This window comes from Lepus europaeus, chromosome 6, assembly GCF_033115175.1.
Source record: "Lepus europaeus isolate LE1 chromosome 6, mLepTim1.pri, whole genome shotgun sequence".
NCBI lineage: Eukaryota > Metazoa > Chordata > Mammalia > Lagomorpha > Leporidae > Lepus > Lepus europaeus.
Window position 1 is genome coordinate 82800025 of NC_084832.1, and position 72089 is coordinate 82872113.

Here is a 72089-nt window from a genome sequence, read left to right on the forward strand (position 1 = left end):
ACTGGGCACAGCTGTCCTGTGTGACTGCCCCATATTTCATGTCTACAACTTATGAAATAGCTGTTCTCAAGTTTTTCAAGTGCCTGGTTGGACTCTGGCTACATTCGCCCAGAGTGACAACTAAATAGTTCTTTGGTGCTTGGAGACTTGGAATGCTGAGCCCTATAATCTTCTACTCAAATTTAACCAGAAAATAATTGTGTTTTGAAAAATTTGGGTGTCCGGCACTGTGGCATAGCAGGTAAGGCTGCTACCTGCAGTGCCGGAATCCACCACCGTGTAGACCTTGTAGAAGTTGAACACCAGGTCCAGTTCACAGACGTTATGGAAATACTCGTTTAAGACCTCCACGAAGTTGTGGATGGCCTCCAGGTAGGCCAGGTTGTTGTCGTTGATGTCCACGCAGATGCAGAAGTAGAGGCCGGCGTAGTGCCGGTAGATGATCTTGAAGTTGCGAAACTCCACGAAGTTGGTGTGCTTGGCATCGCAATTTTTTTTTTTTTTTAGTGGGAGGTAAAAGTAGCAAAGTTTATTAGGGTAGGGACATCCGTAAAAATGGATGGGCACCTCTCCAGACAGGACCTGAGAGAGAATGCCCAGTCTACATTTAGGCTGGGGTTTTTAAAGAAGTAGGTCTTTGTCTTCACATGCTTCCACCTGGAAAGAAAGACTTAATGGATGTAAATGTTAAGAAGCTTCTTCCTGTGGAAGGTCTGAAACAAAGGACTTTATGGATGCAGATGTTGAGAACTGGCTGCTCCACTTCCAATCCCACTCTGCTCTGGCCTGGGAAAAGATTGGACGATGGCCCAAGCCCTTGGACCCCTACACCCACGTGGAAGACCCGGAAAGAGCTCCTGCCTTCAGATTGGTGTTGCTCCAGTCATTTCGGCCAATTGGGGAGTGAACCAGTGAATGGAAGACCTCTCTCAGTCTCTCCTTCTCTCTGTGTTTAACTCTTTCAAATAAATAAATAAGTCTTAAAAAAAAAAAAAACATTTGGGCTGTGCATAGAAAGGGCAGTTTGCTTCAAGCCTGGGGAGAATTTATGAACTGGTGTTGTTTTACACCCCCTATTAAAGATTTGCTTCATTTACTTTTACTTCTTAAAAAAAAGATTTATGTATTTCAAAATCAGAGTTCAAGAGGAAGAAGGAGAGACAGAGAAAGAGAGACCTTCCATCTATTGGTTCACTTCCCAGATAGCTGTAATGGCTGGGGCTTTGCCAGGCCAAATCCAGGAGCTTCTTCCAGGTCTCCTGCATTGGTGGCTGGCGCCCAAGAACGTGGGCCATCTTTCACTTCTTTTCCAGGGCCATTGCATGGAGCCATGTCAGAAGTGAAGCAGCCCTGTGGGATGCCAGCATTGCAGGCTGTGGCTTTGTCCACTATGCCACAATGCCAGCCCCATCACTTTCTTTTCTCAAGCAAACTTCTCTAAAGTTTTCTTTCCCCTGTTTTGGAATGTATGTACTTCCATCCTCTCTATAACCACCCTTTTCTCTCTTCTTTTTATTGTGCTGAGAAGAGTAATAGAGACACTGCAACTCTCTCTCTCTTGACAGCATGGCTTCCTCAGGCTGTCTCCCTGAGGAACACTTCCTGTGTTCAGGCAGGAAACTAGTGGATCACAGCACCCTCAGGATTTCTGCTTTGCTCTCCTCTGTGATGTATTTGAAAAACCCTTTTCAGCTCTGAGTAGGGGGTGGCATTTGGTACTCTGAGATGTGTCTTTATAAAGTCAGGTGTCATGGAGGACCCTGTGTCTGAAATCAATTGAGCCCATCCAGGCCATGGGCAGCCTGGACTGAGCAGGGCCTGGCTGACATCAGACAGATGGTGTTGGGGGTCCAAGGGCTCTGGTCATGAAGCAGGGGTGGGGACACCAGTCTGGGCTTTTAGCAGATCTGCAGTTGCTGGGGAGATGGGGGCAGTGCCTAGGTCACCAGGCTCCACCTCTGGAGCAGAGCTGGAGCCCCTGGTGAAGGGTAAAGCAAATCCCCAGATGACATGGGCCATCCCTCTGTCTGGACTGCATGGAACTAGCCCTCTTCCTGCTCAGCTGATCCTGGGATCTCTGAGCCTCTTTCCTCCTCTGCCTCTCCAAGGGGGGCCCAGGCTCCTGTGAGGAGTGTAGTGCTTTCTGGTTGCTCACTCTCAACACACTCATGGGACTCCTTTTCCTGCTGCTGGGTCTGTCCTGTCGGGATGAGGCAAAGTTTGCACAGCTGAGGTGGGGCCTGGCTGGACGGGAGCAGTCCCTGAAGGCTGCAGAGCCATCTGGCCCAGTGTGGCCTGGCTCTGCTTGCTGCTGGCAGACAGCTGGCTGCTCCTCCTGGGGGAGCTGCTGGGTAATCCTGCTCTGTCCCTGCCCCTTTCAGCCACTGCCATGCAGATGTGATCCCTGCAGCTGCCCGCTTAAAGCTGCCTGCAGACAAAACTGAGCTGTGAACCGGGACATGGATCATCTGTGGGAAGTACCTCAGGGACAGCAGGACCAGTCTGGACAAGGCAAGGCCACAGAGGGGCTCCTTGTGCTCACTTGCCAAGGACATCCCCCCAGTCTCCACCTCTGATGAGGCTTGCAGGTGCTTTAACAGTTGTTGGTGAGCTCATCATCTCTCTGCAGCATGTGGCACTCATGAGTGAGTTCTCTACTTAGAAACCAGAGTGGAAGGGACCCTTCCACCTCTTTCAGGCTTCTCTGTGCCCCTGGGTCCATTTGCTGTCTTCTGGGTGGAGGCTGGGAGACGGGGTCAGTAGCACGAACATGACGAGACCTGCAGTGCAGAGCAAACTACAGGGCCATGTTGTGATAGGAGCCAGCCAAAGGTGCAGGTGGCTGTGGGGGTGGTGGCAGAGGGAAGGCATGTGGGGCCCTGAGAGCATAGGAAGGGTGAGGATTGCATGGTTATGGGTGTGGATGTGCAGATTCATGCACCAGGGCCTGGCTTTTAGGAGATCTGCTGTTGCTGGGGGAATGGGGGCAGTGCCCAGGTCACCAGGCTTCCCCTGGTGCAGTGGGACTTAGCTTCTCCCTGGGCACCTGGGCAGTTTCACGGCCGCCCATTCAGTCCAGAGGCAGTTCCCTTTTCCTTTTCAATGCCGGGAAGCATTTGGGTAGCGTTTCCCAAGCCCAGGCTCTGCAGCTCTCCATCCATGGGCCACTCAACACTCGCCCCTACAGGCAGGCCCACAGCAGGTGCTACAGTGCTCATTAGGGCCCTGGTGCTTTCTGGAACTCTTCCCACAGGCAGTTTTTCCAGGGATGCTTGCAGGTCAACCCTAGGTTGACGATTTGGAGGTCTTTCTCTGAATCAAAATGCACACATTGTATCTAAACAGCAGAAGCTGCACCATCTCCTCCCTTGCCCTTTATAGTAATGTGGGAAAGGAGGGAGGGAGGCTCAAAATCCCTTTTCTGTGCTGTTCCAGCTGCTCTCCCTTTATTATTGCCCACACACCAGGACTAGGCCTGGGTTTCCTCCAACTTCTTTTTTCCTTTTATTTGATTCAGATGCAAGCTCCTATTGGAGAAACTGAGTCCCTGTGTCAGATGGACTAGGGATAGAGAACCCCCAATCTCAAGATACTTTCTTGTCCTGGAAATTTGTTTTGTCAGATGTTGTTTGAAATGAACAGTCTGCTAGAACTCGTGTGTCATGGAGATTGGGGTGATATAGAATCAGGTTTTCTGTGATGATATTTGAGCAGCACTCAGGTACAAGGTCTTAGTGTCTCTGGTGTGTGCTTAGACCGTGAATTACAGACACCTTCACCCTCTGATCTAGGGGAGACACATCTGCAGCCCCTGCCCCCATGTGCATGTCCCAGGCCCACGGCAGGATGGGTTATCTGTTCTCAGTGGAGGCAGAGGATGTGACTTGCAGGGGCTTCCTAGGTCAGGTAAGAAATACACAGCAGGCCTGAGTTGGGGGAGTTCTGGACAGGGATTGACAGGGGAGTCAGAAGAAGCATAACCGGGAGAGGCCTTTGCATGTAGTCTGTGGGTATCCTCCAAGGCTGAAGGAGGACTGTCCAATTCCCCGAGTGCATAAATAAGCTCAATGTTTTCCTTGTCATAGGAAGGGAGCCCCCTGGGGCTTGGGAATGCCAGAGAAGGGTTCTGATTGCCAGGGAGTGTGGAGTAGGAGTGTGGGAGTGGGAAATGCTGATCCTCTGCCTGCTGACCTTGGACTTGAGTCTGTTACCTAAGTCCACTTGTTTAAGTAGAGCTTGTGTTTGGAGTCTCACATTCATATGTATGTAGCAGATGCAGGCAGATGCTACCTCAAGTCCTCTCAGCTCTTTCAAGCCTGCCTTTTGATTTAAGGGAAGGGGTTCAGCTCACTACTGGGGCAGGACCTCGCTGTCAGTCATGGAGCACCAGTTCTGCCTCTCCCTGTCCCCAGGCCTTCCCATCTAGGCTCACAAATCTGTTTGGGAGGCAGAAGAGCAACAGTGAACATGGGATTTAGGACTAAAGGCCACAATCACAGTGCAGAAGGAATTCTAGAAAAAGCCAGGGTGGGGTAAGAGGTGTCCAATAAGTATGGGCAGCAGCCCAGGCTCAGCAGGACTGAAGTTAGGGCCTAGACTTCAGCTTCCTTCTTGAGCCATAAATTAAATAACAACAACAACACCAACAAACCACCAAAAACAAAGGAAAAAACAGCCATTGAATAACAAAAGTCACAATGCATGGGCTTCCTGTGTGAGTGGCCACCCAAAGGGGTTTCATTCTGAGTGGGCAGAAGTCAAAGGTGGTTTTTGGTAAAAAGAACCCAGACAGGTGTGTTTAACTCTTTCCTACCAGTAGAGATGCCTCACAGCTGCCTCCTGACTTCTCAGCCTGCTCTGACAGCTTTTATTGTGCTTTTTTTTCTATCTGAAGACAGCACCTGCTGTGGAAGTGCTCAGTGCCCTCTCCATGACAAAGCTATGGGAAGGTGAATGAGTGGCTTGTAGGAGACCTTACCATCAAGTCTTGGACACAGCTGGTGATGTGGCTCATGGCCAGTGTGGACCTCACTCTCATGATGACACTGTACTGCCCCTAGAGCATTTTGTCCTTCTCTGATGATGGGGAGTGTCCCATGGAGTCTGTATCATGGTGATCCTCTGAGTTGCAGTTGTGCCCCTGTGAGCTGCTGCTACTACAGAGCTGTAGCCCTCCCTGAGCTTAGGTGTTGATTGCTGACAGTCGAGGAAATGGTGGCAGTTGTTGGTGTAGATAGAGAGTGTGATGCACTCACTCATTAATTTAAGTATCCAGCCAGATGTACTGCGTGTCCACCATGTCCCAGGTGCGAGACCAGGCATTGAGGACAGGATGCTGAGCAAGGCATCTTATGCTTCCTGCTTGTCGTACCTTAAATTCTAGTTAGCAATTACAGGGACTCCTGGAAAGTGTTGTAATCTGAAAAGTATAAAATGCCCTGGATTCCAAGGTCTGAGCATCCAGTCTTGTCTAAGAGTCAAGGATAACTTTCTGGAAGAAGTGACATTTGTGCTGATGCCTGAACTTCCACAAGAAGTAGTTTATTCTAAGGAGCTATGCCTGGCAGGTTGCTTTTGTTGGGACAGTGTACAGCATCTCAGTGGAAGAAAGAATACCAGTGCTGCCAGGGTTTGCTTATGAGAAAGTGAGAATCAAATTCTCTCCACCAGGACCACAAGCTGACCTCATCTCCCTGCAGTACTTCTTCATCCAACAGCCAGGCCTGGTTGAGAATGTCCACTTGGAGCTCATGTGGTTCTGAGGCCTGACATCACAGACGATCTTGCTTTTCAAGTAATTTTGCAAAGAGAAATCACTATCAAATACTTCCTGATGATGTGTGATTGCTTCACCACCAGAAGACTCCAAGAGTATTCAGAACCGTGCCCAGCACAGAGGAGACACTCAGGAAATATTCGATGAGCAAAGGAGGACATTGCCTTGCTGCTGTTGATTGGGAGGTAGATTAGGAGTCCTGATTAAACTGAAGTTAATGCTCGGCTGTATATTTTGCCCTCTGCATGGTTGGTCACTTGGCCATTAGCTGAAGCCCCATTGTCCTTTGGCTTCCTGGCAGAGTTCTGTGGTTTCCCATTCTAGGTGCATTGCTTGGCCTTGGCTTTCTTGAGGGAGGCTAGGTTAAAAGTGGGAGTCCTACTTCTTCTTCCTGGGAGCCTGGTGGTCATGGTGGATAGCTAAGATGTTCCTATGAAGCAGAAATGGTCATGAAAAACCACAGACAGGAAGGGCTTGAACATTTCCAGGGCAGGCATCGTCCTGTGATGTCAGGACTGCCAGCTTCAAGTCATGTGTGGTGGTGGTGGAGAGGGGGTGGTGACTGTGGGGATCATCCTGTGTAATGCAGATTCCCAGGACCCACACCCATCCTTCTGAGCAGAACCACAGGGAATGCTGCCCAGAGTTCTGTGTCTTTAGCAGGCAGCCTCCTTAAGTGATGCTTTTGTCCCTTGAGGTTTCTGGATCCCTCTTCTAGGGGGACAGCATCAGAGGGAATGAAGGTTTTGCAGAGGAGTTTGACCCTGAGGGACTGGGAGTTAGGGTTAGGAGGGAGGAGAGACAGAGGATGCCATTCTCCAGAGCAGCAGGTGAGAGTGAAGACACAGGTCTGCTCCCAGCAGTGCCTTTCTTGCCCAGTCCTGGGGAGGATCTCCCTTGTGTCCCCCTGGTGGCCTTGGCTCCTTCATGGGGAGTTCCCTTTCCTTCCCATGTTGCTGAGCAGCAGACAATGCATGCTCCAGCTGCCCCTTCTCTGCAATTTTGTAATTAGGAGATGGCCCAGGGGAAGGGCTTGGGGTGCTTAGCTTGATGTGGGGGAGGCTGGGCGTGCTTTGGTATGGCTTGGGTTCCCACCAGCACATCTTGCTGCTATATGCTGCCAGGAGGGGCTCGAGGGTTGTTTTGTTTGTTTGTTTGTTTGTTTTTAAATCAGCGCTCCCTTTCTCTTTGCCAGCGCTCAAGTTTTGAAATCCTAATTTGTAAAGAAATAAGTGCTGGAGGGTGGGAAGTGGCAGAATAGTCACGGGCACATGCAGATTGGCCTCTGCTTCAAGTTCTTCCCCTTCCTGGGGCAGTGCCGGTGGCTGAGAGGTTAAATGACCTACAGAAAGGGCTCAGGATGAGGTCTTGTGGCTTTAGATTCCTGTCCACTAGGGGCTGCCTTCCTCCAACTTGCTTCTAGACTTCTATGTGGGATTTACTCCTAACATAATTTCCTACCTCCCTTCAAAAGGCTCATCTCATTTCATTGTAATTACTTGCTTCATTCTTTCTCTCCTGTAGGTGTATGTCTGTCTCCTTGTGTCACAGTATCCAGTGTATCACTGCATGTTGTGCTTGGTTCAAGAGATAGTGGTTGTGAGAGCAAATGCACCTCTTTGCTGAGAGGCACTGGCTGGCTTCAGCCCATTTGATAGAGTGTGAAGGACCCCTCAGTGTTGAGCACAGGACTGGGCAGCTCCTGGCACACTGACAAGTGGGAAGTGGTGCCTAGAAAGTGAAGAGCAGCTTAAGGACAGGGTCACAATGCAGGATCAGAGATGCTGGGTGTGTCACTCCAGCTAAATCACTTTGTTCTTCTGAGCCCCAGCTACTCCACCTTAAAAGGAGAGGAAGCGGCCAGTGCTGAGGCTCATTAGGCTAATCCTCCCCCTGTGGTGCTGGCAGCCCGGGATCTAGTCACCGTTGGGGTGCCAGATTCTGTCTTGGTTGCTCCTCTTCCAGTCCAGCTCTCTGCTGTGGCCCAGGAAGGCAGTGGAGGATGGCCCAAGTGCTTGGGCCCTGCACCCGCATGGGAGACCAGGAGGAAGCACCTGGCTCCTGGCTTCAGATTGGCACAGCCCGCCGGCTGTAGTGGCCACTTGGGGAGTGAACCAATGGAAAAAGAAGACCTTTCTCTCTGTCCCTCTCACTGGCTAACTCTGCCTGGCCATAAATAAATAAATAAATACATAAATAAATTTTAAAAAATTAAAACTGAGAGGAAGCAGATAATCTTGCCCTGCCTTTCTGGGTGGCTGAGATGGAATAGATCACACAGGTGTGTTTTGTAGTCTAAAAGTAACTAAATAAATATGGCACATATGCACTGTATGCATGGATATGGATACACACAGAAATGCTTGTTTAAGGAACAGCACATTAGGGGACTGAATTGGCTTATAAAATACCCACGTGTACAACTTGGAGGGAGAACTCTTAGGTGCAGTTCTTCTTTTTCTTATTTTTCAGTTAGTTATTCAGAGAGACAGAATTATAGACAGAGAGATGGGAAGTCAGAGAGGTCTTCATTCCGCTCATTCACTTCCCAAATGGCTGCGATGGCCAAAGTTTGGCTGATCTGAAGCCAGGAGCCAGGAGCTTCCTCCTGGTCTTCCTCTCCTTGTCTCCCATGTGGGTGCAGGGGCCCAAGACTTTGGACCATCTTCCACTGCTTTCCCAGGCCATTATCAGAGAGTTGAACTGGGGGAGGAGCAACTAGGACTCGAACCAGCACCCTATGGGATGCAGGTGCCACAGGCAGCGGTTTAACCTACTATGCCACAGAACTGGCCCCAGGTGCAGTTCTGAACGTGATTTGGGGCTACAGCACAGAGTCCATTTCCTGACACTCATGGCAGCATTCTTTGCATAAGTGGTTTGGGACAAAAGTTTCCCAACTTCTGTAGACTTTTGGGAGTACAGGTTGGAAGACAGGTCTGTTTTATACAGACCCATGTCATCTCAGCTGATACTGTACTCTGCCCTATCCCCACTGGAAAGAATTCACCCTTTTCCTTTACAGAAGTCCAAGCACTTTTATTTTTCTGTGCTCAGGGTCAGTGACTCTTCCCTGTTCTGTGGAAGGAACTGTTCTGGCTCAGAGGCATAGCAACTTGGCCTGAGGAATGACAGGCAAAGTTCAGATGAAAGGGACTTTCTGCCCTAGAGAGCTTTTTGTGGTTGTAAGCAGAGCTGGGCTCTGTGCCGGGCCACTACTAGGGAGATGAAGAGGCCATGTCAGATTTGGAAGGATCTGGAAGGGCTTGACCGTTAGGTGAGATTTTAGAAGTTAGAGCTGAGCCAAAACTCCATCTGGGTCTCCCACAGGGGTGGCAGGGGCCCAAGTACTCGGACAATCTGCTGCTGCCTTCCCAGGCACATCAGCAGGGATCTGGGTCAGATTCTAAGAGGCTGGGGCTTGAACCTGTGCTCATATGCTGCCATTGTTGCAGTCAGTGCTTTAACCTGTTTTGCCACAACAGCAGCCCCATCTGTGTGTTCCTTAGAAGCAGCTTGGCCATGATCTCACATTCTCTAGCAACATCGTGATTTCAAAGAGTTGTAAAGGGCATGAGGACATGGGTCTGTGGTTTTCCCCAAGCCTTGGCCCTAAGTGGTTTCTTCTATGAAGCTGATTCTTGGCAGTGGGATCAGAAGTTGGGGTGGGGAGGTTGCTTTCAGGCAAATAGGGCTGTCAGTGCCCCTTCCACTGTGCCTTCCCCCGGCAAACCATGCCTGCCCTTGGACTCTGTCCTTAGAGCTCTGGAGTGAGGGCAGTAGTGTTGGAGTTAAGGAAGGAATTTTGCTTCGAGGATTTAAGTTGGCTTTTTTCCCCAAAGCTAATCTTTACCCCATCACCTCTATTCTTCCTGCCCATTTGTTCCTACTTTTCAATCTGGTACTTTTAGTTTTTTTCCTTTCTTTTCTTCCACCCTTACTGTCACCCCAGCTCCAGCAAAGGAGTAATGAATAAAAATTAGGAGCTGTTGATTCAAATGGAAGCATTCAATCAAGTGTGGAATGTAGCAAACAAAGAGATTCCATTTATACAAAGGATGTGATGCAGAATCCTTGTAGATGATTTTCCTTGGAGCTACAGCAGTAGGAATGTATTCCTCCTGATAATTTGACCCAGATTGTATATTTCCAGGTTTCCCCACTGACATTCTCTGTTGGATTAGAGAGCTGGAGAGAAGGAAGGAAAACTTGAAGATGGCAGCTTTGAGGCATCTCAAGGAATTGCAAACAGTCATTGTGATAGAGGAATTGCAAACAGGCTGTGTGATAACTAACACGTGTTGATGAAGGTAGGCGGAAGTGAGGACCTCTCACTAACACTTGGGAGGCTTATAATACGGTAGAGTCTCTTTAGAGGATAACTTGGCAGATCTCTCTACAAGAAATTTGAAATGAAAATTTCCTTTGGTGGGATTCAACTCAGAAACCTTCTGTACAAACTGAATCAGAGGGGCTGGTGCTTTGTTGTAGCAGGTAAAGGCACAGCCTGCAGTGCTGGCATCCCATGTGGGCACTGGTTCAAGTCCTGGCTGCTCCACTTCTGATCCAGCTTTCTGCTCTGGCCTGGAAAAACAATGGAGGATGGCCCAGGTCCTTGGGCCCCTGCACCCATATGAGAGATCTGGAGGAAGCTCCTGGCTCCAGATCGGCTTAGCTCTGGCTGTTGTGGACAATTGGGGAGTGAACCAGTGGATGGAGGACCTCTGTCTCTGTTTCTGCCTCTCCTTCGCTCTCTGTAACACTGACTTTCCTATAAATAAATAAGTCTTTAAAAAAAACTGAATCAGGCCAGCACCATGGCTGAATAGGCTAATCCTCCACATGCAGCACTGGCATATCGGGTTCTAGTCCCTGTCAGGGCACCAGATTCTGTCCCAGTTGCCCCTCTTCCAGGCCAGCTCTCTGTTGTGGCCTGGGAGTGCAGTGGAGGATGGCCCAAGTGCTTGGGCCCTGCAACCACATGGGAGACCAGGAGAAGCACCTGGTTCCTGCCTTCAGATCAGTGCGATGCACCAGCCGCAGCATGCAGGCCATGGTGGCCATTGGATGGTGAACCAATGGCAAAGGGAGACCTTTCTTTCTCTCTCTCTCTCACTGTCCACTCTGCCTGTCCAAAAAAAACTGAATCAAATCAATTTTGTAAGCAAAATCAGATACTTTCCCAGCAATTGTGACTATTCTCTCCTCCATTTTACTACTCAGAAGAAACAATCAATGAGTAATTGTTTCTAGATCAAAAGGAATCCTTTTCTTTATGAATTCAGCTCTCTAATTGTCTATGTTTAAATTCTAGGTTATGAGTCTTTCCCATCTTTTCAAACTAATTTTCATTGTAGAGTAGTTTTTAGATTTATGGAAAAACTGCACAGATAAAACAGACTTCATACATACTAACCGCCAGTTTTCACTATGTATAATAATATGGTACATGTACCACAATTAATAATACAGTATTTATACACATTATTTTATTGTTTTTAATTATGTGGGAGGTCTGGAAGAAAGTCCTGGATACTAGCTTTGGCCTGGCCCATTCCTAGCTGTTGTGACAGTCTGGGGAATGAACCAGCAAATGGAACATCCATCTACCTGTCTATCTGTCTTTCTCTCTCTCTCAAAAGAATGTCTTCTGAAAAGAATTATTTATTTGAAAGGCAGAATGACACACAGAGAGAGAAATAAATATCTTCCATCTGCTGGTTCACTTCCCAAATGGTTCCAACAGCCAGGACTGGGCCAGATCAAAGCCAGGAGCTTCATCTGTGTCTGCAACCACTTGGTGTATCTTTCACTGCTTTTCCAGGCTATTAGCAGGGAGCTGGATAGGAAGTAGGGCTGCTAGACGTGAACTGGAACCCATATGGGATGATGGCATCACAGGCAGTGATTTAAGCCACAATGCCCAATGAAAGCTCTGCCACAAATTAAAAAAAAAAAAAACATGTGGGGTTGCACTCTGCCACAGCACACCTACCCTGAGCCTTCTGTTTATCCTCAGTGCCTCCTGGGGCCTTTGGCTGACCTTATATACTACCAGATGCACGTACAAGTACCAAGGGCCGGCACTGTGGTGTAGTGGTTAAAGCTGCCCCCTACAGGGCCAGATCCCACAGGGGTGCCAGTTTGAGTCCTGGCTACTCCTCTTCTGATCCAACACTCTGCTGTGGCCTGGGAAAGCAGTGGAGCATGGCACAGGTCTTTGGGCTCCTGCACCCATGTGGGAGACGTGGGAGAAGCTTCTGGCTCCTGGCTTCAGATTGTCACAGTTCTGGCCATGGTGGCTAATTGGGGAGTGAACCAGTGGATGGAAGACCTCTCTCTCTCTATCTCTCTCTCTCTCTCTCTCTCTCTCTCATTCTCTCTATGTGTAACTCTTTCAAATAAATAAATCTTTTTTAAAAAACTGTAAACAATTCTGTCTATATTCTCCCCCTTGTCTAGGTTCTTGCTTATATCCCTGACTAAAAAATACAAATTAACTTAGAAAAGCTACGTCATTCCTTTGGAGAATTATCAGTTATTTGAATGGCTTAGAGCAGTTTAGTTTATTGAACCGACCTGAAGCTTTAGAAAAATAAGGACTTAGGTGGCAGCTGTTGTTTGGAAAATGGCATAGTACACTGTGGCATTGGACCAGCCAACTGTCCAGTGCAATGGAATTTCTGTTACCAAGCCGGCTGGTAAGAGCAAATAGTGCCTGCCTAGACTCAACATGGCTTGGCCCACTGCATAAGCCAGGGAGCTAAAATATTAATGATTAACTTTAAGGGGGAAGCACCTCTGATGGAGGCTGCTTTTATAAAGTATTAGCATTAGCAATTATCATGTTTTTTTTTAAGATTTATTTATTTGAAAGGCAGAGTTGCAGAGAGGCAGAGATACAGAGAGAGAGAGAGACAGAGACAGAGACAGAGAGAGAGAGGTCAGTCTTCCATCTGCTGGTTAACTCTCCAAATGGCCACAACAGCCAGCGCTGTGCTGATCTGAAGCCAAGAGCCAGGAGTTTCTTCCAGGTCTGCCACGCAGGTGCAGGGGCCCAAACACTTGGACCATCTTCTTTCTACTGCTTTCCCAGGCCATAGCAGGGAGCAGGATCAGAAGTGGAGCTGCTAGGACTCGAACTGGTGCCCATATGGGATGCCAGCACTGTAGGTGGTGACTTTACACATTACATCATAGCACCGGACTCTAAAATGTTTTAAAAACTGTTCCAACCAACAATTTGTAAATAAATTAAATAATGTGTAGAGGTTTTCTCTGCATATGGAACCAATTAGTGTTTGCCAGCACAAAACAAAATGTTCCCTGCTAAAATTCATTCCAAACCGTAAAGCCCATTGATAATATGCAAAGGACCCAGAAAAGCACAAACAGGTTTTGGAGAAAAGCACAGTCCTTTTTCTGGCCAAGTGGATTCAATGTCATGTTTACAAACATAAATATTATGTTTGTTTCCTGCAGTTGCTGTAGCTTTCTCCCTAGAAAACACGAATGTGTAGAGGTTTTGTCTGCATATGGAACCAATTAGCATTTGGCAGCACAAAACTAAATGTTCCCTGAAAATTCATTCCAAACCATAAAGTCCATTGATAATCTCCAGAAAGCACAAACACAGAGGCTGTAGCAAGATGTGGGATTGAGTTAGCCACAACACAACAGCATATTTCTGGTTTCATCCAGTCATATCTGACAAAGTATTGTGGAATTTGTAAGCAATGGCCCCAGAAAAACACAGTCAAACTGGTTTTGGAGAAAAGCACAGTCTTTTTCCTGGGCAAGTGGATTCAATGACATGTTTACAAACATAAATATGATTCTTTCTGACAATCGCTCTAGCTTTCTCCCTAGAAAACACAAATGCCTTGAGATGTTCTCTCCATGTGGAAATAATTAGTGTTTGCCAGCAAAAACCAAAAACCTCACTGCTAAAATTCATTCAAACCCATAAAGACCAAAGAGAATATCAGAAAACAGAAACAAACATAGAGGCTATAGCAAGATCGGGATTTGAGTTAGCCATAACACAACTGAATATTTCTGGTTTGATGCTTTCATTATGGGACAAAGTGTTGTGGAATTCATATGCAATGCACACAGAAAATCACAGACAAGTTGGTTTTGGAGAAAAGCACAGTCTTTTTCATGGGTAAGCGGATTCAACATCATGTTTACAAACATAAGTATCATTTTCCTGCTGTTGCTCTAGCATTCTCCCTAGAATTCTGGAATATGTAAGAGGCGTTTTCTCAATGTGAAAACAATTAGCATTTACCAGCACAAACAAAATGTTCCCTGCTAAAATTCATTCAAAACGATAAAGTCCATCGATAATATCCAGAAAAAACAAACACAGAGGCTATAGCAAGATCTGGGATTCAGTAAGCCACAACACAACAGGATATTTCTGATTTCATCCAGTCATATCTCGACAAAGAATTGTGTGATTTGTATTCAATGGACCCAAACAATCACAGTCAAACTGGTTTTGGAGAACAGCAAAGTCTTTTTCTTAAACAAGTGGGTAACGTCATGTTTACAAACAGAAATACCATGTGTGCAGCAGTTGCTCTAGCTTTATCAATAGAGAACACTAATTTATAGCGGTTTTTTCTCCATGTGGAAATCATTAGCATTTACTAGCACAAAATAAAATGTTCCCTGCTGCTGATAGTTCTGGTTTCATTCAGTCATATCCGGACAAAGTGTTGTGGAATTCGTATGCAATGGACTGAGAAAATCACACTCAAACTGGTTTTGGAGAAAAGCAAAGTCTTTTTCTTGGGCAAATGGATTAACTGCCATGTATAAAAACAAAAATATCATGTTTTCACTTTAAAGGCTTGCCATACCTTTCTCCTAGAAAACATGAATGTGCAGACTTTTTGTCTCCATGTGGAACCAATTCATGTTTAGCAGCACAAAACCAAATGTTCCCTGCTAAAATTCATTCTAAATGATAAAGTCCATTGAAAATATCAAGAAAAAAACAAATATAGAGGCTGTAGCAAGATCTGGGATTGAGATAGCCACAACACAACTGGATATGTCTGATTTCATCCAGTCATATCCGGACAAAGTATTGTGGAATTTATATTCAATGGATGAAGAAAATCACAGTCAATCTGGTTTTGGAAAAGTGAAATCTTTCTCTTGGGCAAGTGGATAAAATGTTATGTGTACAAACACATATATCATGTTTGTTTCCTGTACTTGCTCTAGCTTTATCCCTAGAAAACACGAATTTGGAGAGGTTTTGAATCCATGTGGAAACAATTAGTGTTAGGCAGCACAAAACAAAATGTTCCCTGCTAAAATTTATTCCAAACCATAAAGTCAATTGAAAATATCAAGAAAACATGAACACAGAGGATGTAGCAAGATCTGGGATTGAGTAAGCCACAACACAACAGGATATTTCTGGTTTCATCCAGTCATATCTCGACAGAGTATTGTGGAATTCGTATTCAATGGACCCAAACAATCACAGTCAAACTGGTTTTTAGAAAAGCAAAGTCTTTTTCTTAGACAAGTGGATAACATGTCATGTTTACAAACACAAATATCACGTTTGTTTGCCGCAGTTGCTCTAGCATTAATCATAGAAAATACGAATGTGTAGAGTTTTTGACTCCATGTGGAAACAATTAGCATTTGGCAGCACAAATTAACAAGTTCTCTGCTAAAGTTCATTCAAAACCGTAAAGTCCATTGACAATATCCAGAAAACACAAACACAGCATCTTTAGGATGATCTGGGCTTGAGTTAGCCACAATACTGGTGGATAGTTCTGGTTTCATTCAGTCATATCTAGAAAAGGGTTGAGAAATTTCTATGCAATGGACTCAGAAAATCACACTTAAATTGGTTTAGGAGAAAAGCAAAGTCTTTTCCTTGGGCAAGTGGATAAAATGCCATGTATAAAAACAAAAATATCATTTTTTTTTGCCGAGATTGCTATAGCTTCCTCCTAGAAAACATGAATGTGCAGATTTTTTGTCTCCATGTGGAACCAATTCATGTTTGGCAGCACAAAACAAAATGTTCCCTGCTCAAATTCATTCCAAACCCTAAAGTCCATTGATTATATACAGAAAACACAAACACAGAGGCTGTAGCAAGGTCTGGGATTGAGATAGCCACAGCACAACCGGATATGTCTGATTTCATCCAGTCATATCCGGACAAATTAACCTGGAATTCATATTCAATGGATGCAGAAAGTCACAAACTGGTTTGTAAGAAAAGCAAAGTCTTTTTCTTGGTTAAGTGGAGAACATATCATGTTTAAAAACAGAAATACCATGTGTGCAGCAGTTGCTCTAGCTTTCTCAATAGAAAACACAAATTTGTAGCGGTTTTTTCTCCATGTGGAAATAATTAGCATCTACTATCATAAAATAAAATGTTGACTGCTATAATACCTTCCAAACCGTAAGGTACATTGATAACATCCAGAAACCACAAACACAGAGACTGTAGCAAGATCTGGTATTGAGTTAGCCAAAACACAACTGCATATTTCCGGTTTGATCCAGTCATATCTGGACAAAGTGTTGTGCAATTCTTCTGCAAGGGACCTCGAATTGCACAGTCAAAGTGGTTTTGGAAAAAGCAAAATCCTATTCTTGGGCAAGTGGATACAATGTTATGTGTACAAACACATATACCATGTTTGTTTCCCACACTTGCTCTAGCATTATCCCTAGAAAACACGAATGTGCCAAGGTTTTGACTCCATGTGGAAACAATTAGCATTTACAGCACAAAATAAAAAGTTCCCTGCTAAAATTCATTCCAAACCATAAAGTCAATTGATTATATCCAGAACACACAAACACAGAGGATGTAGCCTGATCTGGGATTGAGTAAGCCACAACACAACAGGATATTTCTGGTTTCATCCAGTCATATCTCGACAAAGTATTGTGGAATTCTTATTCAATGGACCCAAACAATCACAGTCAAACTGGTTTTGGAGAAAAGCAAAGTCTTTTTCTTAGACAAGTAGATAACATGTCATGTTTACAAACACAAATATCACGTTTGTTTGCCGCAGTTGCCCTAGCTTTATCCCTAGAAAACACAAATGTGGAGAGGTTTTGACTCCATATGGAAACAATTAATATTTGCCAGCACAAAATAAAAGGTTCTCTGCTAAAGTTCATTCAAAACCGTAAAGTCCATTGACAATATCCAGAAAACACACACACAGCATCTGTAGGATGATCTGCGCTTGAGTTAGCCACAACACTGGTGGATATTTCTGGTTTCATTCAGTCATATCCGGACAAAGTGTTGTGGAATTTGTATGCAATGGACTCAGAAAATCGCAATCAAACTGGTTTTGGAGAAAAGCAAAGTCTTTTTCTTGGGCAAGTGGATAAACTACCAATTATAAAAACAAAAATATCATATTTTTTTTGCCGAGCTGGCTATAGCTTTCTCCTAGAAAACGCAGATTTTTTGTCTCCATGTGGAACCAATTCATGTTTAGCAGCACAAAACAAAATGTTCCCTGCTCAAATTCATTTGAAATGATAAAGTCCATTGATAATATCCAGAAAACACAAATATAGAGGCTGTGGCAAGATCTGGGATTGAGATAGCCAAAACACAACCGGATATGTCTGATTTCATCGAGTCATATCCGGACAAAGTGCTGTGGAATTCATATGCAATGGACTCAGAAAATCACACTCAAACTGGTTTGGAAGAAAAGCAAAGTGTTTTTCTTGGGGAAAGTGGAGAACATATCATGATTACAAACAGAAATATCACGTTTGTTTGCCACAGTTGCTCTAGCTTTATCCCTAGAAAACATTAATGTGTAGAAGTTTTGACTCCATGTGGAAACAATTAGCATTTGCCAGCACAAATTAACAGGTACTCTGCTAAAGTTCATTCACAACCGTAAAGTCCAGTGACAATATCTAGAAATCACAAACACAGCATATGTAGGATGATCTGGGGTTCAGTTTGCCACAACACTGGTGGATAGTTCTGGTTTCATTCAGTCATATCCAGACAAAGTGTTGTGGTATTATTATGCAATGGACTCAGAAAATCACACTTAAATTGGTTTAGGAGAAAAGCAAAGTCTTTTACTTGGGCAAGTGGATAAAATGCTATGTATAAAAGCAAAAATCTCATATGTTTTTGCCACGCTTACTATAGCTTTCTCCTAGAAAACATGAATGTGCAGATTTTTTGTCTCCATGTGGAACCAATTCATGTTTGGCAGCACAAAACAAAATGTTCCCTGCTCAAATTCATTCAAAACGATAAAGTCCATCGATAATATCCAGCAAACACTAATATAGAGGCTGTATCAAGATCTGGGATTGAGATAGCCACAATACAACCGGATAGGTCTGATTTCATCCTGTCATATCCAGACAAAGTATTGTGGAATTCATATTCAATGGATGAAGAAAATCATGGTCAAACTGGTTTGGAAGAAAAGCAAAGTCTTTTTCTTGGATAAGTGGATAACATGTCATGTTTACAAACAGAAATATCATGTTTGCAGCATTTCTCTAGCTTTCTCAATAGAAAACACAAATTTGTAGCGGTTTTTCTCCATGTGGAAATCATTAGGATTTACTAGCACAAAGTAAAATGTTCCTTGCTACAATTCCTTCCAACCCATAAGGTCCATTGATAACATCCAGAAAACACAAACACAGAGACTGTAGCAAGATCTGGGATTGAGTTAGCAAAAACACAACTGCATATTTCCGGTTTCATCCAGTCATATCTGGACAAAGTGTTGTGCAATTCTTCTGCAAGGGACCTCGAATTGCACAGTCAAAGTGGTTTTCGAAGAAGCAAAATCCTATTCTTGGGCAAGTGGATAAAATATAATGTATACAAACACATATATCATGTTTATTTCCTGCACTTGCTCTAGTTTTATCCCTAGAAAACACGAATGTGCCAAGGTTTGGTCTCCATGTGGAACCAATTAGTGTTAGGCAGCACAAAACAAAATGTTCCCTGCTCAAATTCATTCCAAACCATAAAGTCTAATGATAATATCCAGAAAACACAAACACAGAGGCTGTAGCAAGATCTGGGATTGAATAAGCCACAACATAACAGGATATTTCTGGTTTCATCCAGTCATATCTCGACAGAGTATTGTGGAATTCGTATTCAATAGACCCAAACAATCACAGTCAAACTGGTTTTCGGGAGATGCAAAGTCTTTTTCTTAGACAAGTGGATAACATGTCATGTTTACAAACACAAATATCACGTTTGTTTGCCACAGTTTCTCTAGCTTTATCCCTAGAAAACACGAATGTGGACAGGTTTTGACTCCACGTGGAAACAATTAGCATTTGCCAGCACAAAATAAAAGGTTCTCTGCTAAAGTTCATTCAGAACCGTAAAGTCCATTTACAATATCCAGAAAACACAAACACAGCATCTGTAGGATGATCTGCGCTTGAGTTAGCCACAACACTGGTGGATAGTTCTGGTTTCCTTCAGTCATATCCGGACAAAGTTTTGTGGAATTCGTATGCAATGGACTCAGAAAATCACACTCAAACTGGTTTTGGAGAAAAGCAAAGTCCTTTTCTTGGGCAAATGGATAAAATGCCATGCATAAAAACAAAAATATCATATATTTTTTCAGAGCTTGCTATAGATTTCTGCAAGAATACATGAATGTGCAGATTTTTTGTCTCTATGTGGAACCAATTCATGTTTGGCAGCACAAAACAAAATGAACCTCCTGAAATTCATTCAAAACGACAGAGTCCATTGATCGTATCCAGAAAACACAAACACAGAGACTGTAGCAAGCTCTGGGATTGAGATAGCCACAAAACAACCAGATATTTCTGATTTCATCCACTCAAATCCAGACAAAGTATAGTGGAATTCATATTCAATGGATTCAGAAAATCACAGTCAAACTGGTTTTGAAGAAGAGCAAAATCTTTTTCATTGGTAAGTGGATAACATGTCATGTTGACAAACGTAAATATCATGTTTGCAGCAGTTGCTCTAGCTTTCTCAATAGAAAACACAAATTTGTAGTGCTTTTTCTCAATGTGGAAATAATTAGCATCTACTAGCACAAGCTACAATATTCCCTGCTAAAATTCCTTCCAACCAGTAAGGTCCATTGATAATATCCAGAAAACACAAACACAGAGACTGTAGCAAGATCTGGGATTGAGTTAGCCAAAACACAACTGGATATTTCCGGTTTGATCCAGTCATATCTGGACAAAGTGTTGTGCAATTCTTATGCAAGGGACCCCAAATTACACAGTCAAAGTGGTTTTGGAAAAAGCAAAATCTTCCTCTTGTGCAAGTGCATAACATGTTATGTATACAAACACATATATCCTGTTTGTTTCCCGCACTTGCTCTAGCATTATCCCTAGAAAACACGAATGTGCAAAGGTTTGGTCTCCATGTGGAACCAATTAGTGTTAGGCAGCACACAACAAAATGTTCCCTGCTAAAATTCATTCCACACTATAAAGTCCATTGAAAATATCCAGAAAACACAAACACAGAGGCTGCAGAAAGATCTGGGATTAAGTAAGCCACAACACAACAGGATATTTCTGGTTTCATCCAGTCATATCTCGACAAAGTATTGTGGGATTCGTATTCAATGGACCCAAACAATCACAGTCATACTGGTTTTGAGAAAAGCAAAGTCTTTTTCTTAGACAAGTGGATAACATGTCATGTTTACAAACACAAATATCATGTTTGTTTGATGCAGATGCTCTAGCTTTATGCCTAGAAAACACGAATGTGGAGAGGTTTTGACTCCACGTGGAAACAATTAGCATTTGCCAGCACAAAATAAAAGGTTCTCTGCTAAAGTTCATTCAGAACCGTAAAGTCCATTGACAATATCCAGCAAACACAAACACAGCATCTGTAGGATGATCTGGGCTTGAGTTAGCCACAACACTGGTGGATAGTTCTGGTTTCCTTCAGTCATATCTGGACAAAGTGTTGTGGAATTTGTATGCAATGGACTCAGAAAATCATACTCAAACTGGTTTTGGAGAAAAGCAAAGTCTTTTTCTTGGGCAAGTGGATAAAATGCCATGTATCAAAACAAAAATATCATATTTTTTTGCCGAGCTTGCTATAGCTTTCTCCTAGAAAACATGAATGTGCAGATTTTTTGTCTCTATGTGGAACCAATTCATGTTTGGCAACACAAAACAAAATGTTCCCTGCTCAAATTCATTCAAAACGACAGAGTCCCTTGATCATATCCTTAAAACACATACACAGCACCCGTAGCATGCTCGGGAATGAGATAGCCACTACACAACCGGATAATTCTGATTTCTTCCAGTCATATCCGAACAAATTATTGTGGAATTCACATTCAATGGATGCAGAAAATCACAGTCAAACTCGTTTTGGAGAAAAGCAAAGTCTTTTTCTTGGGCAATTGAATGAAATGCCGTGTATCAAAAACAATATATCCTATTTTTTTGCCGAGCTTCCTATAGCTTTCTCCTCCAAAACATGAATGTGCAGATTTTTTGTCTCCATGTGGAACCAATTCATAGTTGGCAGCACAAAACAACATGTTCCCTGCTAATATTCATTCAAAACAATAGAGTCCATTGATCATATCCTTAAAACACAAACACAGAGCCCATAGCAAGCTCTGGGATTGAGATAGCCACAACAAAACCAGATATTTCTGGTTTCATCAGGTCATATCATGACAAAGTATTGTGGAATTCATATTCAATGGATGCAGAAAATCACAGTCAAACTGGTTTGAAAGAAAAGCAAAGTCTTTTCCTTGGGTAAGTGGAGAACATATCATGTTTACAAACAGAAATACCATGTGTGCAGCAGTTGCTCTAGCTTTCTCAATAGAAAACACAAATTTGTAGCGGTTTTTTCTCCATGTGGAAATAAATAGCATCTACTAGCACAAGCTAAAATATTCCCTGCCAAAATTCCTTCCAACCAGTAAGGTCCATTGATAATATCCAAAAAGCACAACCACGGATGCTGTAGCAAGATTGTGGATTGAGTAAGCCACAACACAGCATGATATTTCTGGTTTCATCCAGTCATATCTCAACAGAGTATTGTGGGATTCGTATTTAATGGACCCAAAAAATCACAGTCAAACAGATTTGGAGAACAGCAAAGTCTTCTTCTTAGACAAGTGGATAACATGTCATGTTTACAACCACAACTATCACGTTTGTTTGCTGCAGATGCTCTAGATTTATCCCTAGAAAACACGAATGTGCAGAGGTTTTGACTCCATGTGGAAACAATTAGCATTTGCCAGCACAAAATAAAAGGTTCTCTGCTAAAGTTCATTCAAAATTGTAAAGTCCATTAACAATATCCAGCAAACACAAACACAGCATCTGTAGGATGATCTGCGCTTGAGTTAGCCACAACACTGGTGGATAGATCTGGTTTCCTTCAGTCATATCCAGACAAAATGTTGTGGAATTTGTATGCAATGGACTCAGAAAATCATACTCAAACTGCTTTAGGAGAAAAGCAGTCTTTTTCTTGGGCAAGAGGATAAAATGTCATGTATAAAAACAAAAGTATTGGCCGGCGCCGCGGCTCACTAGGCTAATCCTCCGCCTTGCAGCGCCGGCACACCGGGTTCTAGTCCCGGTCGGGGCACCGATCCTGTCCCAGTTGCCCCTCTTCCAGGCCAGCTCTCTGCTGTGGCAAGGGAGTGCAGTGGAGGATGGCCCAAGTCCTTGGGCCCTGCACCCCATGGGAGACCAGGAAAAGCACCTGGCTCCTGCCATCGGAACAGCGCGGTGCGCCGGCCGCAGCGCGCTACCGCGGCGGCCATTGGAGGGTGAACCAACAGCAAAAGGAAGACCTTTCTCTCTATCTCTCTCTCTCACTATTCACTCTGCCTGTCAAAAAAAATAAATAAATAAAAAATAAATAAATAAATAAAAACAAAAGTATCATATTTTTTTGCCGAGCTTGCTATAGCTTTCTCCTAGAAAACATGAATGTGCAGATTTTTTGTCTCCATGTGGAACCAATTCATGTTTGGCAGCACAAAACAAAATGTTCCCTGCTCAAATTCATTCAAAACAATAGAGTCCAATGATCATATCCTTAAAACACAAACACAGAGCCCATAGCAAGCTCTGGGATTGAGATAGCCACAACACAAATGGATATGTCTGATTTCATCCAGTCATATCCAAAGTATTCTGGAATTCATATTCAATGGATGCAGAAAATCACAGTCAAACTGGTTTGAAAGAAAAGCAAAGTCTTTTTCTTTGGTAAGTGGATAACATGTCATGTTGACAAACAGAAATACCATGTGTGCAGCAGTTGCTCTAGCTTTCTCAATAGAAAACACAAATTTGTAGCAGTTTTTTCTCCATGTGAAATCATTAGCATTTACTAGCACAAACTGAAATGTTCCCTGCTAAAATTCCTTCCAACCCGTAAGGTCCATTGATAATATCCAGAAAACACAAACACAGAGATTTGTAGCAAGATCTGGTATTGAGTTAGCCAAAACACAACTGGATATTTCCAGTTTGATCCAGTCATATCTGGACAAAGTGTTGTGCAATTTTTATGCAAGGGACCTCGAATTGCACAAAGTGGTTTTGGAATAAGTAAAATCTTTCTTTTGGGCAAGTGGATAAAATGTTATGTATACAAACACATATATCCTGTTTTTTTCCCACATTTGCTCTAGCTTTATCCCTAGAAAACACGAATGTGCAAAGGTTCTGTCTCCATGTGGAACCAATTAGTGTTAGGCAGCACAAAAGAAAATGTTCCCTGCAAAAATTCATTCAAAATTGTACAGCTGATTGATAATATAAAAAAAATCAGGGACTGTAGCAAGATCTGGGATTGAGTTAGCCACAGCACAACCAGATTTTTCCAGTTCCATCCAGTAATATGCCAAAAACTCTTTTCAAATTCATATGCAATGGACCCAGAAAAACACAGTCAGACAGGATTTGGAGAAAAGCAAAGTCTTTTTCTTGGGCAAGTGGATAAATATGAAGTTTTCAAATATATATCATGTTTGTTTCCCACAGTTGCTCTAGCTTTCTCTCTACAAAACACAAATGTGTACAGGTTTTGTCTGCATATGGAACTAATTAGCGTTTGCCAGCACGAAGCAAAATGTTACATGCTAAAATTCATTGAAAACCATAATGTCCATAGAGAATATCCAGAAATCACAAACAAACGCAGAGGCTGTAGCAAGATCTGGATTTGAGTTAGCCACAACACAACTGGATATTTCTGGTTTTATCCAGTCATATCTGCACAAAATGTTGGGAATTTGTTGGCAATGGACCCAGAAAATCACAAACTGATTTTGGAGAAAAGCAAAGTTTTTTCTTGGGCAAGCAGATAAAATTTCATATATAGAAACTCAAATATCATGTCTGGTGTGGTTACTCTAGCTTTCTCCCTTGAAAACACGAATGTGTAGAGGTTTTGTCTACATATGGAAACAATTAGCGTTTGCCAGCAGGAAACAAAATGTTCCCTGCTATAATTCATTCAAAACCAGAGTCCATTGATAATATCCAGAAAATAAAAATACAGAGACTGTAGCAAGATCTTGATTTGAGTTAGCCACAACACAAACGGATATTTCTGGTTTGATCCAGTCATACCTGTACAAATTGTTGGGGAATTCCTATGCAATGGTCCCAGAAACTCAGAGTCAAATGCGTTTTGGAGAAAAGCTTAGTTTTTTCTTGGGCAAATGGTTAAAATATCATGTATAGAAACACAAATAACATGTTTGCCATGTTTTCACATAGCTTTCTTCCTAGAAAGCACAAATGCAAAGAGTTTGTGTCTCCATGTGGAACCAATAAGCGTTTGCCAGTACAAAACAAAATGCTCCCTACTAAAATTCATTCAAAACCATAAAGTTCACTGATAATATAAAGAAAATACACACAGAGACTGTAGCAAGATATAGATTTGAGTTAGCCACAACACAACCAGATATTTCTGGTTTGATCCAGTCATATCCGAACAAATTGTTGAGGAATTTGTAGGCAATGGACCCAGAAAATCAGAGTGAAACGGGTTTTGGAGAAAAGCTTAGTCTTTTTCTTCGGCAAGTAGATAAAATATCCTCTATAGAAACACAAATATCATGTTTTCCGTGGTTACTCTAGCTTTTTCCCTGGAAAACACAAATGTGTAGAGGATTTGTCTGCATATGGAACCAATTAGTTTTTGCCAGCACGAAACAAAATGTTGCATGCTAAAATTCATTGAAATCCATAAAGTCCATACAGAATATCCAGAAAACACAAACACAGAGGCTGTAGCAAGATCTGGATTTGAGTTAGCCACAACACAACCGGATATTTCTAGTATGATCCAGTCATATCCGGACAAAGTGTGGAATTTGTATGCAGGGGAACTAGAAAATCAAAGTCAATCTGGTTTTGGAGAAAAGCACAGTCTTTTTCCTGGGCAAGTGGATTCAATGTCCTGTCTATAAAAATAAATATCATGTTTGCAGCATTTGCTCTAGGTTTTTCCATAAAAAACATGAATGGGAAGAGGTTTTTTCTCCATGTGCAAACAATTAGCGTTTGCCAGCACAAAATAAAATGTTCCCTGCTAAAATTCATTCCAAATGATAAATACCATTGATGATATCCAGAAAACACAAACACAGCGGCTATAGCAAGATCTGGGATTAAGTTAGCCACAACACAACCGGATATTTCTGGTATGATCCAGTCATATACAGACAAAGTGTGGAATTGGTATGCAATGGACCCTGAAATTCACAGTCAAACTGGTTTTGCAGAGAAGCACAGTCTTTGTCTTGGGCAAGTGGATAAAATGTCATGTTTACAAACATAAATATCATGTTTGTTTCCCGCAGTTGCTCTAGCTTTCTCCCTGGAAAACAAGTGTGTAGAAGTTTTGTCTCTTTGTGGAACCAATTAGCATTTGCCAGCACAAAACAAAATGTTCCCTGCTAAAATTCATTCAAACCATAAAGTCCATAGAGAACATCCAGAAAAAACAAAAAAAAATACAGAGGCTGTAGCAAGATCTGTGATTGAGATAGCCACAAAACAACTGCATATTTCTGGTTTCATCCAGTTATATCCGGACGAAGTTTTGTGGCATTTGCATGCAATGGACCCAGAAAATCACAGTCAAACAGGATTGGGAGAAAAGCAAAGTCTTTTTCTTGGGGATATGGATAAAATATCATGTATACAAACACAAATATCATATTTGCCATGGGTACTCTAGCTTTCTGTCTAGAAAACACGAATGTGTAGCAGTTTTGTCTGCATATGGAACGAATTAACATTTGCAAGCAGGAAACATAATGTTACATGCTAAAATTCATTGAAAACCATAAAGCCCATGGAGAATATCCAGAAAACACAAACAAACACTGAGGCTGTAGCAAGATCTGGATTTGAATTAGCCACAATACAACCCTATATTTCTGGTATGATCCAGTCATATCCAGACAAAGTTTTGTGGAATTCGTATGTGAGGGACCCAGAAAATAACAGTCAAACTGGTTTTGAAGAAAAGCAAGTGGTTTCAATGTCATGTTTACAAACACAAATATCATGTTTGCAGCATTTGCTCTAGCTTTTTCCTTAAAAAACACGAATGGGTAGAGGTTTTGTATGCATATGGAACAAATTAGTGTTTGCCAGCACAAAAAAAGTTACATGCTAAAATTCATTCAAAACCAGAAATTCCATAGAGAATATCCGGAAAACACAAACAAACACAGAGTCTGTAGCAAGATCTGGATTTGAGTTAGCTACAACAGAACCGGATATTTCTGGTGTGATCCAGTCATATCCGGATAAAGTGTTATGGAATTCCTATGCAGTGGACCCAGATAATCAAAGACAAACTGGTTTTGGAGAAAACACAGTCTTTTTCCTGGGCAAATGGATTCAATGTCATGTTTACAAACATAAATATCATGTTTGCAGAAGTTGCTCTAGCTTTCTCCACAGAAAACATGAATGTGTAGAGGTTTTCTTCTCCATGTGGAAACAATTAGCGTTTGCCAGCACAAAACAAAATATTCCCTGCTAGAATTCATTCAATACTGTAAAATCCATAGAGAATATCCAGAAAACACAAATAATCACAGAGGGAGTAGCAAGATCTGGGATTGAGTTAGCCACAATACAACTGGATATTTCTGGTTTGATGCAGTCATATCTGCACAAAATGTCATGTAATTCCTATGCAAAGGAACCCAGAAATTCAGAGTCAAACTGGTTTTGGAGAAAATCAAAATTAATAAAATTAAATGTTTCCTGATAAAAACATTCAAAACAATCAAGTCCATAATAATATCCAGAAAACACAAACACAGAGGCTTTCACAATATTTCGGGTTGAGTTAGCCAAAACACAACCGGATATTTCTGGTTTAATCCAGTCATATCCAGACAAAGTGGTGTGGAATTTGTATGCAATGGACCGAGAAAATCACAGTAAAAATGGTTTGCAGAAAAGAAAAGTGTTTTCGTTAGGCAAGTGCATAAAATGTCATCTAGAAAAACAGAAATATCATGTTTGTTTGCCGCAGTTCCTCTAGCTTTCTCCCTAGAAAATACGAATGTGCAGAGCTGGTGTTCCCATGATGAACCAATTAGTGTTTCAACGGTACAAAATTAAAGGTTCCCTGAAAAAAAAACATTCAAAACAATGAAGTCCATCGATAATATCCAGAAAACACAAACACAGAGGCTTTCACAATATTTCGGATTGAGTTAGCCAAAACACAACCGGATGTTTCTGGTTTCATCCAGTCATATCCGGACAAAGTGGTTTGGAGTTCGTATGCAATGGACCGAGAAAATCACAGTAAAAATGGTTTGAGAAAAAAGCCAAGTCTTTTCGTTAGGAAAGTGCATAAAATGTCATCGATACAAACAGAAATATCAAGTTTGTTTGCCACAGTTCCTCTACCTTTCTCCCTAGAAAACACAAACGTGTAGAGCTGGTGTCTCCATGTGGAACCAATTACTGTATCCAAGCTCAAAATATAATGTTCCCTGATAAAAACATTAAAAACAATAAAGTCCATCGATTATATCCAGAAAACCCAAACACAGAGGCTGTAGCAATATCTGGGATTGAATTAGCCAAAACAAAACCGGATATTTCCGGATTCATCCAGTCAAATCCGGACAAGCTGTTATGGAATTCGTATGAAATGGACAGAGAAAATCGCAGTAAAAATGATTTTGGTGAAAAGCAAAGTCTTTTCGTTAGGAAAGTGGATAAAATGTTATCTAGACAAACAGAAATATCATGTTTGTTTGCCGTAGTTCCTCTAGCTTTCTCCCTAGAGAATACGAATATGTAGAGCTGGTGTCTCCATGTGGAACCAATTAGTGTTTCCAAGAAAAAAATCAAATGTTCCGTGATAAAAAACATTCAAAACATTAAAGTCCATGGATAATATCAGGAATACACAAACACAGAGGCTGTAGCAATATCTGGGATTGAGTTAACAAAAAAAAAAAAACCGGATATTTCTGGTTTCATCCAGTCATATCTGCACAAAGTCATGTGGAATTCGTATGCAATGGACCAAGAAAATCACAGTAAGAATGGTTTTGGAGAAAAGTAAAGTATTTTCGTTAGGCAACTGCATAAAATGTCATCTATACAAACAGAAATATCATGTTTGTTTCCCTCAGTTCCTCTAGCTTTCTCCCTAGAAAATACTAATAGGTACAGCTGGTGTCTCCATGTGAAACGAATTCATGTATCCAAACTCAAAATTAAATATTCCCCGATAAAAAACATTTAAAAACAATAATGTCCATGGATAATATCCAGAAAAAACAAACACAGAGGCTGTAGCAATATCTGCGATTGAGTTAGCCAAAACACAACCAGATATTTCCGGTTTCATCCAATCATATCCAGACAAACTGTTGTGGAATTCGTATGCAATGGACCGAGAAAATCACAGTAAAATGGTTTTGGAGAAAACCAACATCTTTTCGTTAGGCAAGTGCATAAAATGTCATCTATACAAACAGAAATATCATGTTTGTTTGCCGCAGTTCCTCTAGCTTTCTCCCTAGAAAATACGAATATGCAGAGCTGGTGTCTCCATGATGAACCAATTAGTGTTTCCAAGAACAAAATCAAATGTTCCGTGATAAAATCATTCAAAACATTAAAGTCCATGGATAATATCAGGAATACACAAACACAGAGGCTGTAGCAATATCTGGGATTGAGTTAGCCAAAACAAAACCTGATATTTTCAGTTTCCTCCAGTCATATGCGGACAAAGTGGTGAGGAATTCATATGAAATGGACCGCGAAAATCTCCGTAAAAATGGTTTTGGAGAAAAGCAAAGTCTTTTCGTTAGGCAAGTGCATAAAATATCATCTATACAAACAGAAATATCATGTTTGTTTGCCGCAGTTCCTCTAGCTTTCTCCCTAGAAAATACGAATATGTAGCGCTGGTGTCTCCATGTGGAACCAATTAGTGTTTCCAAGAAAAAAATCAAATGTTCCGTGATAAAAAACATTCAAAACATTAAAGTCCGTGGATAATATCAGGAATACACAAACACAGAGGCTGTAGCAATATCTGGGATTGACTTAACCAAAACAAAACCGGATATTTCTTGTTTCATCGAGTCATATCTGCACAAAGTCGTTTGGAATTCATATGCAATGGACCAAGAAAATCACAGTAAAAATGTTTTTGGAGAAAAGCAAAGTCTATTCATTAGGCAAGTGCATGAAATGTCATCTATACAAACAGAAATATCATGTTTGTTTGCCGCAGTTCCTCTAGCTTTCTCCCTAGAAAATACGAATGTGTAGAGCTGGTGTTCCCATGATGAACCAATTAGTGTTTCAACGGTATAAAATTAAATGTTCCCTGATAAAAACATTCAAAACAATAAAGTCCATTGATAATATCAAGAAAACACAAACACAGAGGCTATAGCAATATCTGGGATTGAGTTAGCCAAAACACAACCAGATATTTCCGGTTTCATCCTGTCGTATCCGGACAAAATGGTGTGGAATTCGTATGCAATGGACCGAGAAAATCACAGTAAATATGGTTTGGAGAAAAGCAAAGCCTTTTCGTTAGGCAAGTGCATAAAATGTCATCTAGACAAACAGAAACATCATGTTTGTTTGCCGGAGTTCCTCTAGCTTTCTCCATACAAAATAAGAATATGTAGAGCTGGTGTCTCCATGTGGAACCAATTAGTGTTTCCAAGAACAAAATTAAGCACTCAGCTCTCTGCATCTTTGCTTAGCCGCCCGCCTGGCCTGGTCAGGTGTAATCTCTCCACTCCTTCCTCCTCCCTATTCTCTCAGGCTCTGTCTGGAGAGGTGCCCATCCGTTTTTACGGAACACCCTTCCTAATAAACCTTGCTATTTTACCTCCCACTACTCTCTGTCTCACGCCTGAATTCTTTCTTGCGTGGAGACAAGAACCCTGCAATTTCTCCGGTAACATTTTTGGCAACCACGAAGGGATTTTGAGAAGACATCGGAGGTCAGTAATCCTTCCCTCAAGCAGGACCGGATCTGTGGAAGTGACCGTTGAGTGTCCGGCACCCCACAGCTCTCCGAGAACGTGGAGTCCCCCCGGCCATGGCTTAGCTATGGCCAAAACTCCAGAGGGATTGTAAGGAACGGGAGGGCGATTAGGAAGGGCAGTGGGCTGAGAGCCTGGAGACCCCCTGAGCTCGCTTTGGCTTCCCGGCGGCCAGACCGCGACCCGAGGTCCAGGTCTCTTTCTTGGAGTGACGCCTGGTCACGCTGCCTACTGCTACGCGAGCAGGGCTTAGCTTTGGTCGAGGCTAATATTGGCCCTCCAGGTAAACTCGGACAACTAGGTAGTGGGCACTCTAGAGCGATAGGAGATTTCAAACCCCACTCAGCCCCCAGACATCAGGGCCTTTTCCCTTTGCTCTCCTCCAGCTGAGATTCATAGGGGAAGGTGAGGGCAGCCGCTCACATCTTGTCCACCTAGGTAAAAGCTGTTACCAGTTAACCCTTTCCAACCTGGTAGAAGGCTTTCCGTCTTTGCAGCTTATGGTAGCTTTGGTGCGTCTTGAAGTTTTTCTGAGCTATTACTGTTGCTAAGCTTTGATTGTCTGAGGACTGAATCTGGAAAGGAGCTCAAGTTAACTATCTGTTTTAATTGACTGAGTGTTTGCAGTAGTCCTGATTGATCTGGCTTTGGCTGAATTATAGGAGGTTCCCAGCACTCTTGATGAAATGGCGCACCTACCCAACCCCACGGCCAGTCCTCCAGGCCCTGGTGTGCACAGTCTTCCCTGTAAATGGGGGACCACAGCCTTTCTCTGCACTCTATTCCAGTCCACGTGGCCTGCTGCACCCTGGCAGGCATAGCCAGATATCTAGGAAGAGCACACCCCCCCCTCCAGGGCTGCTTTTTTTCCCTCCCCTGGAGGAATTTCCAATTCAATACTTACTACTGCTGGCCTTACCTAAGGGAGCCAGAACCTTAATCCATTAACCCTTTCCAACCTGATGGGTTTTTCTCTTTGCAGTTAATGGAAGCCTAAGCAATGGGTCATATGCTGATGTCTAGTTCTTTTCTCTGCTGCTGTCCCTGACTTATCTGATGAGAGTGTTCGTTCACGTGCCTTGAAGGTTTCGCGTTTTTCTATTGGGAAAACTGCAACACAAAGTTATTTATGTTGTTTATCTGTTTTCAGTGTTTGAGTGATTACCCAACTGATCAGGAATGTACTAATTGGTGGCTAAACCGCTTGACTCTGACAGCTTAAATTCTAAACCGAGTCTTCCAACTTTGGGCTTCCAGTCGGATCCCTGGAACTCTCAAAGGATGAGACTCTAAAATTTGTTAAAGTAACAGCTGCTTGAGTCAATTCAGATTATGTGAAATGTATTAAAATGTTGTAAATGATGTCAGACCTATGCTGTATTCATGTTCTTGCTTTCCAGCTAGAGTGGCCTTACGAAAATGAGTAAATTCTGTGTATACAAGCCTTTATGTTGTTAACTAAAGTAAGCAAATACAGATTGGTTCAGAGAATTAAGTTAATGCCAAAGCCCTTCGGTTTGCTTGGTAGCTCACTTGCTCGGTTTTACATGTCTTTGATATGCTTTCAACTTGTTTCTCTTAACGATGAAGATCTTTTCAAAGATGTAAACATGTACTAGTGTCCGTGTTTGCTGTCCAGGAGGAGTTATTCTTATGTTACTTAAAAGCATCGAAATGTAATTTTGACTTACTATACAGATAATGGTGTGGTATTCAGTAATAACTCAGTGTCTTAAGCCATCTAGGCATCAATGCTAAGCAAAATGTGGGAAAATGTATTGTGTACTTTTCACATCTTAAATTCGATAAGAGAGACTGTTTGAGTTTGTTAGCATGTATTTTCATAGATTGTCCATACATGACAATTCAAGACTATGTGAAAGTAACTACAGGTATAACATTTCAGAAGGTGTGAGCAAGTCATGAAAAGTTTTAAAAGGTTTACAACTTTAAATTGTTTACAGAGTTTTCTTTAAGTTGAGTGCTAATGCCAAAATTACATTAACCTAAAGTTGAAGTCTGACCTAAAGTTGAAGTCTGATCTTCTGTTACAACAATGAGGTTTCTAAAAAAAAATGTGCACTAATGTTAGTAAATATCTGGAAATGGTCTAAGTTGTAAATCAACAGTGTCTGCTTAATCGGTTGCTCTGCCATTTCTAGAGTTAGGTCGTGTAAGCTCTTTTTGACTCTGTTAAATAGTTCTGAATTATGTGAACCCTTATGTGCAAGGTTTTTTATTTCTGGTTTATTCGACAACAAGAGATATAGAATTCATGTTCTGCCCAAGTAATCTATTGTGTGCTCTACTGTCTCTGTTAAGTTCAGATTGATGAAAAGCATTGTTAAATATTATGATTAGATCTGGTTTAAAAGTGTTAAAATCACCCTAAATGAATGGCTATCATTTCAGGATGTTAAGGAATTCTATTTTGACCAGATACTCTAAGTTCTCTTGGCACCTTTAACAGACTTTCTGAAAATCAAAGTTCTAAATTATCCGGACTTTTGACATCCCCAGAGGGCCCCTGGAGATGTCAAAAGAGATCTCTCTCATCTTGCAGAGATAATAATCAATCAGCTGTTTAGATTAAAAGTGGTGCCAAGATGTGAAATGATGCTAAACTTCAGCTATAAACGTGTTTCTTTCTAGCTGCTCCAGTCTCTGGCTCAGAAGCCAGATCCTTTAAAGAGGGACTGACAGAGTCTCCGTCCAGCTAACGCTGAACAACCAGGCATTGCTAGTTCAAATGTATTGCTAGTTCAAATGTGGATCAATCAGGAGGTCTAGCCAAAAGGGAGAAAGTGTTCCAGAAGAGACTTAGAGACAACAGGAGATGGTTATGCGGCAGATGCTAGAGAACTGAGTTTCAGGAGCCCAAGAAAACTCTAGTGTCCACAGGCTACACGGTGAAAGCCCAGAAGCCAAAAAAACTTAAACTTATGGGTTACACGGTAAGACTAGTTAAACCCAGAAACCCAGGCCCATAACCCACTGGCTACACGGTAAATAATCCGGAAGCCAAAGGATGGCAGAGACGAGTCTGCCACAATTTCTCCTCTAAGTCAGGCTACGCAGTAAGCACTGGTTAAATCGCCAGTTATATCTGAAAGCCCAGGAAGTCAGTCTAGAGACCCGACTCGTTGCCTCACTTCTCCTCTTTTCTCTTCCAGAATTGAAGTTACTACAGTTCTGCAGGACTCTTCACTGTGATGTACGGTTTGATCCCCAGACCTTATGTAATGAATGGTTGACCTTTTCTGTAATAATGCCTGGCCAAACAGCATAGCCAGAATAAGAGGTTAAACTATGAAATAATGTGAAAGCTACAGGATGCCTCCCTTAAAATGATTCGCATCTCTTAAAATTCTCTTCCAGCACTCCCTGGATAGGTCTGGGCCTCACGCACCCAGCCAGGCCTTAAACGTCTATCCAATAGTATTAAGCTTAGAGAAAGCCCTCCCTGCCTGTTCCTAAAAACAGGGCTTTCAGTAACAGCTAACTCAAATAGTCCTGCACCTTTTAACTCCCCTTTTAAACCAAATTAAGGGATAAATAGGAAGTTGTACTGATGACCTCAAAGTATGCAAGCAGGTCACCACAGTTGATCGTACCTAAAAGGTCATAGTTCTCCTCATGGGCACGGTCTTAACAAGAAAATATTAAGTGTCAGAATTTGCCCATGACCATAGATTTTTTAGCTCACCCTGATATTAAAGAAATCAGGGTTGGGTTGAGCACCCCCTTGACTGACATCATAGAGGCTGCCTCCTTGGTCTACTTTATTAGAGACCAGGAGAAAAAGCAGCAAGCTAGCAGAGGATAGGCAACAGGCCAATCAATGGCTTTCTGCATGGTGATCTGCCATCAAGGAGACCCAGCAAGGCCAGTGCACCCCAAACAGCACTTGTTGCTGATATAAGGAGCCAGGGCATTGGGCAAGCAGCCGTCATGACAGAAACTGCCTTCTGTCAGCTCTGCCAAGAGCATGGTCACTGGACACGGAACTGCCCTGGGTGTCGAAGGACTCCTGGTTCAGAACCGCAGACCTTGTGGCCCCGAGCTAAAAAGCCTTTGGCTCTGCCCAGCCTCTGCCCAGCTTCTAGCTCCAGCCACTGCTGTAGAGGGGATGGCCCAGGGTCAGTGAAACGCAAGTTGCCTATTTCTATCAGCCTCCTATTCAGCTCTCCTCCTATTCCAGCCATGTAATGCAAGTCAACAGGGTGCCTCCCTTAAAAGAGATTCGCATCTCTTAAAATTCTCTTCCAGCACCTCCTGGATAGGTCTGGGCCTCACACACCCAGCCAGGCCTTAGACATCTATCCAATAGTATTAAGCTTAGAGAAAGCCCTCCCTGCCTGTTCCTAAAAACAGGGCTTTCAGTAACAGCTAACTCAGGTAGTCCTGCACCTATTTGGACAGGTCCTCACTGAGGACTTAAAGGGACTATCTCTTGAGGGGGGTGCACAATAATCCATAATGTAGATGATTAAATGTAAATGATTTGTTAGTCTGTCTCCTTTCCCAGCCTGAGACTCTAGTCTTGTACATTGGCTTAACTTCCTAGCAAAACTAGCTACTAGGTATCTGGAAGAAAACAAAGCATTGCTAGTCCATTAGAGTGTTAATTATTTAACCCTTATCCTCTCCCCTGGGGAGAGAAAACCAGCCCCAGAGAGGATATGGGCCATGCAGCAAATTCTGCAAACTTCAGGAAGTCCCAGCTTTTCTCTATCAGGTTACAGGTTCCTGATACAGGGAAATAGCACAGTTCCTAAACCAGGCTCTTGACAGGCAGGCAAAGCAGAACCCCCTCCTTTGGGGGAAAGAGCAAACCACAGCCTTTGCTCAGCTAAAGGATGCTATGGCTAAAGCCCCTGTGCTAGGACTGCCAAGCCCAGAGAAACCCTCCCAGCTGTACATCACTGGGAGGCAGGGAGTCACCTTAGGAGGGTTAACTCAGGATCTGGGACCTGTTAATCAACCTGTGGGCTACTTTTCTAAAACCTAGACATGGTTGCACAAGGATGGCCTCACTGCCTAAAGACAATGGCAGCAGCTGCCTTGCTTACAGAAGAGGTATCTAGAATTACACTGGGGCAAGATATCGCCCTTTATACCTCACATCAAATAAATTCTCTATTAGAGCAAAAGGGCTCTCACTGGCTCACAGATAGTAGAATACTAAAATATCAGGTCCTCCTAGAAAACCCTCAGGTAAAAATAAGGCATTGCTCTACTCTAAACCCAGTTACTTTAATGCCAGTTCCGGGGGAAAGTGGTCCCCTCCACTCCTGTACTGAGACTATAGATCAAGTCTACAGTCTTAATCTATGCCAGCAGAAGGGACCTAAAAGCCCCCTGACTAATGCAGATGAGGTTTGGTTCACAGACAGAAACAGTTTTGTCAGACAGGACCTGCTTCTCAGGGTATGCAACAGTTACAGCATGGCACGTTATTGAAGCGTGCTCTGCCCCCAGGAACTTTTGCTCAGCTAGTAGAACTGATTGCCTTAACCAGAGCTCTAGATCACACAAGGGATTTGTAAGGCATCTTCACTCTGCATGGAGACCTCAGTCTTCTGGTAAGGTAAGAAGAGCCAACCAGGCTCTATGGAAAACCTCAAGTATAGAAATGTGTGCTTGGTAAGAAAGGTGTAGAAGGAAAGAGTGTTGTTGGTAAGAAGGGCTAAAAAGGAAAGAGCTTTTTAAATAAGGAAAGGACATGGTTTGTAAGAATGACTTTATCCTGATGGCTAGTTTACTCTAGACTGGAATGGAAATGGTGAAATGTTTAAAGTAAGTTGAAGAGGGTGTGTGGAAGTCACAAAAGTTTATAAAAGAAAGAAATATTAAACATGCTAACTGCTGCTCCGAGAGGTATCTGTGCCATGCTCCAGGAAGAATGTTGTCTCTGTGTCAATCAGACTGGACAGGTACAAACCCAAATTTGTACTTTTCCTGGACAATTCCAAACAGCTCCAGGACCAGGCCAAGCAGGGCTGGGATTTCTGGCCTGACATCTGGTCATGGAATTCCTGCCTATTTCCTCTCCTTGGCCCAATAACTTCTGTAATCTTGCTGCTTCTCTTTGGACCTTGTGTTTTTAATGCCCTTGTTCCTTTTGTCTCTAACAGACTAAAGGCTGGCAAACTCCAAATGGTCGTCAGACAAGGCTTCCAGCTCATTCCATTGGACGACCTGAGCAGCCCCCTGGACCGAGCAGCACAGTCTTTCCAAGACCACTGTCACACACCATAAGACAGTTAGCAAGAGGAAATACCCAAATCTCCCTCAACGCCCACATGCCAGCTTTGAAGAAGTTACAGAAGACAGAACTCCATCCATAATCCCAAAAAGAATTTTGGGTATTACCTCTTGAGGGGGGAATGTTAGGTGGGAAGTCAGTTATGAGCTTATGTGTGTGTAACAGGCCTAAAGAGAAGACATCTATGTCCAGCATATGCATCTGCATCTCAAAGTCATCCCGATAATGTTTCTGGGGCAGCATCCTGCCCTGCCCTGCCCCCTTCTGCCTGACAATCTTCCACAATCTCCCAGGTGCAGCCCAGTATCTGCATCTCAAACACCCTGCTCCCTTCCTCAGGTCTGATAACATTTGCATCCATAAAGTCCTTTGTTTCAGACCTTCAAGAGAAGTTTTTCTATTTACATCCAAAAAGCCCTTTGTTCCAAGAGGAGCAGAGGTGGGGAAGCAAGACCCATCTCCTTAAAAACACCAAGCCTCAACTGGACTGCAGGCTCAACTCTCTGCATCTTTGCTGAGCTGCTCAACTGGACTGGCCAGGTGTAAACTGCACACACCCATGCAGCCCTGCTCTCCCCCAGGTCCTGTCTGCAGAGGTGCCCATCCATTTTTACGGATGTCCCTACCCTAATAAACCTTGCTATTTTACCTCCCACTAAAAAAAATAAATAATAAATAAATGTTCCCTGACAAAAAACATTCAAAACAATAAAGTCCATCGATAATATCAGGAATACACAAACACAGAGGCCGTAGCAATATCTGGGATTGAGTTAGCCAAAACAAAACCAGATATTTCTGGTTTCATCCAATCATATCCGGACAAACTGGTGTAGAATTCATATACAATGGACTGAGAAAATGACAGTAAAAATGGATTTGGAGAAAAGCAAAGTCTTTTCGTTAGGCAAGTGCATAAAATCTCATCTATACAAAGAGAAACATAATGTTTGTTTGCCGCAGTTCTCTAGCTTTCTCCCTAGAAAATACGAATGTGTAGAGCTGGTGTCCCCATGATGAACCAATTAGTGTTTCTACGGTACGAAATTAAATGTTCCCTGATAAAAACATTGAAAACAATAAAGTACATCGAGAATATCCAGAAAACACAAACACAGAGTCTTTCGCACTATTTCAGATTGAGTTAGCCAAAACACAAGCGGATATTTCTGGTTTCATCCAGTCATATGCGTACAAACTGGTGTGGAATTCGTAAGCATTGAACCAAAAAAAAAAAAAAACACAGTAAAAATGGTTTTGGAGCAAAGCAAAGTATTTTCATTAGGAAAGTGCATAAAATGTCATCTAGACAAACAGAAATATCATGTTTGTTTGCCGCAGTTCCTGTAGCTTTCTCCCTAGAAAATACGAATGTGTAGAGCTGGTGTCTCCATGTGGAACCAATTACTGTATCCAAGCTCAAAATAAAATGTTCCCCGATAAAAAAAATTCAAAACAATAAAGTCCATTGATAATATCCAGAAAACACAAACACACAGGCTGTAGCAATATATGGGATTGAGTTAGAAAACACAACAAGATATTTCCGGTTTCATGCAGTCATATCCGGACAAAGTGGTGTGGAATTCATATGCAATAGACCGAGAAAATCACAGTAAAAATGGTTTTGGAGAAAAGCAAAGTCATTTCATTAGGCAAGTGCATAAAATGTCATCTATACAAACAGAAATATGATGTTTGTTTGCCGCAGTTCCTATAGCTTTTCCATAGAAAATATGAATGTCTAGCGCTGGTGTGTCCCTGGGGAACCAATTACTGTATCCAAGCTCAAAATAAAATGTTCCCCGATAAAAAACATTCAAAACAATAAAGTCCATGGATGATATCCAGAAAAAACAAACACAGAGGCTGTAGCAATATCTGGGATTGAGTTAGCCAAAACAAAACCAGATATTTCTGCTTTCATCCAGTCATATCCGGAAAAGTCGTTTGGAATTCGTATGCAATGGACCGAGAAAATCACAGTACAAATGGTTTTGGAGAAAAGCAAAGTCTTTACGTTAGGCAAGTGCATAAAATGTCATCTATACAAACAGAAATATCATGTTTGTTTGCCGCAGTTCCTCTAGCTTTCTCCATAGAAAATATGAATGTGTAGAGCTGGTGTCCCCATGATGAACCAATTAGTGTTTCAACGGTTCAAAATTAAATGTTCCCTGATAAATACATTCAAAACAATAAAGTCCGTCGATAATAACAAAAAAAACACAAACACAGAGGCTTTCACAATACTTCGGATTGAGTTAGCCAAAACACAACCAGATATTTCTGGTTTCTTCCAGTCATATCCAGACAAACTGCTATGGAATTTGTATGCAATGGACCCTGAAAATCACAGTAAAAATGGTTTTAGGGAAAAACAAAGTCTTTTCGTTAGGCAAGTGCATAAAATGTCATCTAGACAAACAGAAATATCATGTTTGTTTGCCACAGTTCCTCTAGCTTTCTCCCTAGAAAATAGGAATGTGTTCAGCTGGTGTCTACATGTGGAAACAATTAGTGCTTCAAAGCACAAAATTAAATGTTCCCTGAAAAAAAACTTTGAAAAAAATAAAGTCCATGGATAATATCAGGAATACACAAACTCAGAGGCTGTAGCAATATCTGGGATTGAGTTAGCCAAAACAAAACAGGATTTTTAGGGTTTCATACAGACATATCCGGACAAAATGGTGTGGAATTCGTATGCAATGTACCCTGAAATTCACAGTAAAATTGTTTGGAAATAAGCAAAGTCTTTTCGTTAGGCAATTGCATAAAATGTCATCTATACAAACAGAAATATCATGTTTCTTTGCCGCAGTTCCTCTAGCTTTCTCCCTAGAAAATACGAATGTGTGGAGCTGGTGTCCCCATCATGAACCAATTAGTGTTTCTACGGTACAAAATTAAATGTTCCCTGACAAAAACATACAGAACAATAAAGTCCGTTGATAATAACCAGAACACACAAACACAGAAACTTTCACAATATTTCGGATTGAGTTAGCCAAAACTGAACCGGATATTTCCGGTTCCATCCAGTCATATCCGGACAAACTGGTGTGGAATTCATATGCAATGGACTGAGAAAATCACAGTAAAAATGGTTTTGGAGAAAAGCAAAGTCATTTCGTTAGGCAAGTGCATAAAATATCATCTGTACAAACAGAAATATCATGTTTGTTTGCCGCAGTTCCTCTGGATTTCTCCCTAGAAAATACGAATATGTTCAGCTGTTGTCTCCATGTGGAACCAATTAGTGCTTCCAAGAAAAAATTAAATGTTCCTCGATAAAAAAAAATAATTCAAACAATATAATCCGTGCATAATATCAGGAATAAACAAACACAGAGGCTGTAGCAATATCTGGGATTGAGTTATCCAAAACAAAACCGGATATTTCCAGTTTCATGCAGTCATATCCGGACAAACTGGTGTGGCATTAGTAAGCAATCAACCAAAAAAAAAAAACACAGTAAAAATGGTTTTCAAGAAAAGCAGGCTTTTCATTAGGTAAGTAAATAAAATATCATCTATACAAAATAAATATGTTTGTTTGTCGCAGTTCCTCTAGATTTCTCCCTAGAAAATACGAACATGTAGAGCTGGTGTCTCCATGTGGAACCAATTAGTGTTTCCAAGCAGAAAATTAAATGTTCCCTGAAAAAAAAAACATTCAAAACAATAAAGTCTATGCATAATATCAGGAATACACAAACACAGAGCCTGTAGCAATATTTCGGATTGAGTTAGCCAAAACAAAACCGGATATTTCTGGTTTCATCCAGTCATATCCGACAACATGGTTTGGTTTCGTAAGCAATGGACCGAGAAAATCACAATAAAAATGGTTTTGGAGAAAAGCAAAGTCTTTTCGTTAGGCAAGTGCATAAAATGTCATCTATACAAACAGAAACATCATGTTTGTTTGCTGCAGTTCCTCTAGCTTTCTCCCTAGAAAATACGAATATGTACAGCTGGTGTTCCCATTAATAACCAATTACTGTTTCAAATGTACAAAATTAAATGTTCCCTGATAAAAACATTCAAAACAATAAAGTCCATCGAGGATATCCAGAAAACACAAACACAGAGGCTTTCACAATATTTTGGATTGAGTTAGCCAAAGCATAACAGGATATTTCTGGTTTCATCCAGTCACATCCGGACAAAGTGGTGTGGAATTCGTATGCAATGGATCGAGAAAATCACAGTAAAAATGGTTTTGGAGAAAGGAAAGTGTTTTCATTAGGCAAGTGCAAAAATTGTCAACTATACAAACAGAAATATCATGTTTGTTTGCTGCAGTTCCTCTAGCTTTCTCCCTAGAAAATACGAATGTGTAGAGCTGGTGTCCCCATGATGAACCAATTATTGTTTCAACGGTTCAAAATTAAATGTTCCCTGATAAAAACCATTCAAAACAATAAAGTCTGTGGATAATATCAGGAATGCACAAACACAGAGGCTGTAGCCATATCTGGGATTGAGTTAGCCAAAACACAACCGGATATTTCTGTTTTCATCCAGTCATATCCGGACAAACGGGTGTGCAATTCTTATGCAATGGACCGAGAAAAATACAGTACAAATGGTTTTGGTGAAAAGTAAAGTGTTTTCGTTAGGCAAGTGCATAAAATCTCATCTATACAAAGAGAAATATCATGTTTGTTTGCCGCAGTTGCTCTTGCTTTCTCCCTAGAAAATACGAATATGTACAGCTGGTGTTCCCATGATGAACCAATTAGTTTTTCTACGGTACAAAATTAATGTTCCCTGATAAAAACATTCAAAACAATAAAGTCCATCGATAATATCAGGAAAACACAAACACAGAGGCTTTCACAATATTTTGGATTGAGTTAGCCAAAACACAACGGGATATTTCTGGTTTCATCCAGTCATATGCATACGAACTGGTTTGGAATTCGTAAGCATTGAACCAAAAAAAGAACACAGTAAAAATGGTTTTGGAGAAAAGCAAAGTCTTTTTGTTAGGCAAGTGTATAAAATATCATCGATACAAACAGAAATATCATGTTTATTTCCCACAGTTCCTCTAGTATATTCCATAGAAAATACGAATGTGTAGCACTGGAGTGTCCATGTGGAAACAATTACTGTATCCAAGCTCAGAATAAAATGTTCCCCGATAAAAAACATTCAAAACAATAAAGTACATGCATAATATCCAGAAAAAACAAACACAGAGGCTGTAGCAATATCTGGGATTGAGTTAGCCAAAACAAAACAGGATATTTCAGGTTTCATCCAGTCATATCTGGACAAACTGGTGTGGAGTTCGTATGCAGTGGACCGAGAAAATCACAGTAAAATTGGCTTTGGAGAAAAGCAAAGTCTTTACGTTAGGCAAGTGCATAAAATGTCATCTATAGAAACAGAAATATCATGTTTGTTTGCCGCATTTCCTCCAGCTTTCTCCCTAGAAAATACGAATGTGTAGAGAGTGTCCCCAGGATGAACCAATTAGTGTTTCAACGGTTCAAAATTAAATGTTCCCTGATAAATATATTCAAAACAATAAAGTCCGTCGATAATAACCAGAAAAAACACAAACACAGAGGCTTTCACAATATTTCAGATTGAGTTAGCCAAAACACAACTGGATATTTCTGGTTTCATCCAGTTATATCCGACAAACTGCTACGGAATTCGTATGCAATGGACCCTGAAAATCACAGTAAAAATTGTTTTAAGGAAAAACAAAGTCTTTTCGTTAGGCAAGTGCATAAAATGTCATCTAGACAAACAGAGATATTATGCTTGTTTGCCACAGTTCCTCTAGCTTTCTATCTAGAAAATACGAATGTGTAGAGCTGGTGTCCCCATGATGAACCAATTAGTGTTTCAACAGTACAAAATTAAATGTACCCTGAAACAAATATTCAAAACAATAAAGTCCATCAATAATATCCAGAAAACACAAACACGGAGGCTGTAGCAATATTTCGGATTGAGTTAGCCAAAACACAACTTGATATTTCTGGTTTCATCCAGTCATACCCGGACAAAGAGGTGTGGAATTCGTATGCAATGAACCAAAAAAATCACAGTAAAAATGGTTTTGGAGAAAAGCAAAGTCTTTTTGTTAGGCAATTGCATAAAATGTCATCGATACAAACAGAAATATCATGTTTGTTTGCCACAGTTCCTCTAGCTTTCTCCCTAGAAAATACGAATGTGTAGATCTGGTGTCTCCATGTGGAACCATTAAGTGATTCCAAGCACAAAATTAAAGGTTCCCTGATAAAAACATGTAAAACAATAAACTCCATCGATAATATCCAGAAAACACAAACACAGAGGTTTCACAATATTTCGGTTGAGTTAGCCAAAACACAACCGGATATTTCTGTTTTCATCCAGTCATACCCGGATATAATGGTGTGGAATTCGTATGTAATGGACTGAGAAAATCACAGTAAAAATGATTTTGGAGAAAAGCAGAGTCTTTTCGTTAGGCAAGTGCATAAAATGTCATCTATACAAACAGAAATATCACGTTTGTTTGTCGCAGTTCCCCTAGCTTTCTCCCTAGAAAATATGAATATTTAAAACTGGTGTCCCCATGATGAAACAGTTAGTGTTTCAACGGTACAAAATTAAATGTTCCCCATAAAAACATTCAAAACACTGAAGTCCGTGGATAATATCAGGAATACAGAAACACAGAGTCTGTAGCAATATCTGGGATTGAGTTATCCAAAACAAAACCGTATATTTCCAGTTTCATCCAGTCATATCCGGACAAAGTGGTTTGGAATGCGTATGCAATGGACCTAGAAAATCACAGTAAAAATGGTTTGGGGAAAAGCACAGTCTTTTCGTTAGGCAAGTGCATAAATTGTCATCTAGACAAACAGAAATATCATGTTTGTTTGTGGCAGTTCCTCTAGCTTTCTCACTAGAAAATAAGAATGTGTAGAGCTTGTGTCTCCATGTGGAACAAATTAGTGTTTAAAACATCAAAATAAAATGTTCCCTGATAAAAAAGAGCCAAATCAATAAAGTCTGTGGATAATATCAGGAATACACAAACACAGAGGCTGTAGCAATATCTGGGATTGAGATAGCCAAAACAAAACCGAATGTTTCCTGTTTCATCCAGTCATATTCGGACAAACTTGTGTGGAATTCGTATGAAGTGTACCGAGAAATTTGCAGTAAAAATGGTTTTGGAGAAAAGCAAATTCTTTTCGTTACGCAAGTTTTTTAAATGTCATCTATACAATAAGAAATATCATGTTTGTTTACCGCAGTTCCTCTAGCTTTCTCCCTAGTAAATACGAATATGTTCAGCTGGTGTCACCATGTGGAACCAATAACTGTATCCAAGCTCAAAATAAAATGTTCCCCGATGAAAAACATTCAAAACAATAAAGTCCGATGATAATATCGAGAAAAGACAAACACCGAGGCTGTAGCATTATTTCGGATTGAGTTAGCCAAAAAAAAACCAGATATTTCCGGTTTCATCCAGTCATATCTGGACAAACTGGTGTGGAATTCGTATGCAGTGGACTGAGATATTCAAAGTAATAATGGTTTTGGAGAATAGCAAAATCTTTTCGTTAGGCAAGTGCATAAAATGTCATCTATACAAACAGAAATATCATGTTTGTTTGCCGCAGTTCCTCTAGCTTTCTCCCTAGAAAACACGAATGTGTAGAGCTTGTGTCTCCATGATGAACCAATCAGTGTTTCCATGGTACATAATTAAATGTTCCCTGGTAAAAACATTCAAAACAATAAAGTCCATCGAAAATATCCAGAAAACACAAACACAGAAGCTTTCACAATATTTCAGATTCAGTTAGACAAAACACAACCGGATATTTCTGGGTTCATCCAGTCATATCCGGACAAAGTCATGTGGAATTCGTATGCATTGGGCTGAGAAAATCAGAGTAAAATGATTTTGGAGAAAAGCAAAGTCTTTTCATTAGGCAAGTGCATAGAATGTCATCTATACAAACAGAAATATCAAGTTTGTTTGCCGCAGTTCCTCTAGCTTTCTCCCTAGAAAATATGAATATGTTCAGCTGGTGTCTCCATGTGGAACCAATTACTGTATCCAAGCTCAACATAAAATATTCCCTGACAAAAAACATTCAAAACAATAAACTCCATGGATAATATCTGGAAATCACAAACACAGAGGCCGTAAAAATATCTGGGATTGAGTTAGCCAAAACAAAACCGGATATTTACGGTTTCATCCACTCAATCCGGACAAACTTGTGTGGAATTCATATGCAATGGACCGAGAACATCACAGTAAAATGGTTTTGCAGAAAAGCAAAGTCTTTTCGTTAGGCAAGTACATAAAATGTGATCTATACAAACAAAAGTATCATGTTTCTTTGCCGTAGTTCCTCTAGAGTTCTCCATAGAAAATATGAATGTGTAGAGCTGGTGTCCCCATGATGATCCAATTAGTGTTTCTACGGTACAAAAATAAATGTTCCCCAATAAAAAACATTCAAAACAATAAAGTCCGTTGAAAATATCCAGAAACCACAAACACAAAGACTTTCACAATATCTGGGATTGAGTTAGCCATAACACAACCAGATACTTCCGGTTTCATCCAGTCATATCAGGACAAACTGTTGTGGAATTCGTATGCAATGGACCTAGAAAATCACATCAAAAATGGTTTCGGAGAAAAGCAGACTTTTCGTTAGGCAAGTGCATAAAATGTCATCGATACAAACAGAAATATCATGTTTGTTTGCCGCAGTTCCTCTAGCTTTCTCCCCAGAAATTTATGAATATGTTCAGCTGGTGTCCCTATGATGAACCAATTGAAGTTTCTACGGAACAAAATTAAATGTTCCCTGATAAAAATATTGAAAACAATATAGTTCATGGATAATATCTAGAAAACACAAACACAGAGGCTTTCACAATATTTCGGATTGAGTTAGCCGAAACAAACCATATATTTCTGGTTTCATCCAGTCATATCTGGACAAAGTTGTGTGGAATTCGTATGCATTGGGCTGAGAAAATCAGAGTAAAATGGTTTTGGAGAAAAAAAGCAAAGTCTTGTCCTTAGGCAAGTGCATAAAATATCATCGATACAGACAGAAATATCAGGTTTGTTTGTCGAAGTTCCTCTAGCTTTCTCCCTAGAAAATACGAATGTGTAGAGCTGGTGTTCCCATGATGAACCAATTAGTGTTTCAACAGTACAAAATTAAATGTACCCTGATAAAAATATTCAAAACAATAAAGTCCATTAATAATATCAAGAAAACACAAACACAGAGTCTTTCACAATATTTCGGATTGAGTTAGACAAAACACAACCGGATATTTCTGGTTTCATCCAGTGATATCTGGACAAAGTGGTATGGAATTCATATGCAATGGGCTGATAAAATCAGATAAAAAATGGTTTTGGAGAAATGCAAAGCCTTTTGGTTAGGCAAGTGCATAAAATGTCATCGATACAAACAGAAATATCATGTTTGTTTGCCGCAGTTCCTCTGGCTTTCTCCCTAGAGATTACGGATGTGTATAACTGGTTTCCCCATAATGAACCAATTTGTGTTTCAACGGTACAAAATTAAATGTTCCCTGATAAAAACATTCAAAACAATAAAGTCTGTGGATAATATCAGGAATGCACAAACACAGAGGCTGTAGCCATATCTGGGATTCAGTTAGCCAAAACAAACCAGATATTTCTGTTTTCATCCAGTCATATCCGGTAAACTGGTGTGGAATTCGTATGCAATGGACTGAGAAAATCACAGTAAAAATGGTTTTGGAGAAAAGCAAAGTCTTTTCATTAGGCAAGTGCATAGAATGTCATCTATACAACCAGAAATATCATGTTTGTTTGCCGCAGATGCTCTAGCTTTCTCCCTAGAAAATACGAATGTTTAGTGCTGGGGTCCCTATGATGAAACAGTTAGTGTTTCAATGGTGCAAAATTAAATGTTCCGTGATAAAAACATTCAAAACAATGAAGTCCATGGATGATATCAGGAATACAGTAACACAGAGGCTGTAGCATATCTGGGATTGAGTTAGCCAAAAAAAACCTGAATATTTCCGTTTTTATCCAGTCATATCCGGACAAACTGGTGTGGAATTCGTATGAAGTGTAACGAGAAAATCAGAGAAAAAAATTGGTTTTGGGAGAAAACAACGTCTTTTCGTTAGGCAAGTGCATAAAATGTCATCTATACAAACAGAAATATGATGTTTGTTTGTTGAAGTTCCTCTAATTTTCTCCCCAGAAAATAAGAATGTGTTCAGCTGGTGTCCCCATGATAAACCAATTAGTTTTTCAACAGTACAAAATGAAATGTTCCCTGATAAAAATATTCAAAACAATAAAGTCCATGGATATTATCCAGAAAACACAAACACAGAGGCTTTCACAATATTTTGGATTGAGTTAGCCAAAATAAACAAAATAAAACAAAGTGGTGCGGAATTCGTATGCAATGGGCTGAGAATATCACAGTAAAAATGGTTTTGGAGAAAAGCAATGTCTTTTTGTTAGGCAAGTGCATAAAATGTCATCTATACAAACTGAAATATCTTGTTTGTTTGTCCCAGTTCCTCTAGCTTTATCCATAGAAAATACGATTACGTTCACATGGTGTCTCTATGTGGAACCAATTACTGTATCCAAGCTCAAAATAAAATGTTCCCTGATAAAAAAACATTAAAAAAATAAAGTCCCTTGATAATATCTAGAAAACACAAACACAGAGGTTGTAGCAATCTCTGGGATTGAGTCGCCAAAACAAAACCAGATATTTCTGGTTTCATCCAGTGATATCCGGAAAACGTGGTTTGGAATTCAGATGCAATGGACGAAAAAATCAAAATAAAAATGGTTTTGGAGAAAAGCAAAGTCTTTTCGTTAGACAAGTGCATAAAATGTCATCTATACAAACAGAAATATCATGTTTTTTGCCGCAGTTCCTCTAGCTTTCTCCCTAGAACATACCAATATGTTCAGCTGGTGTCTCCATGTGGAAGGAATTACTGTATCCAAGCTCAAAATAAAATGTTCCCCAAAAAAATTCAAAAAAATAAAGTCTATTGATAATATCCAGAAAACACAAATACAGAAGCTTTCACAATATTTCGGATTGAGTTAGCCAAAACACAAGGGGATAGTTCTTGTTACATCCAGTCATTTCCGGAAAAAATCATTTGGAAATCGTATGCAATGGACAGAGAAAATAACAGTAAAAATGGTTTGAGGAAAACAAAGTCTTTTCGTTAGGCAAGTGCATATAATGTCATCTATACAAACAGAAATATCATGTTTGTTTGTCGCAGTTCCTCTAGCTTTCTCCCTAGAAAATAGGAATGTGTAGAGCTGTTGTCTCCATGTGGAACCAATTAGTGATTCCAAGAACAAAATCAAATGTTCCCTGATACAAAAAATTAAATGCAGTAAAGTCCATGGATAATATTAGGAATACACAAACACAGAGGCTTTAGAAATATCTGGGATTGAGTTATCCAAAACAAAACCGGATATTTCCGGTTTCATCCAGTCATATCCGGTCACACTCGTGTGCAATTCATATGAAGTGTACCGAGAAAATCACAGAAAAATGGTTATGGAGAAAAGCAAAGTCTTTTCGTTAGGCAAGTGCATAAAATGTCATTTTTACAAACAGAAATATCATGTTTGTTTGCTGCAGTTCCTCTAGCTTTCTCCCTAGAAAATACGAATATATAGAGCTGGTGTCTGCATGCTTAACGAATTAGTGTTTCAACGGTACAAAATTAAATGTTCTCTGATAAAAACATTCAAAACAATAAATTCCTTCGGATTTATCAAAAAAAAAACCCAACACAGAGGCTTTCACAACATTTCGGATTGAGTTAGCCAAAACACAACCGGATATTTCCTGTTTCATCTAGTCAAATCTGGACAAAGTGGTGTGGACTTCGTATGCAATGGACCGAGAAAATCACAGTAAAAATGGTTTTGGAGAAAAGCAAAGTCTTTTCGTTAGGAAATTGCATAAAATGTCATCTATACAAACAGAAATATCATGTTTGTTTGCCGCAGTTCCTCTAGCTTTCTCCCTAGAAAATAAAATGTGTAGAGCTGGTGTCTCCGTGTGGATCTAATTAGTGATTCCAAGCACAAAATTAATGCTCCCTTATAAAAAATATTCTAATCAATAAATTCCGTGGATAATATCAGGAATACACAAAAACAGAGGCTGTAGCAATATCTGGGATTGGGTTAGCCAAAACAAAACCGGATATTTAATGTTTCATCCAGTCATATGAGGACAAAGTGGTGTGGAATTCGTATGCAATGGACCGAGAAAATCACAGTACAAATGGTTTTGGAGAAAAGCAAAGTCTTTTCGTTAGGCAAGTGCATAAAATGTCATCTATACAAACAGAAATATCATGTGTGTGTGCCGCAGTTCCTCTAGCTTTCTCCCCAGAATATACGAATGTGTAGAGCTGGTGTCTCTATGTGGAACCAATTAGTGTTTCCAAGAACAAAATTAAATGTTCCCTGATACAAAAAATTCAATGCAGTAAAGTCTGTGGATAATATCAGGAAAAAATAAAACAGAGGCTGCAGCAATATCTGGGATTTAGTTAGCCAAAAAAACCCGGATATTTCCGGTTTCATCCAGTCATATCCGGACAAACTGATGTGGAATTCGGCTGCAATGGACCATAAAATCACAATAAAAATGGTTTTGGAGAAAAGCAAAGTATTTTCGTTAGGAAAGTGCATAAAATGTCATCTATACAAACAGAAATATCATGTTTGTTTGCCACATTTCCTCTAGCTTTCTCCCTAGAAAATACAAATGTGCAGACCTGGTGTCTCCATGTGGAAGCAATTACTGTATCCAAGCTCAAAATAAAATGTTCACTGATAAAAAACATTCAAAACAATAAAGTCCATCGATAATATATAGAAAAAACAAACACAGAGGCTGTAGCAATATTTCTGATTGAGTTAGCCAAAACAACCGGATATTTCTGGTTTCATCCAGTCATCTCCGGACAAAGTGGTGTGGAATTTGTATGCAATGGACTGAGAAAAGCACCGTAAAAATGATTTTGGAGAATAGCAAAGTCTTTTCGTTAGGCAAGTGCATAAAGTGTCATCTATACAAACAGAAATATCATGTTTGTTTGCCACAGATCCTTTAGCTTTCTCCCTAGAAAATACGAATATGTAGAGCTGGGGTCTCCATGTGGAACCAATTACTGTATCCAAGCTCAAAATAAATATTCCCCGATAAAAAACATGCAAAACATTAAAGTCCGTGGGTAATATCCAGAAAACACAAACACAGAGGCTGTAGCAATATCTGGGATTGAGTTAGCTAAAAGAAAACCAGATATTTCCGGTTTCATCCTGTCCTATCCGGACAAACTGGTGTGGAATTCGTATGCAATGGACCGAGAAAATCACAGTAAAAATGGTTTGGAGAAAAGCAAAGTCTTTTCATTAGGCAAGTGCATAAAATGTCATCTATACAAACAGAAATATCATGTTTGTTTGCCGCAGTTCCTCTAGCTTTCTCCCTAGAAAACAGGAATGTGTAGAGCTGTTGTCTCATGTGGAACCAATTAGTGTTTGCAATAACAAAATTAAATGTTCCCTGATACAAAAAATTCAATGCAGTAAAGTCCGTGGATAATATTAGGAATACACAAACACAGAGGTTTTAGAAATATCTGGGATTGAGTTAGCCAAAACAAAACCGGATATTTACGGTTTCATCCAGTCATATCCGGACACACTCGTGTGGAATTCATATGAAGTGTACCGAGAAAATCACAGAAAAATGATTATGGAGAAAAGCAAAGTCTTTTCGTTAGGCAAGTGCATAAAATGTCATCTACACAAACATCAATATCATGTTTGTTTGCCGCAGTTCCTCTAGCTTTCTCCCTAGAAAATATGAATATATAGAGCTGGTGTCTGCATGCTTAACCAATTAGTGTTTCAACAGTACAAAATTAAATGTTCCCTGATAAAAAATATTCAAACAATAAAGTCCATCAATAATATCCAGAAAACACAAACACAGAGGCTTTCACAATATTTTGTATTGAGTTATCCAAACCACAACCGGATATTTCTGGTTTCATCCAGTCATATCCGGACAAAGTGGTGTGCAATTCCTTTGCAATGGGCTGAGAAATTCAGAGTAAAAACTGTTTTGAAGAAAAGCAAAGTCTTTTCATTAGGAAAGTGCATAAAATGTCATCTATAGAAACAGAAATATCATGTTTGTTTGCTGCAGTTCCTCTAGCGTTCTCCCTAGAAAATATGAATATGTTCAGCTGGTGTCTCCATTTGTAACAAACTACTGTATCCAAGCTGAAAATAAAATGTTCCCCGATAAAAAACATTCAAAAAAATAAAGTCCGTTGATAATATCTAGAAAACAAAAATATAGAGGATTTCACAATATTTCGGATTGAGTTAGCAAAAACACAACCGGATATTTCTGTTTTCATCCCGTCATATCCAGAAAGAGGGGTGTGGAATTCGTATGCAATGGGCTGAGAAAATCATAGTAAAAATGGTTTTGGAGAAAAGCAAAGTCTTTTCGTTAGGAAATTGCATAAAATGTCATCTATACAAACAGATATATCATGTTTGTTTTTCACAGTTCCTCTAGGTTTCTCCCTAGAAAATACGAATATGTAGAGCTGGTGTCTCCATGTGGAATCAATTAGTGTTTCCAAGAACAAAATTAAATGTCCCCCGATGAAAAACATTCAAAACAATAAAGTCCTTGGATAATATCAGGAATACACAAACACAGAGGCTGTAGCAATATCTGGGACTGAGTTAGCAAAATGAAAACTGGATATTTCTGGTTACATCCAGTCATACCCCGAAAAAGTCGTTTGGAATTCGCATACAATGGACTGAGAAAATCACAGTAAAAATGGTTTGGAGAAAAGCAAAGTCTTTTCGTTAGGCAAGTGCATAAAATGTCATCTACACAACCAGAAATATCATATTTGTTTGCCGCAGTTCCTCTAGCTTTCTCCCTAGAAAATACGAATGTGTAGAGCTGGTGTCCCCATGATGAACCAATTAGTGTTTCAACGGTACAAAATGAAATGTTCCCTGATGAAAACATTCAAAACAATAAAGTCTGTTGATAATATCCAGAAAACACAAACACAGAGGCTTTCACAATATTTCGGATTGAGTTAGCCAAAAAACAACCGGATATTTCTGGTTTCATCCAGTCATATCAGGACTAAGTGGTTTTTAATTAGTATGCAATGGACCGAGAAAATCACAGTAACATTGGTTTTGGAGAAAAACAAAGTCTTTTCTTTAGGCAAGTGTATAAAATGTCATCTACACAAACATAAATATCATGTGTGTTTCCCGCAGTTCCTCTAGCTTTCTCCCTAGAAAATACGAATGTGTAGAGGTGGTGTCTCCATGTGGAACCAATTAGTGATTCCAAGTTCAAAATTAAATATTCCCGGATAAAAAGCATTCAAAACAATAAATCCATGGATAATATCAGGAATACACAAACACACAGGCTGTAGCAATATCTGGGATTGAGTTAGCGAAAAAAAACCCCGATATTTCCGGTTTCACCCAGTCATATCCGGACAAACTTGTGTGGAATTCGTATGCAATGGGCTGAGAAAATAAGAGTAAAAATGATTTTGGAGAAAAGCATAATCATTTCGTTAGGCAGGTGCATAAAATATCATCGATACAAACAGAAATATCATGTTTGTTTGCTGCAGTTCCTCTAGCTTGCTCCCTAGAAAATATGAATGTTTAGAGCTGGTGTCTCCATGATGAACCAATTAGTGTTTCCAAGCACAAAATTAAATGTTCCCTGACAAGAACATTCAAAACAATAAAGTCCATCGATAATATCCAGAAAACACAAACACAGAGGCTGTACCAAAATCTGGGATTGAGTTAGCCATTACAAAACCAGATATTTCCCGTTTTATCCATTCATATCCTGACAAACTGGTGTGGATTTAGTATGCAATGGACCGAGAAAATCACAGTAATAATGGTTTTGGAGAAAAGCAAAGTAATTCGTTAGTCAAGTGCATAAAATGTCATCTATACAAACAGAAATATCATGTTTGTTTGCCGCAGTTCCTCTAGCATTCTCCCTAGAAAATACGAATACGTAGAGCTGGTGTCTGCCTGTGGAACCTGTTACTGTATACATGCTCAAAAAAAATTATTCCCCGATAAAAAACATTCCAAAAAATAAAGTCTGTGGATAATATACAGAATACACAAACACAGAGGCCATAGCAATATTTCGGATTGAGTTAGCCAAAACGCAACCGGATATTTCTGGTTTCATCCAGTCATATCCGATAAACTGGTGTGGAATTCGTATGCAATGGACGGAGAAAATCGTACTAAAACTGGTTTTGGAGAAAAAAAGCAAAGTCTTGTCGTTAGGCAAGTGCATAAAATGTCATCTAGACCAACAGAAATATCATGTTTGTTTGCCACAGTTCCTCTAGCTTTCTCCCTAGAAAATACGAATGTGTAGAGCTGTTGTCTCCATGTGGAACCAATTAGTGTTTCAAAGAACAAATTAAATATTCCCTGATAAAAAACATTCAAAACAATAAAGTCCATGGATAATATCCAGAAAACACAAACACAAATGTTACACAGTATTTCGGATTGAGTTAGACAAAACAACCGGATATTTCTGGTTTCATCCAGTCATATCCGGACAAAGTAGCGTGGAATTCGTATGCAATGGACTGAGAAAATCACAGTAGAAATGGTTTTCGAGAAAACCAAATCTTTTCGTTAGGCAATTGCATAAAATGTCATCTATACAACAGAAATATCATGTTAGTTTACTGCAGTTCCTCTAGCTTTCGCCCTAGAAAATACGAATGTGTAGAGCTGGTGTTCCCATGAAGAACCAATTAGTGTTTCTACGATACAAAATTAAATGTTTCCTGATAAAAACATTCAAAACAATAAAGTCTGGGGATAATATCAGGAATACACAAACACAGAGGCTGTAGCAATATCCGGGATTGAGTTAGCCAAAACAAAACCGGATATTTTCGGTTTCCTCCAGTCATATGCGGACAAACTGGTGTGGAATTCGTATGCAATGGACCGAGAAAATCACAGTAAAAATGGTTTTGGAGAAAAGGAAAGTCTTTTCATTAGGCAAGTGCATAAAATGTCATCTAGACCAACAGAAATATCATGTTTGTTTGCCGTAGTTCCTCTAGCTTTCTCCCTAGAAAATACGAATGTGTAGAGCTGGTGTCTCCATGTGGAACAAATTAGTGCTTCAAAGCACAAAATTAAATGTTCCCTGAGAAAAAACTTGGAAAAAAATAAAGTCCGTGGATAATATCAAGAATACACAAACTCAGAGGCTGTAGCAATATCTGGGATTGAGTTAGCCAAAACAAAACAGGATTTCTAGGGTTTCATACAGTCATATCCGGAAAAAAAGGTGTGGAATTCATATGCAATGTACCCTGAAAGTCACAGTAAAATTATTTGGAAATAAGCAAAGTCTTTTCGTTAGGCAATTGCATAAAATGTCATCTATACAAACAGAAATATCATGTTTGTTTGCCGCAGTTCCTCTGGCTTTCTCCCTAGAAAATACGAATGTGTCGAGCTGGTGTCCCCATGATGAACCAATTAGTGTTTCAACGGTACAAAATTAAATGTTCCCTGATAAAAACATTCAAACAATAATGTCAGTGGATAATATCAGGAAAACACAAACACAGAGGCTGTAGCAATATCTGGGATTTAGTTAGCCAAAACACAACCGGATATTTCCAGTTTCATCCAGTCATAACCGGAAAATCTGGTCTGGAACTCGTATGCAATGGACCAAGAAATCACTGTAAAAATGGTTTTGGAGCAAAGCAAAATGTTTTCATTATGCAAGTGCATAAAACGCCATCTATACAAACTTAAATATCATGTTTGTTTGTCGCAGTTCCTCTAGCTTTCTCCCTAGAAAATAGGAATGTGTAGAGCTGGTGTCTCCATTTGGAACCAATTAGTGATTCCAAGCAAAACATTATATGTTCCCGACAAAATACATTCATAACAATAAAGTCAGAGGATAATATCAGGAATACACACACACAGAGGCTGTAGCAATATCTGGGTTTGAGTTAGCCAAAACAAAACCAGATGTTTCAGTTTCATCCAGTCATATCCGGACAAACTGTTGTGCAATTCGTATGCAATGGACCGAGATGTTCACAGTGAAAATGGTTTTGGAAAATAGCAAAATCTTTTCGTTAGGAAAGTGCATAAAATGTCATCTATACAAACAGAAATACGAATGTGTAGAGTTGGTTTTCCCATGATGAACAAATTAGTTTTTCTACGGTACAAAATTAAATGTTCCCTGATAAAAACATTCAAAACAATAAAGTTCATCGATAATATGCACAAAACACAAACACAGAGGCTTTCACAATATTTCGGATTGAGTTAGCCAAAACACAACCGGATATTTCTGGGTTCATCCAGTCATATCCGGACAAAGTGTGGTGGAATTCATATGCATTGGGCTGAAAAATCAGAGTAAAATGATTTTGGAGAAAAGCAAAGTCTTGTCGTTATGCAAGTCCATCAATTATCATTGATACAACAGAAATATCTGTTGTCTTCAGCGCAGATCCTCCAGCTTTTCTCCATAGAAAATACGAATGTGTAGAGCTGGTGTCTCCATGTGGAACCAATTACTGTATCCAAGCTCAACATAAAATATTCCCCGATAAAAAACATTCAAAACAATTAAGTCCGTGGATAATATCCGGAAAACACAAACAGAGATGCTGTAGCAATATCTGGGATTGAGTTAGCCAAAACAAAACCGGATATTTCCGGTTTCATCAACTAAATCCGGACAAACTGGTGTGGAATTCCTATGCAATGGAGGGAGAAAATCACACTAAAAAAGGTTTTGGAGAAAAGCAAAGTCTTTTCGTTAGGCAAGTACATAAAATGTCATCTATACAAACAGAAATATCATGTTCGTTTGCCGCAGTTCCTCTAGCTTTCTCCCTAGAAAATTGGAATGTGTAGAGCTGGTGTCCCCATGATGAACCAATTAGTGTTTCTACAGTACAAACTTACATGCTCCCTGATAAAAGAATTCAAAAGAATAAAGTCCATCGATAATATCCAGAAAACACAAACACAGAGGCTTTCACAATATTTCGGATTGAGTTAGCCAAAACACAACCGGATATTTCTGTTTTCATCCAGTCATACCCGGACAATGTGGTTTGGAATTCGTATGCACTGAACCAAAAAAAATCACAGTAAAAATGGTTTTGGAGAAAAGCAAAGTGTTTTCATTAGGCAAGTGCATAAAATGTCATCTATACAAACAGAAACATCATGTTTGTTTGCCGCAGTTCCTCTAGCTGTCTTGCTAGAAAATACGAATGTGTAGAGCTGGTGTCCCCATGATGAACCAATTGAAGTTTCTATGGTACAAAATTAAATGTTCCCTGATAAAAATATTCAAAACATTAAAGTCCATTGATAATATCCAGAAAATACAAACACAGAGGCTTTCACAATATTTCGGATTGAGTTAGCCAAAACACAACCGGATATTTCTGGTTTCATGCACTGATATCAGGACAAGGTGGTTTGGAATTTGGATGCAATGGACCGAGAAAATCACAGTAAAAATGGTTTTGGAGAAAAGCAAAGTCTTTTTGTTAGGCAAGTGCATAAAATGTCATCTATACAAAGAGAAATATCATGTTTTTTTGCCACAGCTCCTCTAGCTTTGTCCCTAGAAAATACGAATATGTTCAGCTGGTGTCTCCATGTGGAACCAGTTACTGTATCCAAGCTCAAAATAAAACGTTCCCCGATAAAAAACATTCCAAAAACAATAAAGTCCTATGATAATAACCAGAAAACACATACACAGACGCTGTAGAAATATTTGGGATTGAGTTAGACAAAATACAACGGGGTATTTGTGGTTTCATCCAGTCGTATCCGGACAAAGTGTTTTGGAATTCGTATGCATTGGGCTTAGAAAATCAGAGTAAAATGATTTTGGAGAAAAGCAAAGTCTTGACGTTAGGCTAGTGCATAAAATATCATCGATACAAACAGAAATATCAGGTTTCTATGCCGCAGATCCTCTAGCTTTCTCCCTAGAAAATACGAATGTGTAGAGCTGGTGTCTCCACGTGGAACCAATTAGTGATTCTACGGTACAAACTTACATGTTCCCTGATAAAAGTATTCAAAAGAATAAAGTCCATTGATAATATCCAGAAAACACAAACACAGAGGCTTTCACAATATTTTGGGGTGAGTTAGCCAAAACACAACTGGATATTTCTGGTTTCATCCAGTCATATCCGGACAAAGTGGCGTGGAACTCGTATGTAATGGACCGAGAAAATCACAGTAAAAATGGTTTGGAGAAAAGCAAAGTCTTTTCGTTAGGCAAGTGCATAAAATGCCATCTATACAAACAGAAATATCATGCTTTATTGCAGCAGTTCCTCTAGCTTTGTCCCTAGTTATAAGAATATGTTCAACTGGTGTCTCCATGTGGAACCAATTACTGTATCCAAGCTCAAAATAAAATGTTCCCCCATAAAAACATTCAAAACAATACAGTCCATTGATAATATCCAGAAAACACAAACACAGAGGCTTTCTCAATATTTCGGATTGAGTTAGCCAAAACACAACCGGATATTTCTGGTTTCATCCAGTCATATCCGGACAAAGTGGCGTGGAATTTGTATGTAATGGACCGAGAAAATCACAGTAAAAATGGTTTTGGAGAAAAGCAAAGTCTTTTCGTTAGGCAAGTGCATAAAATGTCATCTATACAAACAGAAATATTATGTTTGTTTGCCGCAGTTCCTCTAGCTTTCTCCCTAGAAAATACGAATGTGTAGAGCTGGTGTTCCCATGATGAAACAAATAGTGTTTCAACGGTACAAAATTAAATGTTCTCCGACACTAATCATTCAAAACAATAAAGTCTGTTTATAATATCAGGAATACACAAACACAGAGGCTGTAGCAATATCTGGGATTGAGTTAGCCAAAAAACAACCGGATATTTCCGGTTTCATCCAGTCGCATCCGGACAAGTGGTGTGGAATTCATATTCAATGGACCTGGAAAATCACAGTGAACATGGATTTGGAGAATAGCAAAGTCTTTTCGTTAGGCAAGTGCATAAAATGTCATCTATACAAACAGAAATATCAGGTTTGTTTGCCATAGATCCTCTACCTTTCTCCCTAGAAAACACGAATATGTTCAGCTGGTGTCTCCATGTGGAACCAATTACTGTATCCAAGCTCAACATAAAATATTCCCCGATAAAAAACATTAAAAACAATAACGTCCGGGGATAATATCCGGAAAACACAAACACAGAGGCTGTAGCAATATCTGGGATTGAGGTTGCAAAAAAAAAACCGGATATTTCCGGTTTCATCCAGTCATATCCGGACAAAGTGGTGTGGAATTCATATTCAATGGACCGAGAAAATCACGGTAAACATGGATTTGGAGAATAGCAAAGTCTTTTCATTAGGCAAGTGCATAAAATGTCATCTATACAAACTGAAATATCATGTTTGCTTCTGACAGTTCCTCTAGCTTTCTCCCTAGAAAATATGAATATGTTCAGCTGGTGTCCCCATGTGGAACAATTACTGTATCCAAGCTCAAAATAAAATGTTCCCCCATAAAAACATTCAAAACAATACAGTCCGTTGATAATATCCAGAAAACACAAACACACAGGTTTTCACAGTATTTTGATTGAGTAAGGGAAAACAAAACCAGATATTTCCGGTTTCATCCAGTCATATCCGGACAAACTGGTTTGGGATTCGTATTCAATGGACCGAGAAAATCACAGTAAAAATGGTTTGGAGAAAAGCAAAGTCTTTCATTAGGGAAGTGCATAAAATGTCATCTAGACAAACAGAAATATCATGTTTGTTTGCCACAGTTCCTCTAGCTTTCTCCTTAGAAAATACGAATGTGTAGAGCTGGTGTCCCCATGATGAACGTATTAGTGTTTCTATGGGACAAAATTAAATGTTCCCTGATAAAAATATTCAAAACAATGAAGTCCATCAATAATATCCAGAAAACACAAACACAGATGCTTTCACAATATTTCGGATTGAGTTAGCCAAAACACAACCGGATATTTCTGTTTTCATCCAGTCATATCTGGACAAACTGCTGTGGAATTCATAGGCAATGGACCAAAAAAATCACAGTAAAATGGTTTTGGAGAAAAGCAAAGTCTTTTCGTCAGGGAAGTGCATAAAATGTCATCTATACAAACAGAAATATCATGTTTGTTTTTCGCAGTTCCTCTAGCTTCCTTCCTAGAAAATACGAATATGTTCAGCTGGTGTCTCCATGTGGAACCAATTAGTGATTCCAAGCACAAAATAAAATGTTCCCCGATAAAAAACCTTCAAAAAAATAAATCCGTTGATAATATCCTGAAAACACTAACACAGAGGCTTTCACAGTATTTCGGATTGAGTTAGCCAATACACAACCGGATATTTCTGTTTTCATCCTGTCATATCCGGAAAAACTGGAGTGGAATTCATATGCACTGGACCCAGAAAATGACAGTAAAAGTGGTTTTGGAGAAAAGCAAAGTCTTTTCCTTAGGCAAGTGCATAAAATGTCATCTATACAAACATAAATATCATGTTTGTTTGCCGCAGTTCCTCTAGTTTTCTCACTAGAAATTACGGATATGTAGAGCTGGTGTCTCCATGTGGAACCAATTACTGTATCCAAGCTCAAAATAAAATGTTCCCCGATAAAAACATTGAAAACAATACAGTCGACCGATAATATCCAGAAAACACAAACACACAGGCTGTAGCAATATCTGGGATTGAGTTAGCCAAAAAACAACCGGATATTTCTGTTTTCATCCAGTCATATCCGGACAAAGTGGCGTGGAATTCGTATGCAATAAGCCAAAAAAATGACAGTAAAAATGGTTTTGGAGAAAAGCAAAGTCTTTTCGTTAGGCAAGTGCATAAAATGTCATCTATACAAACATAAATATCATGTTTGTTTGCCGCAGTTCCTCTAGTTTTCTCCCTAGAAAATACGGATATGTAGAGCTGGTGTCTCCATGTAGAACCAATTCGTGATTCCAAGAAAAAATTATATGTTCCCCGACGAAAACATTCAAAACAATAAAGTCAGTGGATAATATCAGGAATACACAAACACAGAGTCTGTAACAATATCTGGGTTTGAGTTAGCCAAAACAAAACCAGATATTTCGGTTTCATCCAGTCATATCGGGACAAACTGTTGTGGAATTCATATGCAATGGACCGAAAAAATCACAGTAAAAATGGTTTTGGAGAAAAGCAAAGTCTTTTCGTCAGGGATGTGCATAAAATGTCATCTATACAAACAGAAATATCATGTTTGTTTGCCGCAGTTCCTCTAGCTTTCTCCCTAGAAAATACGAATGTGTAGAGCTGGTGTCCCCATGATGAACCAATTGAAGTTTCTATGATACAAAATTAAATGTTCCCTGAAAAAAATATTCAAAACAATAAAGTCCATTGATAATATCCAGAAAACACAAACACAGAGGCGGTAGCAATATCTGGGATTGAGTTAACCAAAATAAAACCAGATATTTCTGTTTTCATCCAGTCATATCCGGACAAACTGTTGTGGAATTCCTATGCAATGGACCGAGAAAATCACAGTACAAATGGTTTTGGAGAAAAGCAAAGTCTTTTCGTTAGGCAAGTGCATTAAATGTCATCGATACAAACAGAAATTTCATGTTTGTTTGCCGCAATTCCTCTAGCATAAACACTAGCATATAGGAATGTGTAGAGCTGGTGTCTCCATGTGGAACCAATTACACTATCCAAGCTCAAAATAAAATGTTCCACGATAAAAAACATTCAAAAAAATAAAATCCGTTGATAATATCCTGAAAACACTAACATAGAGGCTTTCACAATATTTCGGATTGAGTTAGCCAATACACAACCGGATATTTCTGTTTTCATCCTGTCATATCCGGAAAAAGTGGAGTGGAATTCATATGCACTGGACCCAGAAAGTGACAGTAAAAATGGTTTTGGAGAAAAGCAAAGTCTTTTCGTTAGGCAAGTGCATAAAATGTCATCTATACAACATAAATATCATGTTTGTTTGCCGCAGTTCCTCTAGTTTTCTCCCTAGAAAATACGGATATGTAGAGCTGGTGTCTCCATGTAGAACCAATTCGTGATTCCAAGAAAAAATTATATGTTCCCCGACGAAAACATTCAAAACAATAAAGTCAGTGGATAATATCAGGAATACACAAACACAGAGGCTGTAACAATATCTGGGTTTGAGTTAACCAAAACAAAACCAGATATTTCGGTTTCATCCAGTCATATCCGGACAAACTCATGTGGAATTGGTATGCAATGGACCGGAAACAGAAATATCATTTTTGTTTGCCGCAGTTCCTCTAGTTTTCTCCCTTGAAAATATGAATGTGTAGAGCTGGTTTCTGCATGATGAACCAATTGAAGTATCTTTGGTACAAAATTAAATGTTCCCTGATAAAAATATTCAAAACAATAAAGTCCATTGATAATATCCAGAAAACACAAACACAGAGGATGTAGCAATATTTCGGATTGAGTTAGCCAAAAACAACCGGATATTTCTGGTTCCATGCAGTGATATCGGGACAAGGTGGTTTGGAATTCGGATGCAATGGACAGAGAAAATGACAGTAAAAATGGTTTTGGAGAAAAGCAAAGTCTTTTTGTTAGGAAATTGCATAAAATGTCATCTATACAAACAGAAATATCATGTTTGTTTGTCGCAGTTCCTCTAGCTTTCTCCCTAGAAAATACGAATGTGTAGAGCTGGTGTCTCCATGCGGAACCAGTTAGTGATTCCAAGCATAAAATTAAATGTTCCCTGATAAAAAAAATTCAAAACAATGAAGTCCGTGGATAATATCAGGAATATGCAAACACAGAGGCTGTAGCAATATCTGGGTTTGAGTTAGCCAAATCAAAACCAGATATTTCAGTTTCATCCAGTCATATGCGGACAACTGTTGTGGAATTCGTACGCAACGGACTGAGAAAATCACTGTAAAAATGGTTTTGGCGCAAAGCAAAGTCTTTTCGCTAGGCAAGTGCATAAAATGTCATCGATACAAACAGAAATATCATGTTTGTTTGCCGCAGTTTCTCTAGCTTTCTCCCTAGAAAATACGAATGTGTAGAGTTGGTGTTCCCATGATGAACGAATTAGAGTTTCTACGGTACAAAATTAAATGTTCCCTGATAAAAACATTCAAAACAATAAAGTCCGTGGATAATATCCACAAAAAACAAACACAGAGGCTTTCACAATATTTCGGATTGAGTTAGCCAAAACACAACCGGATATTTCTGGTTTCATCCAGTCATACCCGGAGAAACTGGTGTGGAATTCGGATGCAATGGACAGAGAAAATCACAGTAAAAATGGTTTTGGAGAAAAGCAAAGTCTTTTCGTTAGGCAAGTGCATAAAATGTCATCTATACAAACAGAAATATCATGTTTGTTTGCTGCAGTTCCTCTAGTTTTGTCCCTAGAAAATACGAATATGTTCAGCTGGTGTCTCCATGCGGAACCAATTATTGTATCCAAGCTCAAAGTAAAACGTTCCCCGATAAAAAACATTCAAAATAATAAAGTCCGTTGATAATATCCAGAAAACACAAACACAGAGGCTTTCACAATATTTCGGATTGAGTTAGCCAAAACACAACCGGATATTTCTGTTTTCATCCAGTCATACCCGGACATAGTGGTTTGGAATTCATATGCACTGAACCAAAAAAATCATAGTAAAAATGGTTTTGGAGAAAAGCAAAGTGTTTTCATTGGGCAAGTGCATAAAATGTCATCTATACCAATAGAAACATCATGTTTGTTTGCCACAGTTCCTCTAGCTGTCTCGCTAGAAAATACGAATGTGTAGAGCTGGTGTCCCCATGATGAACCAATTGAAGTTTCTATGGTACAAAATTTAATGTTCCCTGTTAAAAATATTCAAAACATTAAAGTCCATCAATAATATCCAGAAAACACAAACACAGAGGCTTTCAAAATATTTCGGATTGAGTTAGCCAAAACACAACCGGATATTTCTGGTTTCATGCAGTGATATCGGGACAAGGTGGTTTGGAATTTGGATGCAATGGACAGAGAAAATGACAGTAAAAATGGTTTTGGAGAAAAGCAAAGTCTTTTTGTTAGGAAATTGCATAAAATGTCATCTATACAAACAGAAATATCATGTTTGTTTGTCGCAGTTCCTCTAGCTTTCCCCCTAGAAAATACGAATGTGTAGAGCTGGTGTCTCCATGCGGAACCAGTTAGTGATTCCAAGCATAAAATTAAATGTTCCCTGATAAAAAAAATTCAAAACAATGAAGTCCGTGGATAATATCAGGAATATGCAAACACAGAGGCTGTAGCAATATCTGGGTTTGAGTTAGCCAAATCAAAACCAGATATTTCAGTTTCATCCAGTCATATGCGGACAACTGTTGTGGAATTCGTACGCAACGGACTGAGAAAATCACTGTAAAAATGGTTTTGGCGCAAAGCAAAGTCTTTTCGCTAGGCAAGTGCATAAAATGTCATCGATACAAACAGAAATATCATATTTGTTTGCCGCAGTTTCTCTAGCTTTCTCCCTAGAAAATACGAATGTGTAGAGTTGGTGTTCCCATGATGAACGAATTAGAGTTTCTACGGTACAAAATTAAATGTTCCCTGATAAAAACATTCAAAACAATAAAGTCCGTGGATAATATCCACAAAAAACAAACACAGAGGCTTTCACAATATTTCGGATTGAGTTAGCCAAAACACAACCGGATATTTCTGGTTTCATCCAGTCATACCCGGAGAAACTGGTGTGGAATTCCTATGCAATGGACCGAGAAAATCACAGTACAAATGGTTTTGGAGAAAAGCAAAGTCTTTTCGTTAGGCAAGTGCATTAAATGTCATCGATACAAACAGAAATTTCATGTTTGTTTGCCGCAATTCCTCTAGCATAAACACTAGCATATAGGAATGTGTAGAGCTGGTGTCTCCATGTGGAACCAATTACACTATCCAAGCTCAAAATAAAATGTTCCACGATAAAAAACATTCAAAAAAATAAAATCCGTTGATAATATCCTGAAAACACTAACATAGAGGCTTTCACAATATTTCGGATTGAGTTAGCCAATACACAACCGGATATTTCTGTTTTCATCCTGTCATATCCGGAAAAAGTGGAGTGGAATTCATATGCACTGGACCCAGAAAGTGACAGTAAAAATGGTTTTGGAGAAAAGCAAAGTCTTTTCGTTAGGCAAGTGCATAAAATGTCATCTATACAACATAAATATCATGTTTGTTTGCCGCAGTTCCTCTAGTTTTCTCCCTAGAAAATACGGATATGTAGAGCTGGTGTCTCCATGTAGAACCAATTCGTGATTCCAAGAAAAAATTATATGTTCCCCGACGAAAACATTCAAAACAATAAAGTCAGTGGATAATATCAGGAATACACAAACACAGAGGCTGTAACAATATCTGGGTTTGAGTTAACCAAAACAAAACCAGATATTTCGGTTTCATCCAGTCATATCCGGACAAACTCATGTGGAATTGGTATGCAATGGACCGGAAACAGAAATATCATTTTTGTTTGCCGCAGTTCCTCTAGTTTTCTCCCTTGAAAATATGAATGTGTAGAGCTGGTTTCTGCATGATGAACCAATTGAAGTATCTTTGGTACAAAATTAAATGTTCCCTGATAAAAATATTCAAAACAATAAAGTCCATTGATAATATCCAGAAAACACAAACACAGAGGATGTAGCAATATTTCGGATTGAGTTAGCCAAAAACAACCGGATATTTCTGGTTCCATGCAGTGATATCGGGACAAGGTGGTTTGGAATTCGGATGCAATGGACAGAGAAAATGACAGTAAAAATGGTTTTGGAGAAAAGCAAAGTCTTTTTGTTAGGAAATTGCATAAAATGTCATCTATACAAACAGAAATATCATGTTTGTTTGTCGCAGTTCCTCTAGCTTTCTCCCTAGAAAATACGAATGTGTAGAGCTGGTGTCTCCATGCGGAACCAGTTAGTGATTCCAAGCATAAAATTAAATGTTCCCTGATAAAAAAAATTCAAAACAATGAAGTCCGTGGATAATATCAGGAATATGCAAACACAGAGGCTGTAGCAATATCTGGGTTTGAGTTAGCCAAATCAAAACCAGATATTTCAGTTTCATCCAGTCATATGCGGACAACTGTTGTGGAATTCGTACGCAACGGACTGAGAAAATCACTGTAAAAATGGTTTTGGCGCAAAGCAAAGTCTTTTCGCTAGGCAAGTGCATAAAATGTCATCGATACAAACAGAAATATCATGTTTGTTTGCCGCAGTTTCTCTAGCTTTCTCCCTAGAAAATACGAATGTGTAGAGTTGGTGTTCCCATGATGAACGAATTAGAGTTTCTACGGTACAAAATTAAATGTTCCCTGATAAAAACATTCAAAACAATAAAGTCCGTGGATAATATCCACAAAAAACAAACACAGAGGCTTTCACAATATTTCGGATTGAGTTAGCCAAAACACAACCGGATATTTCTGGTTTCATCCAGTCATACCCGGAGAAACTGGTGTGGAATTCGGATGCAATGGACAGAGAAAATCACAGTAAAAATGGTTTTGGAGAAAAGCAAAGTCTTTTCGTTAGGCAAGTGCATAAAATGTCATCTATACAAACAGAAATATCATGTTTGTTTGCTGCAGTTCCTCTAGTTTTGTCCCTAGAAAATACGAATATGTTCAGCTGGTGTCTCCATGCGGAACCAATTATTGTATCCAAGCTCAAAGTAAAACGTTCCCCGATAAAAAACATTCAAAATAATAAAGTCCGTTGATAATATCCAGAAAACACAAACACAGAGGCTTTCACAATATTTCGGATTGAGTTAGCCAAAACACAACCGGATATTTCTGTTTTCATCCAGTCATACCCGGACATAGTGGTTTGGAATTCATATGCACTGAACCAAAAAAATCATAGTAAAAATGGTTTTGGAGAAAAGCAAAGTGTTTTCATTGGGCAAGTGCATAAAATGTCATCTATACCAATAGAAACATCATGTTTGTTTGCCACAGTTCCTCTAGCTGTCTCGCTAGAAAATACGAATGTGTAGAGCTGGTGTCCCCATGATGAACCAATTGAAGTTTCTATGGTACAAAATTTAATGTTCCCTGTTAAAAATATTCAAAACATTAAAGTCCATCAATAATATCCAGAAAACACAAACACAGAGGCTTTCAAAATATTTCGGATTGAGTTAGCCAAAACACAACCGGATATTTCTGGTTTCATGCAGTGATATCGGGACAAGGTGGTTTGGAATTTGGATGCAATGGACAGAGAAAATGACAGTAAAAATGGTTTTGGAGAAAAGCAAAGTCTTTTTGTTAGGAAATTGCATAAAATGTCATCTATACAAACAGAAATATCATGTTTGTTTGTCGCAGTTCCTCTAGCTTTCCCCCTAGAAAATACGAATGTGTAGAGCTGGTGTCTCCATGCGGAACCAGTTAGTGATTCCAAGCATAAAATTAAATGTTCCCTGATAAAAAAAATTCAAAACAATGAAGTCCGTGGATAATATCAGGAATATGCAAACACAGAGGCTGTAGCAATATCTGGGTTTGAGTTAGCCAAATCAAAACCAGATATTTCAGTTTCATCCAGTCATATGCGGACAACTGTTGTGGAATTCGTACGCAACGGACTGAGAAAATCACTGTAAAAATGGTTTTGGCGCAAAGCAAAGTCTTTTCGCTAGGCAAGTGCATAAAATGTCATCGATACAAACAGAAATATCATATTTGTTTGCCGCAGTTTCTCTAGCTTTCTCCCTAGAAAATACGAATGTGTAGAGTTGGTGTTCCCATGATGAACGAATTAGAGTTTCTACGGTACAAAATTAAATGTTCCCTGATAAAAACATTCAAAACAATAAAGTCCGTGGATAATATCCACAAAAAACAAACACAGAGGCTTTCACAATATTTCGGATTGAGTTAGCCAAAACACAACCGGATATTTCTGGTCTCATCCAGTCATACCCGGAGAAACTGGTGTGGAATTCGGATGCAATGGACAGAGAAAATCACAGTAAAAATGGTTTTGGAGAAAAGCAAAGTCTTTTCGTTAGGCAAGTGCATAAAATGTCATCTATACAAACAGAAATATCATGTTTGTTTGCTGCAGTTCCTCTAGTTTTGTCCCTAGAAAATACGAATATGTTCAGCTGGTGTCTCCATGTGGAACCAATTATTGTATCCAAGCTCAAAGTAAAACGTTCCCCGATAAAAAACTTTCAAAATAATAAAGTCCGTTGATAATATCCAGAAAACACAAACACAGAGGCTTTCACAATATTTCGGATTGAGTTAGCCAAAACACAACCGGATATTTCTGTTTTCATCCAGTCATACCCGGACAAAGTGGTTTGGAATTCATATGCACTGAACCAAAAAAATCATAGTAAAAATGGTTTTGGAGAAAAGCAAAGTGTTTTCATTGGGCAAGTGCATAAAATGTCATCTATACAAATAGAAACATCATGTTTGTTTGCCACAGTTCCTCTAGCTGTCTCGCTAGAAAATACGAATGTGTAGAGCTGGTGTCCGCATGATGAACCAATTGAAGTTTCTATGGTACAAAATTTAATGTTCCCTGTTAAAAATATTCAAAACATTAAAGTCCATCGATAATATCCAGAAAACACAAACACAGAGGCTTTCACAATATTTCGGATTGAGTTAGCCAAAACACAACCGGATATTTCTGGTTTCATGCAGTGATATCAGGACAAGGTGGTTTAGAATTCGGATGCAATGGACAGAGAAAATGACAGTAAAAATGGTTTTGGAGAAAAGCAAAGTCTTTTCGTTAGGCAAGTGCATAAAATGTCATCTATACAAAGAGAAATATCATGTTTTTTTTGCCGCAGTTCCTCTAGCTTTGTCCCTAGTTATACGAATATGTTCAGCTGGTGTCTCCATGTGGAACCAATTACTGTATCCAAGCTCAAAATAAAATGTTCCCCAATAAAAAACATTAAAAAAAATAAAGTCCATTGATAATATCCAGAAAACACAAACAGAGAGACTTCACAATATTTCGGATTGAGTTAGCCAAAACACACCCGGATATTTCTGTTTTCATCCAGTCATATCCGGACAAAGTGGTGTGGAAATCGTATGCAATGAACCAAAAAAATCACAGTAAAAATGGTTTTGGAGAAAAGCAAAGTGTTTTCATTAGGCAAGTGCATAAAATGTCATCTATACAAACAGAAACATCATGTTTGATTGCCGCAGTTCCTCTAGCTGTCTCGCTAGAATATAGGAATGTGTAGAGCTGGTGTCTCCATGTGGAACCTATTACTGTATCCAAGCTCAAAATAAAATGTTCCCCAATAAAAAACATTCCAAAAAAAATAAAGTCCTATGATAATAACAAGAAAACACATACACAGAGGCTGTAGCAATATTTGGGATTGAGTTAGACAAAATACAACCGGATATTTGTGGTTTCATGAAGTCGTATCCGGACAAAGTGTTTTGGAATTCGTATGCATTGGGCTGAGAAAATCAGAGTAAAATGATTTTGGAGAAAAGCAAAGTCTTGTCGTTAGGCAAGTTAATAAAATATCATCGATACAAACAGAAATATCAGGTTTCTTCGCCACAGTTCCTCTAGCTTTCTCCCTAGAAAATACGAATTTGTAGAGCTGGTGTCTCCATGTGGAACCAATTAAAGTATCCAAGCTCAACATAAAATATTCCCCGATAAAAAACATTCAAAACAATTACGTCCATGGATAATATCCGGATAACACAAACACAGAGGCTGTAGCAATATCTGGGATTGAGTTAGCCAAAACAAAACCGGATATTTCCGGTTTCATCCAGTCATATGCGGACAAACTGGTGTGGAATTCGTATGCAATGGACTGAGAAAATCACAGTAAAAATGGTTTTGGAGAAAAGCAAAGTCTTTTCATTAGGCAAGTGCATAAAATGTCATCTATACAAACCGAAATATCATGTTTGTTTTCCGCAGTTCCTCTAGCGTTCTCCCTAGAAAATACGAATGTGTAGAGCTGGTGTCTCCATGTGGAACCAATTAGTGATTCTCCGGTACAAAGTTACATGTTCCCTGATAAAAGTATTCAAAAGAATAAAGTCCATTGATAATATCCAGAAAAAACAAACACAGAGGCTTTCACAAAATTTCGGGGTGAGTTAGCCAAAACACAACCGGATATTTCTGGTTTCATCCAGTCATATCCGGAAAAAGTCTCTTGGAATTCGTATGCAATGGACCGAGAAAATCACAGTAAAAATGGTTTTGGAGAAAAGCAAAGTCTTTTCGTTAGGCAAGTGCATAAAATGTCATCGATACAAACAGAAATATCATGTTTGTTTGCCGCAGTTCCTCTAGTTTTCTCACTAGAAAATATGGATATGTAGAGCTGATGTCTCCATGTAGAACCAATTCGTGATTCCAAGAAAAAATTATATGTTCCCCGACGAAAACATTCAAAACAATAAAGTCAGTGGATAATATCAGGAATACACAAACACAGAGGCTGTAACAATATCTGGGTTTGAGTTAGCCAAAACAAAACCAGATATTTCGGTTTCATCCAGTCATATCGGGACAAACTGTTGTGGAATTCGTATGCAATGGACCGAGAAAATCACAGTAAAAATGGTTTTGGAGAAAAGCAAAGTCTTTTCGTCAGGGAAGTGCATAAAATGTCATCTATACAAACAGAAATATCATGTTTGTTTGCCGCAGTTCCTCTAGCTTTCTCCCTAGAAAATACGAATGTATAGAGCTGGTGTCCCCATGATGAACCAATTGAAGTTTCTATGATACAAAATTAAATGTTCCCTGAAAAAAATATTCAAAACAATAAAGTCCATTGATAATATCCAGAAAACACAAACACAGAGGCTGTAGCAATATCTGGGATTGAGTTAACCAAAATAAAACCAGATATTTCTGGTTTCATCCAGTCATATCCGGACAAACTGTTGTGGAATTCATATGCAATGGACTGAGAAAATCACAGTACAAATGGTTTTGGAGAAAAGCAAAGTCTTTTCGTTAGGCAAGTGCATTAATTGTCATCGATACAAACAGAAATTTCATGTTTGTTTGCCGCAATTCCTCTAGCGTAAACACTAGCATATAGGAATGTGTAGAGCTGGTGTCTCCATGTGGAACCAATTACACTATCCAAGCTCAAAATAAAATGTTCCACGATAAAAAACATTCAAAAAAATAAAATCCGTTGATAATATCCTGAAAACACTAACACAGAGGCTTTCACAATATTTCGGATTGAGTTAGCCAATACACAACCGGATATTTCTGTTTTCATCCTGTCATATCCGGAAAAACTGGAGTGGAATTCATATGCACTGGACCCAGAAAATGACAGTAAAAATGGTTTTGGAGAAAAGCAAAGTCTTTTCGTTAGGCAAGTGCATAAAATGTCATCTATACAAACATAAATATCATGTTTGTTTGCCGCAGTTCCTCTAGTTTTCTCACTAGAAAATATGGATATGTAGAGCTGGTGTCTCCATGTAGAACCAATTCGTGATTCCAAGAAAAAATTATATGTTCCCCGACGAAAACATTCAAAACAATAAAGTCAGTGGATAATATCAAGAATACACAAACACAGAGGCTGTAACAATATCTGGGTTTGAGTTAACCAAAACAAAACCAGATATTTCGGTTTCATCCAGTCATATCCGGACAAACTCATGTGGAATTGGTATGCAATGGACCGGAAACAGAAATATCATTTTTGTTTGCCGCAGTTCCTCTAGTTTTCTCCCTTGAAAATATGAATGTGTAGAGCTGGTTTCCGCATGATGAACCAATTGAAGTATCTTTGGTACAAAATTAAATGTTCCCTGATAAAAACATTCAAAACAATAAAGCCCATCAATAATATCCAGAAAACACAAACACAGAGGCTTTCACAATATTTCGGATTTTGTTAGCCAAAACACAACCGGATATTTCTGTTTTCATCCAGTCATATCCAGACAAACTGGTGTGGAATTCGTATGCAATGGACCGAGAAAATCACAATAAAAATGGTTTTGGAGAAAAGCAAAGTCTTTTCATTAGGCAAGTGCATAAAATGTCATCTATACAAACAGGAATATCATGTTTGTTTGCTGCAGTTCCTCTAGTTTTCTCACTAGAAAATACGGATATGTTCAGCTGGTGTCTCCATGTGGATCCAATTACTGTATCCAAGCTCAAAATAAAATGCTCCCCGATAAAAAACATTAAAAAAAAATAAAATCCCTTGATAATATCCAGAAAACACAAACAGAGGGTCTGTAGCAATATCTTTGACTGAGTTAGCCAAAACAAACCAGATATTTCTGTTTTCATCCAGTCATATCCGGACAAACTGGTGTGGAATTCGTATGCAATGGACCGAGAAAATCACAGTAAAAATGGTTTTGGAGAAAAGCAAAGTCTTTTCATTAGGCAAGTGCATAAAATGTCATCTATACAAACAGAAATATCATGTTTGTTTCCCGCAGTTCCTCTAGCTTTCTCCGTAGAAAATACGAATGTGTAGAGCTGGTGTCTACATGTGGAACCAATTAGAATTCCAAGCATAAAATTAAATGTTCCATGATAAAAAATATGCAAAACAATAATGTTCATTGATTATATCCAGAAAAAATAAACACAGAGGCTGTAGCAATATCTGGTATTGAGTTAGCCAAAACAAAACCGGATATTTCCAATTTCATCCAGTCATATCCGGACAAACTGGTGTGGAATTCGTATGCAATGGACCGAGAAAATCACAGTAAAAATGGTTTTGGAGAAAAGCAAAGTCTTTTCGATAGCCATGTGCATAAACGTCATCTACAAAAACATAAATATCATGTTTGTTTGCCACAGTTCCTCAGGCTTTCTCCCTAGAAAATACGAATGTGTAGAGCTGGTGTCCTCATGATGAACCGATTATTGTTTCTACGGTACAAATTAAATGTTCCCTGATAAAAATATTCAAAACAATAAGTCCATCGATAATATTCAGAAAACACAAACACAGAGGCTGCAGCAATATTTCGGATTTAGTTAGCCAAAACAAAACCGGATATTTCTGGTTACATCCAATCCTATCCAGACAACGTGG